At 37.4% G+C, this 72,089-nt stretch overlaps 1 pseudogene; it reads left to right on the forward strand.

Annotated features, from left to right (window-relative positions):
* Window positions 1–12,068: 12,068 nt before the first annotated feature.
* Window positions 12,069–12,982, forward strand: LOC149220843 (auxin-responsive protein SAUR32 pseudogene; annotated as a pseudogene).
* Window positions 12,983–72,089: the final 59,107 nt, after the last annotated feature.

The following is a 72,089-nucleotide window of genomic DNA, read 5'->3' on the forward strand; positions in this document are numbered from 1 at the left end:
CTTCCTTGAATTCCTCGTGTTTTAAATATGTGTCTTTTTATGCATCATGGGTGAATGGATCCACGTGGATAAGAGTTCATAACATTGTGATCTCTGATGTGGGTGGCCTTCAAAGAATGTCAACCAACTTGTTTGTGTTGTCCTTCTTATACCTGATCACTAAATGAAAAAAAATTAGAAACCTCATCAACTTGTAATGCTTGGTCTATTGTAGCTTACTCTAGGCCTAGAGGTATTTTAGTTCCTAGTGATCTGTGTGGATTACTATCTCCTTTCCCATCAAATAATTTTCCAACTTCTCCACATCTTGAGCCAGGGCATTGAGCTCCTTGTCATAGGTAGCGTAATTAAGAGCTTACCCATTACATACTTCACATTAGTACCATACATGCCTTCCTCCATGCATCTCGACTACTTACATGTCATAACCAATCACAGTTGTCTCCACTTTGAAGGGCTACTAAGTTCAGTAATGCAAAAACTAATGTTTGAATGATCTTCTTCTTTAGCTCCTCAAAGGCTCTTTGCTAACCCCTTTCCCATCGAAAACTCTTGTCACTCACTATTATTGTGTGGAGTGGTGTTGTTACTCTTGAAAATGAGCCTATGAATTTCCTTAGGAATCGTGTTTCGTCAATGAAACTCTTGAACTGAGAAACATTAGTACGCACTTGCCACTTCATGATGACATCCATCTTGGTAGGATCTATCTTCAACTCTTCTTCACCTTTCACATACCCCAGATACACCAAATATTATTATGCAAACTCACACTTCTTGATATTTTCCAGTATATGGTGCTTCTTTAATGTCTCTAACTTATGCATCAAATTTGAGATGTGCTCTTCCTAGTAGCCTTGTATACCAATATATCAGCCAAATAAACAATAACAAATGAATTTATAAAAGGGTGCAGTATTTCATTCATTAACCTCATAAATGTATTTGGTGCATTTCATTGGCCAAACCACATGGTTAAACACTCATACAAACCTTTCCTACCTTTTAAGGTGGTATTCTCAGTATCTTCTTCTCTAACTCAAATGTGGTGATAAGTCTAGGTTGATGAAGTATTTCACTTGTTGCAAATGATCCAGCGGGTCATTTATCCTTTGCATGGGTTACCTGTTCTTGAGTGTAATTTTGTTTAATGCCCTATAATCTATAAACATCCACCATTTCCAATCCTTCTTGGGAAAAATGATGATGGGTGACACACATGGTGAGGTACTTGATCAAATCAAACCTTATTCCAGTAGTTATTGCAATGGTTTCTTCACCTAACTTGCTTATGCCTAAAGTAATTCCATTGGATCCATTGGTCCTCTACATACTTGATAGAGTAAAAATTGTGACTTATGAGGGTTTTGAAATCCTCCCACTTAGAAACTAGAGGATCGCCCTCCAAGCTCAAGGTCTAAGTGTGGATTTCCCACCAAGTTAGGGCATGTCCCTCTAATTTCAAACTAATAAACAAAATCCTTTGTTCTTCTTCTATATGATAAAAAATAAAATAAACTTCTAATTGTTGCAACCAATTAGTTAGATTTAGAGCATCGATCTCACCTTGATAGGACTTGATGTTGACATTCACTTCCATTTTGAACATGGACTATGAATGGGCCATGACACTCAATCTAGGTTGAGCTTTTTCACATTCTTTATTAGGCTCCTTCTTTATTTATTTTTAATCTCCCAATCTCCCCTCCAACTGAACCTCTCTGTTAGGACCCCCATATTCTCTAAATATATCACGCTTATTCATCAAGGCTACCATGAGGAGGATCACATTATGGTTTATATATGTAACTTGTGCTTCCATCCATGCAAACCTCTCCTCTATGTGATCTTCAAGGTTATTAACAAATTCTTTGGTCATGGTTGACATTTTATAAATTTCAACTTACAAATATGGATCCCTCCAACTCCCTAAAATATAACCAAAGGAACTTGGTTCTTATACCAACAAGATCCATAAAATACCATGGATATACAATTGGAAATTCCATCACTATGAATCTACTAAAATATATTAGAGAATCCAAAATCTACACTATGAGGGTTTATTTCTCCTTAGATTTTTGGATCTATTAAATGTTATTTATTGCATATGCATTAAAATTATAATTATTCCAAAAATAGAGAACAATGAAATAACAACTCACAAACCAAAATTGACACAAGATATAACCTAGGAAACCCTTTTAGGATGAAAATGAGCTAGAAGGTGAGGTTACTTTGCTGTCTTTGTCTAAATGGAAAATGGATGCAAGCACAAAGAAGCTTATATCCCATGGGTTGCTAGAGTGCACAAATATCTATCCATTCTTGTCTACTCTTCCCATATTTGGAACAAAATGCACTCGAATAGAATGGAAATGTTTTTCATCCTAGTGGCCTAATTATAACACAACCTGATAGCCTACTAGTGGTTAACTTTCACTCCAACTCTTAACTAGAGTAATAATATGCATTTTTATATATTATTATTTATCAATATCACGTGTCTAGCCCCTTTTCCATGAGTAATAGGGGGGCTGACATGGCATCCTATTGAATTATGGTGGTCAAGACAAGAAGGTCAACTTTTGAGTGGCATGACTTTTGCATATTGACTCCAATTGAGGAAATATTTGCACTGTTGGAAAGGTATTTTTTTTTTAAATAGCATAAAAAGTTTATTCACTTAAGTGGAAAAGTTTCACCTCCAAAAAATTCCATTTGGTGCCTCAAACTACTCTCAAAATGTTTTAGACTGAAATTTTCTAAACTGGGTCCCACTAGTAAAAATTGTCCAGTGCGTTAATTCCTCTATTTTTTCACTCTAAAAGAATCAATATATATGAAAAATAATATAATGATCCAATCTAGATCAGGTCCTTTCTTAATCATATTTGATGGTGAGGATTCTTGATTTGAGGTCTCACGATTGAGTTGTAGAATTGTTATATGCAACAATGTGATTCCTAATTTGTGAGATTTTTCTTAATTTGTTACCATTAGCAACATGGATAAGGCCTTTTGTGATGCATTGAATATAAGCATTATACATTACCAATAAGCTCGTTATTGTTAGAAAATTATTAGTTTCCATTGGCTATGGAAAACAACACGAAGAGTTTATGACATTCAAACTAATTTCTATCATTGGAAAGGTTACATAGGATATTCTTGGAATATAAGCCCATATTTCTAATGTGTTCATATAAAAAATGATATTGTTTTGAAATCAGTGATAGATATAACATTAGATGAATGGTATGATGTCACTTTGGGAATAAAAATGAAAGGACTTTTTCATCTCTTGGCATTTGTAAGTTTCTACAAAAATATTGATCTATTTCTACAAATATCAACTACATATGTTAATGGGAAGAGAGTATTATTGTACATTAATTTATTGAGAGTGAAAACATGGAAATGAATCAATGGAGCTATGAAAAAGAAAAAAATAGTTCATTGTTCTATGAACTGCAAACTCTAGACTAATGCCACAACCCTTGTAGAGTGTTTTAGAAGGAATATAATAACTCATTTCAAAGGTTTTTGTGTTATCTCAAATGGCTATTTTATAGAATTTGATTTCATTCCTAGTTTATGAGATATCATTGATTGGAGATACATAGGCTTGAAAAAAATACACTTGTGTGCCCTATTTTCAAGGAAGTGCTTTCTCACTCCTCAAGCTACAACATATCATCTATCTCATATCAATGAAAAAATATATTTGATATCTTAAATGGATATTTGATGGAATTTAATTTCATCCCTAGTAGAAAAATTTATTAATATAATTGTAACTAGAGGTAATTATGGTGCACATTGATCGAATGTGTTGTTGTGAGGTTGTTCCCAAGCGATCAAGCTATTCAAAGTAGTTGTTTCAAAGTTTTGTAAATTCCTTTTCTACTTTGTGTTAGGATTTTCCATTATGTGTAGTTTTCTTTTTTGCAAAAGAATAACCATGGGAAAAACTATGAAAAGAGAAAGGCTCTAAGAGCTTGAAAACATAAACCAACAAATTCAATTATAAAACTGTAAATTGAGAAGGAGACAACAATACCTTGAGAATGAAAATCAAGAGGTATAAGACACATTTGTGTTCTATGGGTCATTTCTCATGGGAATCATTCCAGAGTTGCAACTTGAGTTGTAAGCCAAGGAGGAGATTTTGGAAAGTTTCCAAAGGGATAAAATATTAGAGAAGAATGAGGAATCTACAATATAGAGGAGATCTTTATCTATGAAATATGTTGAAACCATGGATGAGATGTGCACTATAATTAACTCACCATGTCCTTCCCATCAATATGTAGATGCTTCTTCTTTCATTGAATTTAAGAAGCATACTTGAGGTATTGGCTCTAAGTTGCTAAAAAAGATGGGATTTGATGGAACTTGGGCCTTGACATTAATGGCCATAAATGACTAATCTAACATGGATTGAGGAAAAACCTCGTTATGTAGGTTTGGGATATGGAAAGGAAGAAGTTCAAAAATGTTCCAAGACAATTGAAATAAGAGATTCAACTTAAAGAGAAGATTACAGAACATTATAGACACAATATATTTAAGGAGAGGTAACATCACTTCATGATGATGAGAATGAATGTAAATTAGAATCAAGGAAGGTACAACCTTTTAACCATGGAAAAAAATAAAAATAAAAATGTAAGGCACCGTCAAAGAGAGATGAACATCTCAAACGAGGAGGTAAAACATGTTCCCCTAATCATACTTGAACAAAGATAATCCCTAAAAGGTATGGCAAGTACTCCAATGTTTTCTTCAATATGAGAGGAATCCCTATGTAACCCAAAGTTTATGATATGCATACCATGTACAGTTTTTTGATTAATAACCATTGTGTTGCTAAATTTTGGAAGAGAAATTCCTTGTAAAGGAAAATTATGTCAACCAATAATGAAACAATGTGCAAAGGCCACTCTCCAAGTAAATATGTGGAAAATGGAAAGAAATATTTTTTATGCAAGAATGTGAGAACAACTATTACAATCATTGTAAGATGAGTGGTCATTGGGTTGATAATTTTTGGAAGCTTCAGCCATAATTTCATATGAAGCATCACAAAGGAGTTGTGCAAGCATCCATCTAGAAAGAGGTAGCAGATGAAAGAGTTGTTCAAGTACCAATGGTTATTATTGAAGCCACTTATCTAATTAAGATTATAAAGAGGGAGAAATACAAAGAGAAGCATTTGATTGAATGAGTCAGTGAGAGTTCAATATCATTTTTTCATAACTAATTTTTGCATGGTTATATAGCACCTCCAAATCATTTATTTCATTTCATTTGTATGAGAAAGTGTGGAGGTATATCGCTAATTAAGAGTGAAATATGGATTAGTCATCTCAAATGAGAAAACAAATCAAGCTTATATCAGTGATATTATTTAGGTAATATTTGCAATACTAGTAAACCAAATCATTTATTTCATTTCATTTGTATGAGAAAGTGTGGAGGTATATCACTAATTAAGAGTGAAATATGGATTAGTCATCTCAAATGAGAAAACAAATCAAGCTTATATCAGTGATATCATTTAGGTAATATTTGCAATACTAGTAAACCAAATATGTTGCATGTAATAACCTTAAAAAAGGATAATTGTACAAGTGATGACTTGTTATAACATTACTTAATATGAAATGTAGTTTATTTATCTTAGTTGAGAATATTGAACAACAAAGACAATATAAAAATGAACCACTAAGAAAAAAGAAAAATACAAAAAAAACCACCGATAATGAATCATGACTTTTTGGTATACCAAAAGTTTCTTTTTAATACGTGGAAGTATGATCCAAGCGGATCTTCACAATTGACCGTTCAAGTTGGTCTCAATTTATTCCAAAGTTGTCCACACAATCAAAATCTTATAAGAAACTTTTTGGCATACTTTGAATGAAGTAAGAATTTGTATGCAAACGATAAAATGAAATGATTAATATTTATTTTGAGCTTTTATTCTCATGTATTATTGTATTGGTCATTTTTTATTTGTAGTAAGAAACTAATACGAATTTAATAACTATTTAACATTGGTGAAAAAACTACATAAAATTGTTGTTTAATAGTCTCAAAATAGAGTTGAGATATATTATTGTAATTTTATTATAGTATATATGGTTTTTAATAATAAAACTTATTATTTAGATAGGATAGAGTACAAATGGAATATGAAATTATAAGATAAAAATAATTTTTTTTTCATTTTTAGTTTTTAAATAAAAATTGTAATAAAAAAACATATTTATTAATAATTAATATAGATTCAATTTAATTTCAAGCACATTTTTAAGGATCAAATCTCTCAAAATGAGTACAAAATTTGAGTAAAATGTTACATCTTAATAAATTTCATTCCTCTCAACTTGGACCTATCCTAGTTCTTAATAATATTAATTAATATTATTAAGAGTTATATATATATATATATATATATATATATATATATATATATATTAAAACTTATTAATTAAATTTAAATATAACATTATGAAATATAATAGTTACTAATATGGAAAATTGTTTTAATTTGTTTAGTCCAATAGATCTTAATTTGTAGTTATTTTTTCCCATAGGGAGTAGAGAAAACGATGACAAGGTTTTTTTATTAAGACACTCCATGGTGAAAGGGTCACTAGTTCAAAACTTCATGGGTAAAAATCCATCCATGCTAAGAGTTGGTGTCGTTGAGTGCCATCCCGGGGTGATTTGGTGGGTTAGATGGCCACTACTCAAGATTGACTAGTTAGATGGCTAATACTCAAGCCACATGTTAGGAGGTTAGGTGTGTCACATAACCTAGCAAATGAACAACAAAAAAAATTGTGATTTGGTGGGTTAGATAGCCACTACTCAAGATTGAATAGTTAGATGGCTAATACTCAAGCCACATGTTAGGAGGTTAGGTGTGTCACATAACCTAGCAAATGAACAACAAAAAAATTGTAACTTTTCTGGCTATATGTACCAATATTCATTTAATTTATTAAGAATTTATATATTTATATTATTTAAATGTGAACATATTATGATTTTTATAATATAACAAATTAAATTGAGTAATTTTTTTTTTTTTAATTAAATCCAATGTTTAGATTCATTTACAATTACTATAACTTCAAAAGTATTACTATAATAGGGACGATGGTTGGAAGTTAAATAGAAGTTGGATCCCTATCTTCTTTTTATAATTTTTGTTTTTAAATTAAAAAAAAAAAAAAAAAAAAAATATATATATATATATATATATATATATATATATATAATTGATTATTTTTATTTTTATATTGGAATTTATATCCTCTTTGACCTCCCTATTAAAATATTATCCAATCATTTTATATAATAATATTTAAATATAATTGTTGAATATTATTTATTTTTAATAATAACCATATTAAACTTATTTTTAATTATATATCTACAAATATTCAATTCTTATTATATTATTAAATTAATCTAACTAATTTTGAATTCAATATTATTTTAATTAAAAATATTAATAAATTAAAATAAAACATAACAAAATAATAATAAATTTATTCAACTATATTTTTTCAATGGCTAATTCATAACAGCGATTTCTTAATGGCTAACTCCAGAACAGATACATCCTTGCTATGTAAACATTCTGACTGTCTGATTTTTCATCTTTGTCATGATGATAAACCACATTAGATGGTTCGAAACATCGACCAAAAACTCATGATGTGATTAATCCGAAATTTTTTATCAAAATTAATATGGATCACAAAAATCTAAAATCAAATTTCCAATTTTTTATTGAAAATATTTATTAAAAACATTTAAACCTATTAATAATCATTTAAAACCAGGCTTAAAATCATTTATAAAAGGTTTTAAACTATTAATGTTTTAAAAGCGAACCTTTTAAAAATGTTTTAAAAGCAGTTTGAAAAAACACTTTCAAATAAAACTTTGTTGTTAAAGACACGTATTTTTAAAATATTTATTAAAAAAATAATAAATTTATCCCTTTCCAACTAACTTGCTAAGCTGTAATGAAAAATATTTAGTCCCACGCATCGTTGAAGTAGAATGTCTTTGTTGGTAACTCCTATTTCCACCTTTATAACAAAGTTAATGCTGTTTGACATGCAAGGGGAATAGGAGTTGCCTTGCATTAACATGCCAAAGTCAATTTTGAGGGAAATATAAATGCAAAGCAACTCCTATTCTCATTGCATGTCAGACAGCATTAACTTTGCTATAAAACTAGAAATAAAAGTTGCCGTTTTTTTGTTGGTGCCCACCAGTGTTCAAATTTGAACACATCACAGCCCTTCTGAAGCCCTCTAGCACATCAGAGAAGTGCTCAGCAAAATTTACCAGTCAAAAGAAATTTAAATTTTGATTTTTATAAGTTTTAAAAAAAATTAAAAGAATATTATAAAATGCCCAATGAAGGGCTACCTGTCCATAGGACATTTCAAAAAATTCCAGTTCTCTCATTGATGTAACACTCTAAAGTCTAAAGGAGGTTATGGCAACACTCAAGAAAGTGCAATGGGATGTAATGGAGGTTGTTCATCCATTCCCAACCCATCAGTCATAATGGCAGCACTGATAGAGTTAGTAGTGATGATATGAGGTTTATGTTCGCATTCATTGATAACAAAGGTTTCTTTTCGCATTCATTGATAACAGAGGAGAAGTAGCTATGTATTGGTATCCGTGAATAGGCATATTTTGAAGGTATCAAATATTTAGAACAAACAAAATACAAAAGACAGAATTAACGATGACTAAGGTATATTACTCTGAGCCGGTGAATCTTACCTACATTGATTTTTCCAATCCCAACCTTATGGCGAGTACAGCACAAATTCGCAAGGTATTTTAACTCTCAGTTATAATCTGCAACTTTCATTTCCATGGCCTTTCATTCAGTTCACTGATTTAGGCAGAACTGATTAAAATTATTATGTATGGAATGGTTGATTGATCCTTATATAGTCATGTGTAGCACAAGTTCACAAGGTATTTTAACTCTCAGTTTTAATTTTCAACTTTCATTTCCCTGGCCTTTCATTCAATTCATTGATTTAGGCAGAACCAATTAAAATTATTATGTATGGAATCATAGATTGATCTTTATATAGTTATGTGTAGACTCTGTATTTTTTTTATATCATCCATCATGTCATCGATGAAGATTTTTTGGACTAAGTCTTTGAGCAAAGTCGACGGCTTTTTGCGCTTCCGGAGGAGGAAACAATGAAATTGCTGTGAAATGAGAACCATCAAGGTTACACTCCATATCAAGCAAAATCTCTTAATCTTTCCATTCAACTGGAAGATTTGATGTGGATTTGTGTCTCCTTATATTTCCTGCTTGTAATTACATCTTGCTCTGCTCAACTCTGAAAAATTAATCCATTAAAGTATTACACTTCATATTTTTTCATATATTCATTTTTCCGAGGGATTGGAAGGGGAGTTATGAAGCTTTTGAAGCATCAATAAAGGCAAGTGATTTCATGGTCCCAATTAATGGCCTTCAGCAGGTAGATTTCATGGTCCCAATTAATGGCCTTCAACAGGTATGCAGTTCAACATTTGAAACGTTATTTTTCATACTTGTCCAGTGGTTAAAAATAGATTAAAGTGACAATGTTGATATTTTTACATCATAATCACATACTACATTTTATGTGGTATCTCCATTTTCTTTCATTTGTAAAATTGTATTCTTTCTTGTCAACTCACCATTACCACAAGATTGTTCAATTACGAGATTACCTCATTAGACTTATCATCCTACCGCTATGAAAAAATCTTCCATCCTACCTTTATGAGGACATATTCATGACATTACTTTGATGTTTCACATAGATAACTTGACATAGTATAATAAGGCCGATAGGGTTCCTTACATTTTCCATGAAGACATCATTACTTTGAAACTCTGATGTTCGACATGGAAATCTTGAGATAGCATAATAAGACCGATATGGTTCTTTATTTAGGGTTTATTTTTAGGGTGGTATATAGACAAAGTAATCTCTTTATTAATTTGAATTCTTATTTCATAGTAATAAATGAATACATTGTCATTTTATAGTAATAAATGAATAAATTTTCATTTTATAGTAATAAATGAAATAAATTAGTTAAAGATGTAAATTTATCGTGTTTAAAAATAAATTAAAATGATAATATTGACATTTGTACATCATAACCACATTTTTTGTTGTATCTTCATTTTCTTTCCTAATTTGCAAAATTTTCTTTCTTTCTTGTCAACCAATCATTCAGACAAGATTCTTCAATTTTGACAACCATTTAGACAAGATTGTTCAACTATGAAATTACCCCATTATATGGTGGTAACTACGCTTTGTGATTCAAACGTTTTTTATATTCTTGTAAATAACTACTACCATCTCTTTTCTATTTTTAGATGATTTCGTAACTAACAACCACAATGCCTACAAAAGCCTAGCATTGTTTCCATTTGAACTTACTGTAATCAAGATTACTAGTAAGCCTAGCATTTGTAAAATCAAACTTCATTTAAAACCCCGTATTTCTTCTCTTATCTTACAAAAAAAAATTCTTTATTAACTCTCTAGTTTTTGAAAACATTGAAATTAATGCTATAAAAAAATTGAGAAATTATAAGTGTGCCTCCCATAAAATTATGTAGAGTTTTGAACGGGGAGAAGTGTTAAAATGAAACTCCAAGGCTGTATTAATAAGTGCACAACATAAGATTGGTGTGCCTACACGATGACAACTTAATTTTCTTTTTCCAACGGGTCTTCCCAAAAGATATAGAATGCCAATAACTATCCTACAACTACTATTGTGTCTCCCACTTCATTCTCTCCATTCCACATCTAGGAAATAAGTTGTGTGTGTGGGTGTCCATGTAGCTACTACTATGAAGGGTTTTTAAGTTGATGTTTAAATCATAGAAAAATTAAATGACATTGTTAATGAAAAGAAACCATATTATTAGAAAAAGACATCAACAAAAAGAAACCGCATTATTAGAAAAAGATATCAACCAAACTTGAATTCATTGTAAGGGCCAAATTTGAAAACCATTTTTAAACAAATAAAAAAAACGACTAACCAAGCCATACAACAACAACACTATAGATGTGTACTACATATTACAATATTTCCCTATTAGATGTGGAAAACTTTCCTTTAATTACATAAATTTTTGAATCTATAAAACTTGAAGTTTTTAATGGAGATAAAAGTCTATTGATAGTGTTCTTTGATTGAGCACTGTTAAGAGAAAAGTTCAATTTCCTTGGTTTTTGAAGGTATATATTTATTTTTCTGGTTTGCTTCAAATTGTTTTAAACTTAACAAAATAGTTAGTATAAATTAGAAACAAATGAAAACTAAAAATACTTTTTCCATTGTGCAAATAGATTTATATTTTCAATGATGTAAATTCAGATACTTTTGAATATTATCTAATGAATAGAAGAAACATATGTTTACCTTTTTTTAGTAGAATTTGAGAAAAATGTTTGCCTATTTACTAAATTCTATTAAAATTTTATAGTATTTTAATGTAGCCACTTTTTAAATTTTAAAGATTTAGGACACCATTTCATTTTGTCAATTTTTTTTATAAAGAGTTTATTCAATATACACTTGTTAATAGAAGTACAATTTTTTTTATAACTTTTCATCTTTGAAAAGTTAGATAAATATATGCCCTTCAAAATAAAATTAAAAACACTGGTGCCCACACAACCACGAAACAAGATATTATACTTTCCCACCAATGTGAACGCCAAGACTAAAATATTTGTCAAACACCCATGCGATTACAGTTTGGCGCCTCTCCGCTTTCTACGTCATAATGACGTGTCTTTCAAGTGGGCCCAACGTGAAACGAAAATGACGTCACTTATCACGCCGGAAAGGGTAACGCATTCTTCTGTACGCAACACCTGTAACAGCCGCGTCTCTGGTATGAACAGTGCACTGTGGGTGTCGGCATAAAATTCAATATATATCACAGCATGTGCACCTATTGTTGGTCAATTTTCCACTTTTTTTTTCTGGAATTCTCGCCGTGTACTCCGCCTAAAGCAACTGCAGGCCCCGAATGAATTAGGGGAAAAGAAATTCTCCTCCCTTGAAAGCTATAAATTGCGTGATCTCAGAAAAACCATTTCCCTTCATCTTTGCATTTGATATTCGCTGTTCTTGAAGCTTAATTTCCTTTTGCTGTGAGCTTAATTCATTCAGGCCGCTGGCCATTTCCCCCATAACTGCTCAAACTTTCTACCAGTGTATTGGGTCATCGGAATCCTTTTGGCATTGGGATTCAGAAATAACCTGTGCCCTTTCTGGTGGTCTGAAATTGAATTCCGGAAACCCTCAAGATTATAGCCTAAGAAACCCTACAGACACCTGCATATTCACTGAGAATGCCCTCTTCACTGCATTTACCCCACTTGCATTTGCATTTTCCTTCCCATCACCATCATCGTGATGATGATGGGCATGGGAGCTCACAGGAGGAGGCGCACGATTTTCACAAGGATGTTCCCAAGGGCTGTGTGGCGGTATACGTGGGCAGTGAAGGAGAAGATCCTCAGCGTTTCGTAATACCGGCAGTGAATGTAAACCATCCTCTGTTCCAGAAACTCCTCAAGGAAACCGAGAAGGAATACGGATTTGAGCAGAAGGGCGCCATCACCATTCCTTGCCAGGTCTCGGACTTCAAGAAAGTACAGGAGCTTATCGACCAACAACAACACCATCACTCTCACAACACCAGCTGCTTTCGATAACCATTTTGAGGCTCGGCGTCGTTTCATTTCTTATAAGTACAAAGAATTTATCCGGAAGAATCAGGGCAGCCAGCAGTAGTACTCTGTCGCTCTGGTTTCCACGATTCTGTGTAAATATCATAACCGTGCTTGTAAAATTGATATCCGTAGTTGTAATTTCAGTTTGTTTGGCTTTTCTGGGAGTCTGAATGGGGTGCAATAAAGCCTTAACGATGTAAATTTACTGTAATATTAATTCAATATATTACCATGAAAGGGAAGTGGTGGAAGAGATTTTAAGGAGTTTGTTTCTTGTAGGAGCAGTGTTTGAATAGTGTTTTTGATGATGAAAATGGATTCAACACCATCAAAAATTTTTAGGACACTAAAATTTTAAAGTTTAACAATTATAACTGAGATTTACAAAAATCTTTGCCGGATTTTCTCCAAATATAATAGAAATTTCCATAACTTTCCGGACAACTTCTCTGCCTCGTTACACTACGCAGTTTGTTTGTGTGGATTTGATTAAATTTCAGGAGAGGCATTGAAATTGGAAATAAGAATTGGGGAATTAAATTTTTCAACCAGCATTAGGCTTTTATCAGTCAAAGCATCACTCACAATTAGTTCTCTTTTTTTCCATAGAAGTGTTAGCACTGCTTAAGCTCAATGTAATCGGGGTTAAATTTGACGGGTTCTTTTACTTGGCTCTTTTACTTACTAGGGATTTTTTATATGAATTGTTTTTCACATGAACTTAATATATTTTTATAAAAACATAATCAATAAAAATTCAACATCTTTTATTTTCTAAGACATTTTTTTGATATATAATATTTATATGATAAAAATAAATTAAATAAATATATATGAATTTCAGTTAATTAACTTTACACTAATTTCAAAAAAAATATTAACGAGGGAAAAAAAAATTAAAGTCAAGCGTCCTGATTCATAATAGATGATTGGGTTAAAATTAAATAATCGTTACACAGCAAGACGGACTGCGGTTGAAGCCGTGTGAGTGCCATGCCCATCCTGGTCATGGGGCAGGCTTAAAAATTACTAAATTTACATTATTAATTAAGTAATAGCACATTAGAAGAGTGCTTCTAAAATATGATTCAGCTTATGAAAAAAAAATTGTATTTGGGTTTTAGTAATAATTCTAAGTGCAACTTTGAATTAGGGTTTTAGTTATAACACATTAGAAAAGTGTTTCTAAACAATGATTCATTTTATTTAGAAAGCTTATTATTTGAGTTTTATAATCCGAATACATTAAGTCAATCACTGGATTCCCATTATAGTTAGTATTAGTCTTTTAATATACATTGAAGTACCAAAATAAATTCTTGAATCATTAAATTGGCGAGTTGATTTGGTAAATAAGATATATTTGAAGAAAAAAAAAAATATTAATAAAAAAGTTTATTATGTCTATATAATGCAAATTTTCAACTCATCTCAGATTTTTTTACTGGATTTTAGCAGATCATTATATTTTATATGTATGTTTTTGGATAACTTGCATTTTAAAGAAGTGTTATATCAACTTTTTTAGCATATCATTATATTTTATATATATGATTTCAGATAACTTGCATTTTAAATAAGTGTTATATCTATATCAACTTTTTTAGTGAACGCTTAACCTATAATCAGGGCCTAAATTGCTAAAAAAAAAGTAGAGTAACAACGTAAAAGGGTACAGTGATGTGTGGTTTGATGGCAAGTCACATGGGCGAAGCTGGGCAGACCGAAGTTCAAATCTCATTGAGTACAATGACCTGCTGTGGTGGCAGCTAGAGGGGCGGATTCCCCTTTCCCGTGAGTCTGCTCTTGCTAAAATCATAGGAACTTAGTATACCCGACTTGGAGGTGGTTGGTTATGCTCTTGGTGTTATAGTGGCAGCTATGAGGTTTGATCTTTTGCTCTTGCTAAAATCATAGGAACTTAGTATACCCGACTTGGAGGTGGTTGGTTATGCTCTTGGTGTTATAGTGGCAGCTATGAGGTTTGATCATAGGAACTTAGTATACCCGACTTGCAGGTGGTTGGTTATGCTCTTGGTGTTATAGTGGCAGCTATGAGGTTTGATCTTTTGCTCTTGCTAAAATCATAGGAACTTAGTATACCCGACTTGCAGGTGGTTGGTTATGCTCTTGGTGTTATAGTGGCAGCTATGAGGTTTGATCTTTGGTCTCCCATAGATTAGGCCGTTACCGATTCACCATGTGGTTAAAAAAAACAATGTAAAAGGCAGTTGAGTTTAGACGGTTGACTGTAATAGGCATTTTTGTGGCTTTGTTTTTTGAAAACTAAGCATAGTGTATATGAATATTTTTGAATAACTTATTTAAAGAAGTGAAGTTTTTTGAAAACTAAGCATAGTGTATATGAATATTTTTGAATAACTTATTTAAAGAAGTGAAATCACAACGTTTAGATTGAGTACTACACCTCTCACCATCAGTAGACAAACAGAGGAGGCCTATTTTTTTACTACCTCATTTTACTTGTGAGAGTCGCTAGACTTAGATTCTCCAAAGATTGGTGATATTTAAAAGAATCAATTCGGACTAGGAAGAGACTGGTGACACTAATTGGAAACACCATAATATCAATAATTCAATGGTGAACACAACAAGAAATTCGAAAAAATAAGTAAATTAATTTGTACAAAATTTAACTACTTGGGAAACTATGTTCCTCACATTTTTATAAGTTAATGAAAAAAATTAATCTGATTGACATCTATTTGAATATATATATAAGAACGTTAAAATAAAATTAAAAAATCCTTCATACACAGCACAAACTCTGATATTCATTTCTATGCATATAAAAAAAATATAAATATAATCACCAAAAACAAATACACAAAATATAACATGCCAAAATCAAACCAGATAAATGAGATAATCACAAAATCACCAATTTCAAAATTTTACTACAAACCAATCAATTCCATTTAGAACTGCAACAATACTTGTTTTTCAGGAAAATCGATCAATATTTAAAAAAAAAATAAAAACCCTTTGGATTTGTATTTTGATGATTGCCAACAACGAAATAATTAATTGAAGATCAAAATGAGAAGTTAACGAAAAATCCTGTGACTACCCTGGATCAGACCATGGCCGCTGAGGGTCGAACACCGGACCTCCTCCTTTCGAGTCTGCTCGACCATATTGTCCCAAAGCCCGCAACGTTACATGTCCTTGGATCGAATCCTGCGATGGTCTGGGAATCGGGTTAACCAATTAAACCACATGCACTTCGGCAGATCGACGGCTGAGAAGGGTGCACGTGCGCCCAGCAAAGTATTTCAGCGGGGTTCATACAGATCAACAAGCTTGCTCAATAGTAGACTCTCGCCCTCTCTCACTGTTAAAAGAGAAGCTGCAATCATAAAGACTGGTGGTCTCCATGGAGAGAAAGCAATGGCGTCCTTGTTCTGGGAGGCGAGGCCATATCATGACTAATGTTTTTAAATTAATTTGTCAGGATTTCTGAAATGGCTGATACCGCACATGAAAAGAGAGACCAACCTTCAATAAAGTTACTGATTTCGGAAATAAAATAATGGTGGTCCTTACTCTTATAAAATATATATAATTTCACCCTTCCGATTTTTTATATGCCATCATTATGACACTTCTCAAAATTATTTGAAATTACCAATGATGTGTGTGGATTTTAGAACAAACTTTAAAAACCTATACATTTAAACATATTTAAAAACTCTTTTATTTATGGCTAAAAAAATAAAAACGTAAAAACGTGTAAAGGGATGTCAATTTTAAAACTGGATTTTAATTATAATATTTTAAAAACCATATACATAAACCTATTTAAAAAAAAAAAATTAGTAGATATCTAAAACTAAAATATTCAAATTTCTAAATACAAACTTTATGATTCATAATCATATACAACGCTCGTTACTAAACAATTTTATATTCACGTTTTAAAGTGAATGTGCATGTAAAAAAAATAACTTAGTTTAAAGAATTTAATTTATTTTTGGTGAAGATTTCCCTTCAATTTTAATAAATTAATAAAATTAAATTTTATATGTTTTAATTTTATAATACACATTGTAGTACATGGCAGCTCTTCATTGGTGAGACTATGGTCCCAACCGTGAAAGTTAAAGGAATTGAGTGAAGGGGAAGACACACAGGAGTGGAGCCCGCTGGTTAATTTGACTTTCGAAATTTTAAATTAAGGTTTATCAATGTTTTTAGAATTTTTGTCTTTTTAATCCTTTATAATGTTATTAATTTTAATTTAAATATAATAATATCTGAAATGTTTTATAAATAAATAATGAGTTAAGGTAATCTTTTAAATTGAATAAGTATTTTAAATATAATTATTTTGAAAAAAAATTGATAATGGTTAAGTTGAAAAATAAGAAAAATATTTAATAAAAAGTAAAAAAAATATGGAGAAATAATATTTTTTTAAAATATGAGTAATAAAAAAATAAAAATTATATATTAAATATTTATTTATTTATTTTATATTAAATAAATATTTAGAAAAAAAAATTTGTGATATATTAAAATATGAATTTTTATCATTTTATTAATTTGAAATAATGTAATATTAATGTTGAGAGGAAAAGGTTAGAAAATAAATTTGAAAAAGTAACCTTTAATAAAATTTCTAATTAAATATCTAATTACAAAATAGAAAAAAAATCAAAATAATAAGAAAATAAAAAAATTAATACAACGATATTTGGTGAAAATATCAGTTAATAAGAAATCAAACAGCCCCATAAATAAATATAATAATATAATACAATTTTAAATATAAATATAATAAAATACAAATGAGGGGTGGTGGGTGTTGAGGTGATGTATATTTTGGGAGGAATAGTTGAACTATCTTTCTCTTGGATTTTGGAACATGTTTCCAATAACCAAGTAGAGACTTACTCCTTGTTCTAAAGAATAACTCTAGTTACCTCAAAACATCCTAGCAAATTAATTATAATTGGAGATTCAAAAGACTTCATAAGACATCTACATTTTGATACCTTCCCTTATGATCCAAAGCTTCAATCAATCTTTCGGTAAATTTGTTCTCTCCCTAAGATAAGATTACTTTATATTCTAAGAGCTAACAATCTCCTTGCAAACTCCTTAACATCCCATCTAGTGGGATAGCCCACCAAAACTGTAAGACACAAGTCTCAAGTATCTTTCCTACCCATCCCATTTGATGGCCTCATCAATCCCATGATGTTGTAGCTTCTAGGAAGTATCCTACTATATTTTATGAGAGTCACCATAGTTCACAATGGCCTGTCTCATCTTTACGGTGCAATGAATAGGGAATTATACATTAGTGCAATAGTGAAGTTATGGAAAGAGATCATTGCCATGATTTCTCCATCTTTTCACATGTGGCCCTTTCCTTTTATGGCTCTTGAGTACTTTAGATCCTACATTCATTCTTGGATTTAGGGTTGGGCATTTAATTTGTCTTATGAAGTGATATATGTAATGGCCTGTAATAGCCCCCTCCTAATCATCACCATAAAATCGATTAAGAGGAGGTGGTTACTATATTGACCCAAGATCCATGGTACCATTATGGAAATGGGGGCTAAAAAGAAAATTCGATCAACTCACTTCAACCCTGATTTTGACATCACCATTGTGTTTGTCTCATTAAGATGATTCTGATGATATAAAACTTTAATTCAACTAGACCTTTGGATCAAAACGCGCGATCATTGCAATCCTGGTGAATTAGATAAAACCACATCATCGTCTTAGCCACGTGGCTATACTCCCTGGCTAGCCTCCCAGCGCCACATGGAAAAAGGTTAATGCTTGCTGACCTGTTCATTTGTTTCAGTTCGACAACCTCGCACTTTGCATTAAAATGCAACCTTTACCTATATCCACAAACACATGCATATGCATATATGGTATCAACCCCTCTATGGTCATTATTTTCCAGAAAACTTCTTGCCTCTTAGGCTCTATTATCCAACCATTACAATTGTGCGTTTGATGTTTTTACTTTAGGATTAATCCTCCAAGTTGACCCATATGTGGTTTTGTGCATCCACACTAATGATTAAGTTCTTGCACACAAATGTATGTCATCGCAACCCAGGCTCATGTCACCACGCTCATTTAAGTGTGTGCGCCTCCCTATACTTTTGGGGAAGAGCCTTTGGGCTTACGTGCCCTAGCGGGTCCTCCCCCTGATACTATCAATGCTTCTGATTTGTCCTTAATGGTGCGAAGTTAAAGGCCTTGCCAACTTAGCCCAGTCCTTATCAACCCAATTCTTCCCTTTGAGAGTCTTTCTACGGACCTTTGGAGTGCAACCCCTACGGGCTTATGTAAATTCCATCACAACCACACATAAGGTGAAAGGGGCTAAGGATAAGGTGTTTCCACCTCAATCATTTGCAAAGGGATTCAACCATGGATCTACCAAATTGTCACAGTGGTTTTTCAAATGCCTATACCCACGCCAGAAATCAAATATTGCTTATTAAGGCCACCGAAGCACACATTGGTGATATCTCTTCTAAGCATACAACTAGATCATCCCTTAAGGTTTTTAATGGTAGAAACACAAAATATGAAACAAGGACTTGCCCTTTGAGATTTGCGGTCTACTTAACTCAATAGCTTGTGGGAATGGGTCAATCTCAGTCCAAAGATCTCAAGGCTCCTCTTAAGGGTCTAACCATCACAAAAAGGTTACAGTGATAACTGAAAAGCATATGATGCCCAAAAGGTTACAAAGAAACCAACAATATTCAAAGAAACAAGGAATTCTCTCGTTCAGTTTAATTACAAGCATGGAACATAAGAATTATCACCTTATCGGTAGTAGCACAAGCCTACAATCATCTCATTCAGTTGAAAATGAATTCAGGAAAAATGACCACAAAATTGCCCAATATATGAACACCCAATATGGAGTACCAATTGAATTAATCATCGTGGAAAAAACTAGTCATTTAAGCAGAGATATTCCCATGCCATCTACACACATAGACACACTCAGCCTTGAGACTTCAACCTTAACAAGTGCATATCAAGGATGCATCTTTGTATGGAATATAGAACTTTAAATCCAATTCATTCAAGATCACAAGGTTGTGCCTCACATGACATCGGATGTAAATTTATTAGACTAAGCCCTTAATAGAATGGATGGCCAGACCCAACACAAGGGTATGCATCACTAAAGGCTTGAAGAAGAATCTTATCTAAACGACAGACCAATGATGATAAAAGAGGAAATCCTCCATATTACCACTTTGCAACACAACAAGGCAATAAAATCTTGAAATCAACATAATCAACATATTGCAATAAAGAAGAATATTTCTCATACTAATAGCATTGTAACATAACCAATATTCTTACATATTATACCATTGCCCTCAAAATAATAACAAAACATTCCAGTCAGCTCTGTAAATATGAATCACAGAGTCATGTATCATGTATTATTGAAATCATTCCAAATCATAAATACAAGGCTCATTCATTAACATAGGAAATACATGAGAAACCCTTATCTTATGAATTTTTAGGCAACTGAGTCTGGGACTATTAATCTCCACCCAACCATAGATAGTTGCAACACGTTCTCACTTGCAACTATCACCCCCAAGCCATATTCTGGAGACTGAGGGGCTTTTGTTTAAGGGTTGAAAACACAACCTCCAGTTGCTTCAAGGACTCCAAAGATCTATCCACTTCCACCCTCCAACTGAGTTGTCAGCAACAATGCACATGGAATCGAGAGATTCACAATATCCACCTTAAAAAATCAACACCTTGGTTCCACCCAACTTGGGGACTCTAGAACTACACAAAATCAAACCTACAACAAGGAAGTCATCCAAAAATTCTCCAAGAATTTTTCCTGGAATAATTCCTCCACCCCAGCCCTTCAGGATTTGCGAGGAATCACCATCTGCACCCTCTGCCTACTAGGGACTCGATAGAAATTTCTTCCCCACCTAGAAGTGATTTCCTCCTTGACTCCTTGCTAACTGAAAGTTGTCTCCCCCCTTGCTACTACAATGTGCTTTCTCTACTCATGGTGGTGATGAACTTCATGATCCCTGCCTTTGTGCCACCTCTTTCCCCCTTTTTTTTACTTCAACACAATGGTTGACAGTCTCGTTCCTCTCCCCTACTACCTATGCAACCCATACTCAATAAATTCTCATTATGTTTGCTTTTCCAATCTCCCAGGGATATTATGGTTCTCATAATTCTAATTCAACCCCATAAGTTATAGGAACACTAGGTCATTAAAGCACAACAACCATCCTTAAATGGTTGTCACATATTTCATATTTTTCCTCTAGCAAGTAAACCTAAGCATCCCAAGTAATTACCCTCCTCATCCTATAGAATTTGTGTCCCATAACTAAGCCCATATTTCTTTTTATAAAACTATTTACATTGCAAACATGAGGTTAAGAAATTGGGTTGTTACAAACCCCTCCCCCTTAGGAGAACACCATCCTCGATGTTTTGTGTCCATATGAAATACAAAACACATGCTTGAAACAAATTCATACTATTTATGGATCTTTATATACATAACTTTGTAAAGTATTTACTATTACATATATACATTTTCTTCAACCAACAAAAAAAGGGGTATGTTGCCCTCATTGAGTCATCCATTTCCCAAGTGGCTTTCTCATGCCCAAAGTTCCTCCTTTGCACTTTGACTTGCTTTATGGCTTGATTCTAGAGCATGATGCTCCTCCGATCTAGGATGCGTAGGGGCTTTGGATGGAGCTCTCCATTTGGTTCCACCTATAACACAGACCAATAAATCAGATGATTAGAATCATGTACATATCCTTTAAGCAAGGAAATATGGAATAAATCATGGAATTTTACTGATGGAGGTAAGGCCAACTTGTAGGCCTCTGGTCCACTCCTTTCAAGGATCTCAAAAGGTCCACAAAAGCATGGTGCTAGCTTGGCACATGACCTAATATTTAAGAAAACTTTCATAGGTTTAATCCACAAATAGACATGTTCCCTAACTTGGAACACCTTGTGTACCCTATGCTAATCCACATAAATTTTATGCTTTTCATGTGCCACCTTCAAATTCTATATTATAATCTACATTTGTTGCTCCATCTCTTTTAGCATATCAGGCCCAATAAGGGCCATGTTCACTAAATCATTCCAACGGATAGGAGTATTGAAAATCCTTCCATAAAGTGCCTCGGATGGGCTCATTCTAGTAGATTCTTGGTGCTTATTGTTGTATGAAAACTCTATAAGGGGAAGATACTCTTCCCACTTCTTAGGTTGGTGCATCACATACATCGTCAACACATCCTCGAGGATTCTATTTGTCCTCTTTTTTTGTCCATCCGTTTGGGGGATGATAAGTTGTAGTAAATGCCAATTCAATCCCCAAACCTGTTAGTAACTCCTTCCAAAAAAATTGAATTGAACTTGGCATCTCTATCTGAGATAATATTCTTGGGAATTCCATGCAACCTCACAATTTCCTTGAGGAAAAGCTGATCTACCTCACTTGATGAGTTGGTGTATTTGACCACCTCAAAATGAACCACCTTGCTCAACTTGCCAATGATCACCATAATGGTGTCATGCTTCCTAGAGGTCCTCAGTAATCATGTGATGGAATGCATAGAGATTACTTCCCACTTCAATTCTAGAATGGGAATGGGCTGTAATAAACCTATTAGGTGTTTACATTCAACCTTCACTCGCTGGCATGTTATGCATTTAGTAACAAAATTAGTCGCTTCCCTCTTCAAACAATAATTAAATGTTTTGATGACCGTGAGAGTATTTTGATATCTCGAACGGTTGAAATATGGTTTCTCATGAAACTGTATCATTATAAGCCTCTTCAAACCATCATTATCTTGTACATATATTATTCTCTTGAATCTAACTAGGCCATCACTTTTGAGATGATGTTCCTCATCCTTACCTTCTTGTTGCAACTTTCCCTTCACTTGTTGATATTTTTCATCATGTTGTCTTGCATTCTTGACCATTTCCACCAAGTCCACTTCGTAAGAGCTTATAACTGCTAGGTGATTCAATTGAATCCTTCTATTGAGTGCATCAATAACCTTGTTTTCCTTGCCTTTGATATACTTGATTTCAAAGTCAAACTCGCTAAGTGTAGCCAACCACCTAGCTTGTCTTGTGTTCAACTTAGGTTGATCAAATAAATATTTGAGTCCACTATGATCTATCATGAGTGTGAATATTCTACCAAGGAGATAATGCCTCCACATATTTAATGCATGAATAATGGAAACTAACTCTAGATCGTGAGTCACATAATTTATATCATTCTCATTTATATTTCATGAGTCATAGAAAACCACTTGACCTTCCTGGATTAAGACTCCACCAAGTCCTTTCTTGCAAGAATATGTGCATATCACAAAATATTTATCCGTATTTAGAATCCTCAACATGGGAGAATTAGTGAGCAACTTCTTCAACTGCTCAAAGCTAGTTGCACATTCAATTTTCCACTCAAAATGCATTCCCTTCCTTTCCAAGGATATAATGGAGTGGCCTATCTTGGAAAAATTCTTGATGAACCTCCTGTAATATTTTTCCAATCCCATGAATGATTTTAACTTGTTGACGGTGCTGGACCTGCCAACATGTCAAGGGGATCTCCCCGGTAAGAAGTCCCAATTAGACCTCAGACCGTTTGGTGTAGGAGTCCCAGTAGTGGGTCGTAAGGTAATGCCTTGACCGCGATGTCACATAGAGGCAAGAAAGATAACTATGTTAGTAGCAAGGGTGTGACTGATGCAATGAGTCAAGGAATGAGTATGAGAGGTTCCAACACTTAAAAGGGAGAGGAAGGTGAAGATGAGTTCCATGTTGAAAGGGGTCAGTCCCAACTCGGATAGGAACACATAACACAAAGGACATGCATAGCTTCCGGCAGAGCAGTCGACACAGATGTAGAAGTCCCAACATACAAGGTAAGATAACGCAAATAGCACTCATGGATTAGTCTAAGATGAGTGTGACCGTTGATATAACAAGGTTCAGAGAAAGGTCTGTCTGGTGTCCGGCAGAGAAGTCGAAACAGACAGTGACAACATTAACAACATATGCAACACGTTAACAACAAGATTCATGTAATTGCATGTGAATCAGTTCATATACAAGTACGTAAGTTAAACAACATATATCATTAAGGCAACCAGAGCAGTCCATCTACAATAACAACATATGCATGAAAATGTGATTTCTTTTATTATATAAGGAAGTGTAAGTCACAATCATACAATACACCATGTAAACCTGCTAGCCCTATTAGTAGAACGTTACAGCCACATCTTCCTGCTCATCCAAAGAGACGTACTAGCTCCACACAGTGGAGAAGCCAAGGTGCATTACAATACTGTCCAAGCCTTCTTTAAGATAGTCTTAGTAGAAGCTTAGCTGACCAAAAGCCCTTATAATGAGTTATGAGGGACTATTTATAACAAAGGGTGGGGTGACCCTTAACATTCACCTTTGTGACAGTTCAACTACCCTCATGACTCTTCACCTACTCTATGACTGTTACATCCAACCATTGGCACTTGACTTACACTTGACACGACTCAACATTATAATGCACATGTAATCATGTGAGAAAACATGGCTTGAGCAAGCCTTGCAAGACATCACTGACACTCGATCACTGTGGTGAGACCAACTCTTTGACATGATTTTGATGGTGAAGCCGGTGAGCTGATGCCAAGCTTGGTTGTCTGTGATGGTGTGCATGCACCTCATGGTGACATCTTACTGAAGCAAACTCTTGCCTCCATTGCAAACAATGCATTGGCTCAGTCCCTTCATCCAACTCGTATGCTAACATGCACATGGTCTTCTTGGGTATGGTTGAACCAGAAACACACTGATGCATAGTGTCAGTGTTGATCTTCAAGTGCGTGTTGGTGGTCATGCGCATCAACTTACCAAAGTGAATGTTTAGCCCCAATTAGACTTGTTTCTTGTCTTCACCTTGGTGAGTGTGTTGAATGGGTTGGATTGCATGTGTGCACTCAAGGACATGCATGCTGCTAGATCCTTTTCATGCAATCAACATAACTGCTCACCATGTTTGCTCTGTGTTCGCTGCTGGGATGGATCCTTAACTTGTACTGATGCAGTTTCATCTGTGAGTGCATGTTGTGCCCACTGTTGTTCCTATTTCTACTGCAACTCATTGGTTTGTAGTGCAGCTTCATGTTCTTCTTGAGTTGATTCTTAGGCACATGCAACTCCTTCTTTGTTCCATCTTTTGCCTTCACGCGATCTTCATGTCACGCCGTCACTTCATAGTCTGAGTCTCCAAAGTTGCTTTCATTATTAGTGGATCTGCTTGATCTTGTAACTTTGCTCCGCCTCTATGTTATCAACAACATTCCTCTTGCATCCGCTCCATTCACTGCTTCGCTGCATTCACTGCATTTAGTATGATGCCTTCAGTTGTTGTTCATGATGCTGCTCACTCTGATGTTGTTGCTCGATGTCCTTGTCCATGAACAATTTGATGTCTTTGTGAGTAGGTAAGCCCATGGGCACTTGATTAATTGCATCCCCAAGTATGCTTTGAACAGTGTCTTCATCTCTGCTCTCTTGGAAACCATTGTACCTGTATTGCTGAGAGGCAGATGAACCTATGATACCTGGAGACATTGAAACACTCATAGAAAGCAATCTGTCAGTTGAAAACCAAAATGAACATGAGAATTGACCTACAACATACCTAGGTGAATGATCATGAAGGTTGCCCAATTTCACCCGAGAGGATGGGAAACCGACTACCAAGACTGCACAAGGCACAGTCCGGGCTACTGGGAGACTAACTGGCTGCTAGAACTGCAAAATGAGCAATCCAGTTGGGCAGTTGGCTGTTGGGGTTGTGGAATGTGTGATTCCAGCTGGGAAACACTGTTGGCCCAGGACATATTTGCGTAGATTTTTGGACCAAGCATCCACTGACCTAAAGAAATGTGCAATTCAGTCTAAGAGGCTAATGTTGGGCCAGACTGCCCAAATCTGGAGAGGAAGGTGAGCCTTCCTTCTCCAGATTGCACAATGCAACCTTGGTGAAGGCAGAGATCAGGCCAAGGTTGGCCTGACTCACCAACGGGCAACTGAAAGCAAGTAAGTCGATGAAATGCATGGCGACACTAAGTGAAAGAAGAAGTGATAAATAATGCATGGAAAACATGAATGGAGGATTGAGAAAATAGATCAACATGCATGTGGGTGAGGTTGTTCGCCGGTTGGGTGAACGTCTGTGCAAAATAGTTTCATGCATGGGACAGCAGTGAGGTAGCAATAGAAATTGAAACAAAGATAGGAAAAGCTATAATATATGCAAATGACAACAGGTGTTCAATGAAATCAAGAAAATAGTACTCATACAAGCGAAAACCCAAAAAGAAACAAAGATGCAACATAAGGCATGAGAAGTGAGCTTATCCCAAAATAGTTGAGCTGAATGTGCCAACTACTCCTAGATGTGATGTGGGATGTCAAAGATACAAGGTTGATGTGATAAATGAGCTCTGCGGCATCCGGTTGATGAGTTTTGATAATATCGAGGTTATGACGTGCATGCCACAAATCTAGGGGAAGCGACACTTGGAGTGAGGTTTCGGAATTGCTCCTTGCATGTAACCTCCAACTGCTAAACATAGATCCCTGAAACAAGGGATGCCTTTGCATGTTGCCTTGGGAGAAGCATCCTATGCATGCAAGTCAATTTTTCTCAGTCCCGGAGGGAACCGGTCAACTCAGCTGCACATGCAAGAGACTACTTGACTACTAGAGAAAAATGTGCATTTTTGGCTGACATCTAGGCTGGCTACACAGGAGATTGTGCAATTTCTGGGCCCAACAGTTGACTGTTGCCCAGATTTGTGCAAATCTTCGGCTGAACTATTTGTTGATGGAAAAAATTGTGCAATTCCTACTAGGAGCGTTGGCTGGCAGGATTGCGCAATCCTGGAGCCCAGCAGGCTGTCAGAGGGAATTAATTCCTGGAGGGAAAGGTTGGTTGCCCTCTAGAAATGCACAAATTTCACTAGGAATATACTAAGCCTACTACGAACCCTCTTTTCCTTCGATTCAATAGTTTTTGACTCATACGCCTTCAATTCTCTATATTGTCTTATTAGAGAAGTCTCTGCTTTATTGTTTCACCAATATTCCTTGGCCCCTTGTTCTTTGCTCCTAGCAGCTGTTGACCCATCTATATGTTAACATTTCCACATATTACACTATTGGGGTGCTATATTCCCTGTAATACAGTCATACTACCACTTCAGAGCTTTTGCCTCATTAGAACTTTTTAATTAAAAGATGTTACAAAATAGCGAGTTCCAATGTTCCCTTAGCCCCCTTTTGTTTATCCCTTTCCAGCATTTCCTTTTCCATAAGATCGAGGTTTGTGACCATATCGCCTAGCCTTGAGGTGCTAAGGATTTTATTTGCTACCAGGGCTATTTTACTTTGTTAATTGCTTAGAGCCTAAGGTTCCTTTAAGTCTTAACCACTGTGCACTAGTCCCAACATTGGAGACCCCTCTCATCGGAACTTTTTCAAGTGGCAAGTATTACAAAGCATTGATATCCTCCAACTTCTGACTTGCAATCTCTGATCTGACGTCATCACTACCACATGGAACCTCATGAGTGGTGACATGTGTCACCCTAATTCTCCCCCTTAAGAGCCCTCAAAATGCCAAAATTGCTTGCCACATGTTTGTTATACCACCACGTCTGCTGACATAAGATGCCACATGGCTTTATTGGAACCAATCCTATGCGTCCTACTAGAGGAGAGAGAAAAGGTCCGTCCACCTTTGGTTTTTTTGATGAAATCCTTTGTTAACTTGTGTTGGTGTTTCCCGATGGTTTAACACTATCGACGATTTTTCATATCTCAACATTTGAAAGTTGTCACCCCTTTGATTCATTGATTACCGATTGTCGATTTGCCGATTTCGATGGTCCTCCAATGTTGCGATCATTGCAATGTGTAGGCCCTTACACCATGCGATATGCGATATCTCCTGAACCTCCTATTGGCAATATCTGGTGTGCCTCGGACCTCCGATCATGAATATGCTCTTTCCTTCTTTTCAAAGGCTTCAAACCCTTAAACTTTAACATGCCATATATTTTTATCCAGAAATCCATTTTTGGACTTCCACATACCATTGGAAAGCTTGTTCAAAGAAATTTCCAATAGAGAGGGTCCGATGTAGGTTTTGAGTCCTTCTAATTCTTAGAAAATGACTGCAAACCTCTCTACTTATTTACCAATATTTTCAAAAAAAATTTACATCACCACTATCAAGAAATTTTCCCTGTTTGTTACAATTTTAAACACTGATGCTACAATTGTTAGCATTTTCCAAAAAATATTTAAAATGTGAAAACCTTATTGTGATAACACTAGTACAAACTCATAGTGTTTATATCTTGTACAAAAGGTAGTTTTATGAATATATTCTTCCTTGATAAGCACTTAATGATATCCAAACCTCAAATCAATCTTGGAGAAGATTGTTGCTCCTCTCAATTGAATGAATAAATTATCAATCTATGGCAACAAATATTAGTTCTTAATGGTCACTATGTTTAACCACCTGTAATCAATATAGATTTGAATTGTATTATCCTTCTTCTTCAGAAATAATACTATAGCTCCCCACGGTGACACACTTGGATGTATGTAACCTTTATCAATCATCTCTTTTAGCTGTAATTTTAACTCAATTAGATCTAGTGTACTCATATGGTATGGTGCTTTGGACATTGGAGCTACTCTAGGCACCAATTAAATAGAGAAATCAACTTCCCTATGAGGAGGTAACCTAGGCATGTCTGTGGGGAGCACATCCTCATATTGTTGCAACACTGGATATTTTTCAATATTTTGATTTCTTCTTTCCTAGTGTTGTCACTAGCTTCCTTATCCCTAGATATTTGCAGAACAAATTATTTATATCCCTTCTGAAAAATGTGTTTAGCATGCGTTGTCATGATTAGTCTAGCTGAAATTGGATTTTCCTTGCCTTGTAATATTTTCCTTTCCCTAGCATCATCCAACATTCAATTATTTTTTCAAAACAATTTACTTTGTTCTTGTGCATGTACAGCCAGTCCATGTCGAACAATATGCTATACTCACCTGATGGAAGCAAAGTTAGAGGTGTTTTTTTGGGCATGCCACTGAGTTAAAATACACACAATTTCAACCAATGACTAATTTTTCTCTTTGTTCCCATTTCCAATTGAACTAACCATCGTTCCACATGCAATTCCTTAGTTAATTTTCATCTTTCCACAAGTTGTAGGCTACGATAGTTGTATTTAGAACCAGGGTCAATAAAAGTGGAAATACATTGATCACACAACTTAGATTCCATCTCAATGATGGATGCTTAGTGGTCTACCTGGCAGTTTTACATAGTTGTGTAAATTCTGGGAAATCTATGAGTGATGTCACCCAATGTTCGAGCTTCCTAGGAACTATAAATCATAGCTCTGCATTCCTTTGATGTGGGTGGTCTCTTTTATGGTAGTTTTCACCACACATCCAATATTTCAATTACTCTTTTGTGTCAGTTGTGCATTGTTCCATTATCAGCTAGTGTGCACTACCTTTGGAAACTAAATTGATTTTCAACTGAAATATAATGGTTTTGGTTGGGTGCACACCTTCCTTTCTTTCATGGTTTTCTTAGGCCATTTCTTTTTATTTTGAATGTTGCTCCTTGCTCTGTAGTCACTTTTGAACTTTGGTCTACGCTTTTCCTTCTCATATCAATGTTTCATTTTTTTAATGGCATCATTCAAGGTACGAGGTTACAACAATTCAATTGAGTCTCTTAATATCGTATGTAACCCAATAATTAACCTTTGAATCTCAGACATCTCATCTCTAAGATATGGCACATATCTTAATAGTTCTGGAAACTTGGTGACATACTCATCATCCACCATTTGTCCCATCTTAAGCTCATAAAATTCTTGGCTTTGTTGTCATAGTATCACTTTGATAAATACTAATATTTGAAGATATTTTAAAACTCACACTAGGTCAACTTATCTTTAGTGATACTATGAGATTCTTCGAATCCTCCCACCATATGTATTATTTTCCTTTCAAGTTATAGGTGACAATATTAGCTTCATGTTTTCAGAATAATCATGGATTTTGAAAAATTTCTTCATACCCAATAACCAAGCTTCCACATCTTTAGCCTCCCTCGTGTCTCCATCAAATGTGGGCCACTTTTCTTTCTTAAATTCCTTGGTCATATAATTTTTTCTCTCGTTCTCTAATTATGATGATGATGATGCCTCCTGGTAGTAGAGTTGGAATATCTACCAGAGTGTTGCACATAAGTGCTAATTCTTCCTCCTGGGGTACTTAGGGGTACACTTCCCTTCATTGTGTCTTCACTCTCCTCCCTATGCCTCTTCTTGGACCTGCTACCATCTACTCTATTTGTTTTCTTTTATGATTCTATAATTTTTCTCTTTCCTCTACGACTAGTTCCCAACTCGTGCTTCTTCTATCTTTGTAAGTCTGAGAGGCTTTGTAACATAACTGCATTAGTTTCAGCTTGCTTCTCTTGAGCTCTTACCAATATTTAATTATTTTCCTTAAAACTTCTGACCTTAGCCCTTAGGCTCCTCAAGTCATCTGTCCAAACAAGATAGTCCCCCCCCACCCCCCCGCCCCGGCCAAATGATATTTCTTCTTCATTTGTCTTTACTTCTTCATGCCTAGGAGATGTGGGGTCAGAATTGTATTCTACCATCTTGTTGATATTTTCTTGGTCATCAATATTTATTGTGTACCACCCTCTGCTATTCTAAGTGATCTTCGTCTGATGCTATCTTACCTTATGTGCTATCATTCACACATAATTGTTAAACTCATAAAATTAATATAAATAAATAACAAGAAACCATGTACATGATCATGCTTTCATAGAAATATTATGGAAAACCTTAGCTGAAACAAACAATCCATATCAGTATATTAATGTCAGCCAATCAACATATTACAGATACATAGACCTGCATAGTCCACGAAATATACATTTTTCAACACAAAAAATTGCTCATCAATCACAATGAAACATGGTAATTGTTGGTCAACGCTACATAGTCATATCACATAGTATGTATGTCAATTAAATAGTCATAGACCACCTTTTAACACCTAAACATTTGTTTATTTAATTTATAAAAATCACTATAAGACCTTGCGGGAATTCCATTGTTACTTGCCCATGGGAGAGCCCATCGAATCTAAGTGTTGAACCAAGATACTCTGAGATGACTTTGTATCAACCCCCTCCTAATCATCATGATAGCATCGATTAAGAGGGGGTGGTTACTATACTGACCCAAGATCCAAGGTGTCGTTATTGAAATGGGGTCTAAAAAAAATTCAATCTCTTCAACACACTTAAAGCCTAATTTTGAGATCACTATTACATTCATCTCATTAAGAAAATTCTGGTCATATAAAACTTTATCTCAACCATACCTTTGGATCAAGAGATGTGACCATTGCAATTATGACAAATTATATAATTCCACATTATCGTCTCAACCACACAGTTATACCCCCTAGCGTGGATCCTAGCATCACATGGAAAATGGTTAATGGTTACTAACCTATTCATCGGTATGGGTTCCATGACCCTATTCTTTGCCATCAAATTTCCCATCTCTCGGGCTCTATTACCCATACATTACAACTGTGAGTTTGATTTTTTTGCTCTAGAATTGATCCTCCAAGCTGACCCATTTGTGGATCTGTGTGTCTACTCCAGTTATTAAGATGTCATGTGCCTGTGAATGGCGTTGCATCCTAGGCTCATGTCACCTCGCTCATTTAAGTGTGTGTTCCTCTCTATACTTCTAGGGATTATCCTCCAATCTCACGTACCCTAACAAGCCCTCCACCCGGTACTATGAATGATTCTAATTGGTCATCACCGAAATCAAGCTAATAGTCTTGCCAACTCAGCCTAGTTCTTATCATCCTGACTCTTTCCTTTGAGAAACTTTATGTGGGATTCTGGAATGTGACCCCTTTGGGCTTACATCATACTGGACCCTTACCCATATATTAATCACCTCCATTGATTAATGTTGGTCGCTCCTCACATTGGCCTTGCATTAAGTTATGTTGTGGTCTTATGGCTATCAATCTGGCCTTAGATCCATCCCTTACTCGACTTGGTAAATTTCATCGCGACCACAAATAAGCTTAAATGGGATAAGGATAAGGCCTTATCACTTGGTTCATTTATGAAGGGATTCACCCATGGCTTGGCAACGATGGTTCTGCAAATGCTTATACCTACACCGGAACTTAAACATTGCTTATTAAGGATATGTGAAGCACACATTGGTGATATCCCTTCTTAGCTTAGGACCATATCGTCCTTGAAGGTTTTTCCCAATAGAAACACAAAGCACAAAACATGGACTTTCCCATTCAAACCTCCAAGACTTGTAGTCTCCTTAATTCCTCGATAGCCTATGGGAATGAGTCAATCTTTGTCTAGAGATCCCAAGGCCCCTCTTGAAGGTCCAACCAACACAACAAGCTTATAATGATGACCAAAAACCATATGATTCACAAAAGGCTACAATGGAATCAATGATACTCAAAGAAACAAGGAATTCTCTTGTTCAGTTCAATTACAAGCATGGACCATAAGCATTGTCACCTAACCAGTAGTAACACAATCTTGCAATCAACTCATTCGGTTGAATGTGAATTCTAGACAACTTGACCACAAAATTCCCCAATGTATGAACACACACTATGGAGTACCAATACAATTAATCATCATGGATAAAACTATCCATTTAAGTAGCAATTTTCCCATGCAATATCCACACAAAGACAAGACACTTAGCCTTGAGACTTCAACCTTAAAAATTGCATAGAAAGGATGCATCTTTGTATGGAATACAAAACTTTAAAGCCAATTCATTCAAGCTCATGAGTTCATGCCTCACATAGCACTAGATGTAAATTTATTAGAATGAGCCCTTAATAAAATGGTTGTACATACCCAACACTAGGGTATGAATCAATGAATGCTTGAAGAAGGATCTTATATAAACAATGGGTCAATGAGGATAAAATATGAAATACTCCATGCCACCTTGCAACACAACAAGGAAATACAATCTTGAAATCAACAAAATCAACATATTGTAATAAATAAGAAGAATTCTCATACTAATAGTGTTCTAGCATAAATAATATTCTTACACACTATACTAACACCCTTGAAACAATATACAACATACTAGTTAATTATGTAAATATGAATCACATAGTCACGTCTCATGTATTACTGAAATCATTCCAAACCATCATTACAAGGCACATTCATTAACATAGACAATACATGAGAAACACTTACCTTATGATTTTTTGGGACGCTAAGTCTAGGACTGTGACTCTCCACCCAACAATAGATATTTGCAACCAATTCTCACTTGCAACTATCACCCCCGAGCTAGATTCCAGAGATTGAGGGGTCTTTTGCATAAGGATTGAAAACATAGTCTTCAGTTGCTCCAGGGACTCCCAATATCTATCCACCTCCACACTCAAACTAATTTGCAAGTATCAATGCATAAGGAATCAAGAGACTCGCCATCTCCATCCTTCAAAACTTAACACCTTGTTTCCACCCAACTTAGGGACTCTAAAACCAAACAAAATCAAACCTAAAACAAGGAATCCATCCGTAAATACTCCAGTAATAATTCATATACCCAAGCCCTTTGATATTTTCTAAGAATCACCATCTCCACCCTCTGGCTACTAGGGGCTTGAGAGGCAATTTCTTCTCCACCTAGAAGTAATTTCCTCCTTGACGCCTTGCTAACCAAAATTTTTCTCCCCCCTTGTTGCTATTGCACTATTTTTCTTCTCAGGGTGGCGTTTAACCCCATGATCCATGCCTTTGTGCCTCTTCCTCTTGTTTTTCCTTTAGCGTAGTGGTTGAATTTCTCATTCATCTCCCATGTTGCGTACTCAACCAATACTGAATAAATGCTCATCCTGTTTTCTTTCCCAATATCCCAATATAAGTATGGTTCTTGTACTTCTAATTCAACCCCATAAATTAAAGTAACACTTGATCATTAAAGTACAACAACCAACCTTCGATCGTTGTCACATAATTCAGATTTTTCCTGGAACAAGTAAACCTAAGCATGCCAAGTAATTACCCTCCTCAAACTCTGGAATATGTATCTCGTAACTCATTCCATATTTATTTTTATAAAAGTATTTACATGGCCCATTAGTAGAGAAAGAAGTCTTAGGTATCCAATATTGAAATTCCAGAGCTATAAGAGAGTTCCTACCATCCTCATCCCAAAGTCAGTCTACTTGTAGCCTAATTAACCACCATGATAGACATTCTGATTGAACATTTCCTTTAGATTTAACAAATAGAGGATGGATTAGGTTATCTCCAATATCAATTGGAGAAGAATTATCACATTGGTAAAGGATAGACTCATCGTTCTTGAAACACAAGTTGCCCTCAACCCCTCACATCCTCGATTAACTAGTAAATCCTTGCTGGCCCTTTCTCTTGAACCTGAATTTGGACATCAACTAGTTAGGCTCCATTTTTATTATTGGGCAACTCATAGACCTCACCTAAAATTCAATATATATGAAAACCAATTTTTTTTTAATCGTAGGGATGTTTTTCAAAGTGTATTATTTTACTTTCCCCTGGTTTGATGTAACTTAGTTTTGACATAGTATAGAAGGAATGTATATGGACCTTTATTTTCCCCTGGTTTGATGTAACTTAGTTTTGACATAGTATGGAAGGAATAGATATGGACCAAGATGTTATTTCTTTTTTTAATTTTCCATATCAACCCTTTGTTGGACTCTTAGTAACTTTCCTATGCCTCCAAACACATATTTTTCTAAAAAAAATTTCATAAATATAATTCAAAAATAGTAATCATAATAATAAGATAGAAATGAAAGAAAATTTTGATACTTATAAAATTTCTTTGAGGAATATACAAAATACCCATGTTCCATGGTAATTATATCAAAATATCCTTTCATTAAAATATTATATGAATTATAATTTATATCATATCAAAAACATGTCTAAATTGAAATCATTAGTCATCACCATTATCTTCTTACAATGGATCATATTTCTTGTATCTTAACATAAATATGACATGCGTTTTATATTTAATTTAAAAAAACCAACATCAAGGTTTTCTTAATAGTCTTGGTTCAAAAACCTTTCCAAGATCTTTTGGACTTAGGACATGTTTCATCCCTGGCTTGTTTCTCAAATGGAATGCACCCTATTGGTGAGCCCTAGTATTGCACCAAGAATGTTGCAACTCCAAAGGGCTCCTCAACTCTATTTATCAACCTGGGGTTCGTAAAACCTTTGCGGTGACAGTGTTATATGCACTGTAGATGGGATTCTACTCATGCCACCCTCAACTAGGACACCTGATAAATGGTGCTCCAAGACCATTCCTTCTACCAAATTAGAATGAAAGCTAGCTAATGAAGGTAAAATTTAGAAGCCACCTCTAACTATGAAAAGGAGAATTCTATTGAATTAAACTTGCAAATGCTATAGAAACAATTCATGAAAAGGCAAGAGCTAAACTACTTGCAGAAAGGAAACTACATTATCTTGCAATCGTCCATCTCGTTATCAGATCTATTTGCAGAAAATAAGCTAGCCTACCAAACCATAATTCAAAATTCTATGTATCATGTAACTAGCTCACACTTGCATTTAAATCAACATTCTATTTGTGCCAAATTTGCGATAAGGAAACTAATACTATTCTATTTTTTCAGTGAAGAAAAAGGAGGGCTTGTAGTGACCTAAGAGCTTCCCTTTATCATGAAGTCATAGTTGGGGTCAACATCCTTCTAAACCAAGTCCAAATTGTAGCAAGGATCAAAACGTATGAAGACATAGGCTACTATAGGCATGTTACAGGAGGCTGTTATAGGTGCCCTGTATTGCTACGGGAAGGTGTGTAATGCTACAGGAGGATTTCCAAGAAGGTTTAAAAGGTGGAAATGATGGTTTAAGGGTATGGAAAGGTGGGTTGAGGATAAGGTAAGTGAGTGAAGGGTGACCAAATCCCCTAGCCAAGCTCAGAGCCTTTTGAAGCCATGTTTTTCACTGGGAAGGATGCTCTCGGTGGCCCTAGGAAAATGATCTCATGAACAGAATTTCAAGAAACAATTTTGGGTTCACAAGAGAATGTGAGGAACTCCAAGATGAAGGTGGTGAAGGTTCCCTTACCTGCAGTTCCAAATAGACCTGCAATCATCATACCCATTTATCATTGACAAAATGAAGCAACTAGTAGTGGAAAAGATGAGTTGAATTTAAATGTTGTCTAATCCATGCCAAAAATCTGATGTAATCAATAAACCAAATCCTAATATACAACAAGAACATGAAAAATAATATCACTAACACAATCCTTATTCCAAGAAATCATAAACATAATACCTTTGGACTATGGTTGTAAATCCTTCTATCCATGCTCCTATGAGAGAGATGAGGTAGAGGATGCAATCACATATTTTGATGGATTATTCTCTTTTGGAATGCAAGCGTGGGGGCTTCACTCAATGAACCTCTAACATATCACGTTCGTTTGTGACATACTAAACAATACCCTCAATTTGACTACATATTGGGAAAAATCTCTAAAAGTCACATTATTTAACCCCCTATCAATACGAACCCAATATATGTTTCCAATTTAAAAAACCCCTACTTTCACTAGATATTTTAGCTATCCATTTTTTCATTAACTTTGAGCTCCATTTTTTATACCTACCAATATAAAAACCCATTACCCCCTATTATATGCTAAATATATTATGTCATTATTTTCTCAATATATATTCCCCAATATGAATGCACGTGGTATGGTATTGATCCCCCAGTGAAGCCCCTTTGAATGCAAGAAACTAAGAGGTAATCTGAAACTAAAAGAGATGCAAATACACAAGAGGGACCTAAGCCACTGGGGTTGGGTCCAAACCCAAGATCCTCAACCCTCTGTAACTAACTCAAAGATGAATCAATAACCAACTTCTCATTATCATTGAATCAATGTTTAATACATCACATAGCACTAAAAAATAACAGTGCCAGGTACTTGATATCAATAACTACCTAGCTCAAAATAAAACTCGAATCCTAATGATTTATTCCTGATGCTTATTTATAGAAGAGGGTAGGTACTAGAAGCTCCCTCAAAAATAGGAATATTTGTCTCCAACAACTCTAGAATGGTGGATCTTCTTCCTCATTACTTTCATTTGCTTGGCTTCCAATGACCTCGTTACTTTCACTTTCTTGGCTGCCAATGACTTTGAGTTGATGAGAGAGAGAGAGTGTTATGATATTGGGCTAATTGTGGGAGATAAAGAGGTGGAAAACCCCATAGATTCTATCCTTGTTGTATACTCCAAGCCGCTTCATAGAAATCATCTCAAAAATTGCTCCATTTCCTGCAATTAAACCATATTAGGCCACATGACATGACAAACATATTTTATCCTTCTCACTAATCATAACATAACAAAAATGTAAATAAATGTGAGAAAGAGATAGTTCTAAAGATGGAGGATGGAATCATGACCCTCATAATGTACATATTGATGAGCCTCATCATCACCACCCTTCTGAAATTGTTTCTCATCCTATAAGAAACTCAGTCATCCATGTGCATCTCTTTCATGGCCCTGGTGGCCACCCTAACATCCCAAGCCTCCTCAGATGGTTTTCCCTCTTGGGGATAGAAACCTGAATTCTTCTCTATTTTTGTCCACTCCTTCTGCTCTTCTGCTTCATTTCTTCCTTCCTGTGGGCCTAGTAGCAAGGTTGTATTGAGCTTGAGTCCTATCCACTTGACCTTCAACCTTTACATGATCCTATTTATAAGGGTGTTCTCTCCAAGGTATTCCTTAACCTTTCAGGAGAGTGATGTTCTCTGATCTGGAGGCTTTGGGGTAAGGAATACCATCTCCTCTAGCATGAATTTTGTTCCCAACAACCTAAATCTGTCTTCAAAATGTAGGATGGCTTGCTCCTAGTTTGCAAGGTATTTAAGTTCTAAATCATCACTATTAGAGATGATGCCATGATTGCTAACATTGAGCTCACTAGCTCTGCCCTAATATACAGTGTTTCATTTTCTTCCTTTGCCATTACTCTTTTCACTTCCTTGGCTCTTTCTTCCTCATGAGTTATCCAGGATGATAAGGTCATGAACTGTGTATCCCCCAATATTGCATTTGGATACCAAAAATTCATATCGGTCAGTGTGAGGTGGTGTATGTAAAATTCAACCAATTTTTCTTTTTCCTCCATGATAGCATGGCTGCAAAATTCAACGAATTGTTTGTAATCCCGAAAGGGCATAGATCCATGTTGTGCTAAGATTTTTATTTGGAATTGCATACAATGTTCTTTGAGAAAGAGGGAATAAGAATTTCATAGCTATCTGATCTAATCAATAAACCAAATCCTAATATACAACAAGAACATGCAAAATAATATGACTAACACAAACCTTATTCCAAGAAATCATAAACATAATACCTTTGGACTATGGTTGTAAATCCTTCTATCCATGCTCCTATTAGAGAGAGATGAGGTAGAGGATGAAATCAAAGATTTTGATGGATTATTCTCTATTGGAATGCAAGCGTGGGGGCTTCACTCAATGAACCTATAACATAGCACGTTCATTTGTGACATACTAAACAATACCCGTAATTTGACTACATATTGGGAAAAATCTCTAAAAGTCACATTATTTAACCCCCTATCAATACGAACCCAATACATGTTTCCAATTTAAAAAACCCCTACTTTCACTAGATATTGTAGCTATCCATTTTTTCATTAACTTTGAGCTCCATTTTTTATACCTACTAATATAAAAGCCCATTACCCCCTATTATATGCTAAATATATTGTGTCATTCTTTGCTCAATATGTATGCCCCAATATGAATGCATGTGGTATGGTATTGATCCCCCAGTGAAGCCCCTTTGAATGCAAGAAACTAAGAGGTACTCTGAAACTAAAAGAAATGCAAATACACAAGAGGGACCTAAGCCATTGGGGTTGGGCCCAAACCCAATAGCCTCAACCCTCTGTAACTAACTCAGAGATGAATCAATAACCAACTTCTCATTATCATTGAATCAATGTTTAATACATCACATAGCACTAAAAAATAACAGTGCCAAGTACTTAATGTCAATAACTATCTAGCTCAAAACAAAACTCAAATCCTAATGAGTTATTCTTGATGATTATTTATACAAGAGGGTAGCTACTAGAAGCTCCCTAAAAAATATGAATATTTGTCTCCAACAACTCAAGAATGGTGGATCTTTTTCCTCATTACTTGAACTTGTTTAGCTTCCAATGACCTTGTTACTTTCACTTTCTTGGCTGCCAATGACTTTGAGTTGATGAGAGAGAGAGTGTTATGATATTGAGCTAATTGTGGGAGTTAAAGAGGTGGACAACCCCATAGATTCTATCCTTGTTGTATACGCCCCTTCATAGAAATCATCTCAAAAATTGCTCCATTTCATGCAATTAAACCATATTAGGCCACATGACATGACAAACATATTTTATCCTTCTCACTAATCATAATATAACAAAAAATGTAAATAAATGTGAGAAAGAGATAGTTCTAAAGATGGAGGATGGAATCATGACCCTCATAATGTACATATTGATGAGCCTCATCATCACCGCCCTACTAAAATTGTTGCTCATCCTCTAAGAAACTCAGTCATCCATGTGCATCTCTTTCATGGCCCTGGTGGCCTCCCTAACATCCCAAGGCTCCTTAGATGGTTTTCCCTCTTGGGGATAGAAACCTGCATTCTTCTCTATTTTTGTCCACTCCTTCTACTCTTCTGCTTCATTTCTTCCTTCCTGTGGGTCTAGTAGCAAGGTTGTATTGAGCTTGAGTTCTATCCACTTGACCTTCAACCTTTACATGATCCTATTTTATAAGGGTGTTCTCTCCAAGGCATTCCTTAGCCTTTCAGGAGAGTGATGTTCTCCGATCTGGAGGCTGTGGGGTAAGGAATACCATCTCCTCTGGCATCATTTTTGTTCCCAGCAACCTAAATCTATGTTCAAAATGTAGGATGGCTTGCTCCTAGTTGGCAAGGTATTTAGGTTCTAAATCATCATTATTGGAGATGATGCCATGATTGCTAACATTGAACTCACTAGCTCTGCCCTGATATACAATGTCTCATTTTATTCCTTTGCCATTACTCTTTTCACTTCCTCAGCTCTTTCTTCCTCATGATTCATCCAATATGATAAGGAAATCAACTGTTTATCCCCCAATATTACATTGGGATACCAAAAATTCATATTTGTCAGTGTGAGGTGGTGTATGTAAAATTCAACCAATTTTGCTTTTTCCTCCATGTTAACATGGCTGCAAAATTCACTGAATTGTTTGTAATCCTGAAAGGGCATAGATCCATGTTGTGCTAAGATTTTGATTTGGAATTGCAAACAATGTTCTTTGAGAAAAAGGGAATAAGAATTTCATAGCTATCTGCACTGTAAAGCCTCCATGGAGAGGCTTTCCATGGTGGCAAGTTGTGCTTCTTTCTCCTGTAGCTTCTCTTTCAACATCACTTTTTCTTCCTGCAGTTGCTTCTTCATTTTAGATTCTCTCATTCTCATCTCACTCAATTCTTTGCTTATTTCAAGGATCTTTTCCTCCATGAGGCCCACATCCTCTACCTTCTTAGATTTAGAAATTTTCATCCACCTGCGGGTTCTTCCTCTTTCTATCTCTAGCTCATAAAGAAGTGGGGCTGCAAATTTTTGGGGAATAATCCTCCCTCCTTCAATGAATGTTTGGAAGGAGCTCAGGATAGGTTGTGGAATAGGATCTTGGAGCTCTGGGAAGTCCTTCTCAAATGTTTTTGGGGAGGTCAGTGCCTCTTGTAGCTATTGTGTCACATTCTTCCCTTCTAGTAGCACATTCTGCTCTTCTAACAACACATTTTGTTCCACTTGTAGCATCCTCTGTCCCTCTTGTAGCATACTTTGTCCCTCCTGTAGCTTCTATTTTTCTTCTTGTTAGAGGGTTTTTGGTGTCTTCAGTTGTTTGAAGGAGGTCGATATGTTTGTAGGCCTCCTTACATATGTTATAGGAGTCATTGTTTTGGGTTTTGGAAAGGTCATCTCTTCAATTTTTCCTTCAATTGGTCCTACCTCAAATTTCTTGCTTGGGGAATCCTCCATTCTGATGGGGACCTTTATGGGAGTTTTTGGCCTCTCTTGCTTGATCCTGGCCCTTTTCCTAGTCTTAAAATAGAGGGGAGATTTCCTTTGTCTCTTCCTTTGTGTTTTGACTGAGGTGATTAAGGTAGCTAAAGTTGCGGCTACCTCATGTTCATTGGTTCTTGGGGAGAAACTTATTTGCTTTGGGGGTATCTCTGTTTCCTTGGGCTCAATAGTCCTCTTAGGAATTAATGTTTCCTTTTCTTGTTTCCCCCCTCTTCTTTTTCATCTTTTTCCCCTCCTACCTTTGCTTATGTTTCTTCTTCTTCCTTTGTTTTCATCTTTGCTTCTTCTACTATCCTTTTTTCTTTTGTCTCTCTTTCTTTTTATTTTGTCTCTACTGTGTCTTCCTCTTCTATCCTTGCCCCTTCTTCTTCTCCCACTATTTTTCCATCTCTTCCTCCAACACTAGAGGTTGGGGTCTCACTTGGTGTGCAGGATTATGTCTCTATGAAAGTTTCTCTATCCATGTCTATGAATTTTGACCAAAGGAAAGCGATTCTCAAAATGTTCAAGGCATCCACCACTAACAATTAAATAAGGCCATGGTGGCCTAGGTGTTAGTGTTTCCCCTCTCTTACTTTTTGACTCATTTCCCTTATGGACTGCAAGAGGAAGTATGGAACACTAAGTCTTTGAGAAAGAGGAAATTATGCCTTGAACCTAAGTTCATGAAGTAATCTAAAATGGTAAGAATATACAACACTCATTCTTCCCTCACAGGATATGTAATTCAGAATATGGTAGGCCACCTCATCCCAAAGATAACGTATGATTTCCCACCCTACTCCATTTTTGTCCTCAACGGGCTTTTCATTGGCAGTGAAGAAATTATTTTTGGTAGTGATATTAGTTCTACTCCACTTGATCCCTAGAGGTAGGGTTATTACTCTTCTAATTATTTCAAGGCTGAGAGAGATATTCAAACCCCTCACAACAGTGGTAGCACTTTCCTCTGTTTGGGGATTCAGATCGATGGAAAATTTAAAGGCAAGGTCATCATCATGCCCCTTCAATAACTCTAAGAATCGTAGCCACTTGTGTCTTCTAAAAATGTCTACCACATGAGGGTGTAGGTGGATTCTCTTAGTATCTGAGGGCTTCCTCCTATTAAACCCCCACCATATATTCTTTATGTTCTTAATTGAGTGAGGGAGAGATGCTTCTTAAGTGGCAATAGTGAGTCAAAAATTCCTTGTTAATGACAATTGCCTATGTTTCTATCACTATACTACTTAAAGAGACCTTTTAATTGCATACTTGGACTACCATTGTCTGTAGAATTGAGTAGAATTTGCATGAAATTCAATGGATGGATGAGGGAGATGGTGATACTTACTTCTTTTCAAGTAGTAGAGGATGAAGATGGTAATTTGGAAATCAACTCAAACCTCTGTGGCCCTTTTTCACTTTCTCAACCTTCCTATGCAGTCTCTCAGCCTTCCTGTAACGATTTCGGGCTTTCCTAGAGCTCCTTCCTGTTGCAATTGCAGAACGGGGTTCAAAACTCCTCGGTGACACACCAATCTTGTCCTCTCCCTAAGTGCTTTTGAAATGAGAAAGTATGATTAAGAAATCGAGCCCAAGTAAATAATATGACATTTTTTAGTTGAGTCTTAGAGCACTATGGTGATGTGGAATCACATGGGGTTTCCTCTTTTAGACCATTTCCCCACTCTAAGTAATTATTTCTCATTCCCTCGTAATCACCACACACTATTTGTGATCCCAACTTGTCTAACGTGATCCAACTCAGATGATGTGACATCTTGTTTAAGGCTCGAAATGACCATTCAACATTATAAGGGAGACCACCCAATCAGGAACTTAAAGCAGCTCCTTTTTTGTTGAAATGGTGGTTCTGACCTGGTCCATTTACCCTCTATCTACCTCTATTTTCTTAAAGTATGACTTTCACCTACGAATAGAGAAGAGGCATCAAATTGACTCTTCTTGCTGATTAGGCAAGAAAGTGATCCTTAAGATGACTTTATGGCTTAGCCAAACCACTATAAAGGTTTCCCCTGTATGAGGGAACTTCTAAGATACGAAAACTAAAGATAAAATGAAAATTCTAATCTATGATGTACCTATCCTATACCTATCTTGATTGAAGGAAGGATTAGTCCTTCCCTTGATCAAGAGCAAGTTAAAAAGATGGGGAAATAAATAGAAGCATGTTGAAATTGAAATGAGATAAAGGAAATAGGCCAGGGAAATAGTTCCAATACCCAATCTTTGTTCAAGAAGATATATACAACTAAATGCATATTAAATAGTTAATAGACATCTAAGTGCAAATATCTCCAAATTCTAATAAAACATAAATACTTGACATGTAGAAAGCAATACATTTATAACATTAAATTGTTAGATAGCTAGCAGCTTAAGGAGATAAAGTTATGCCCTTATGCAATTTCTAGTTTCAAAACTCATTTCTGATTATCCCTACAAGATAGCTTGACCAAATTCTAAATGAGCATAATAGTAAACAATCAACAGTAGTGTTTAAAAGAAACATACATACTCATACACCATAAATCAAATTTGAAAGCTGAAGCATTTGTTTTCAATTATAGAGCAAGCAAAAGTGATATACAACTGATTACATAAATAAATATGATCATAAAAATGAATCAAATTACAGAAATATCAAGGAATTACAGTAGTGCAGGTCCTCTGCTACCTCTAAACTCGATTCCCTATCTGTAGAGAAGGATCTGATCTCACTACAATAGTGAAAATGAGTCTTAAACTCCCTCTATACAAATAGGTTGTAAGCTCAAGTATTCTTCTACCTCTCTTCCTCTCGGATTCAAACCTCTCCTATTACAATAGTTCTTTAAGAATTACAAAATTACATAAGAGAGAAGTCCTTTCAACATTCTCTAAAATTCATATTTATAATTACTAATAAAAATCAAAATGAGAGAACTATTTTGGAAAATGAATTTTCTCCCACAAATTTGATTGGCCACCACTCATTTTCATGTCTCGTGGAGCAAACCAATGATCCAAATCTTTTCTTCCTCATCCCCTTAAATTTTCTCCTCCCAAAAACCAATCAAAAATAAATTAGAATGTAAATCAAAATAAAAAATACCAAATCTGGAAAACAAACATCTCCAATAAAAATTCAATTGTATAAAACATTTCTACTAAGGAAACAGAGCAAGTTGATCTTGATAAGATCAAGAGGATGAGTTGATATCTATATGTGGCATACTTAGTCACAGGTTAATGATATTAAAGTTTCATTGTCTTATCTTGTGAACTAATGATGGACTTATACAAATTGTTACTCTTGATGTTGCTGACAGATGCTTATGGTGCAGATCATATATGATGTATGATAGTCGCTGATAACTATCATGGTCTTGTTTAAGTATTTGGTCTTTGGTATAAATTTCATGTATATCATTTGATTTAATGGTCATGTAAAGACCTATGATGTAATAATTGTTATATTCAGTCATGTATGGACTTTTGAGATCATGTCAAATATGTAATCCCACTTTGTTGAGTGGTTGAGTCATTTGGTGTATCCCCACTTGGTTGGGTGATTGATGTATGTATGAGTCATTGGTGATAGGAAGGTCATACTCACATAATTGAGTTATAGAGTCATGTTATTCTTTCAAAAATATTTCTGTAGACTTTGCATGTGCTCAGGGGGGGCATGGACCGTATAGTGCATTTCAACATGTACTAAGGTGGAGTTTGATTAGAGAATTCAACATGTGCTTAGTGGGGAGAATGATTAGTGTTCATATTCAATAATTCAGATATGGAAGTCTTCATTTAACATTGGTTAGCCATTTTTCCTTTATTTCAAAGGGGGAGAGTAGCTTGGTGTTTGGAGAGTAGCTTGATGTTTTGAAAAGAGTGGTGCTTTCCTTGATGTTATTTACAGGTTGTGGTGACCAAACACCAAAGTGGTTGCCATCAAGTCCAAAGGGGTAGATTGTTTGCATTATGATACATGTGTTGTCCTTGATGGAAACTCACTTGTATATGGTAACTAGATGAATCTATTGGATAGATCTGATGTGACAGAATGATGGAACACAGAGATATCAGAGGTGAAAGAATGATGGAACACAGAGATATCAGAGGTGACAGAATGATGGAACAGAATAATGGTTAAAGGTTTGATACAGGAAGATTGTGTTAGTGTTTTCCTTAATAGACAAACTATTTGATGAATGGACTACTTGATAAAGGTATAAATAGGATGTGATAGAATGCATGGAAGTTATGTTTACAGATGTGACAAAATGCAGGGAAGTTTAGAGGAATCACTTTAGAAGTGATGTATAATGGAAACTCACATTGTAATAGGTCAATTCAGAGGTAACATAGTAATGGCACAGAATAACAGGATGATGGAACAAAGGATTATAGATCAGAATCAAGCAATTGAAGAAAAATAAATTTTTAAGTTGTATATGTTGGTGCACCTAATCGAGCAGCGTATACAAGTGAGTTCACAGAACAAAAGGAGAGTATACATATGCACGCACTTTCACAAGAGGAAAAGCACATATGGGATGGAAAATTAAGGTTAAAGAATACCAAGGGTCCATACCATGGTATTAGCCCACAATATTGAGTGGAATAATGGTTACTTGATCCCATCTAAGAATACCACAGGTTCTAAGTGTTGTTTTGGTTTGAGGTATTGAAAAAGGCTCTAAGTATATAAGGAGGTGAAGATCAAAGTGTGAAGGTGTGCAAGTAATGAATATCTTATGAAGAGTTAGATCAAAAGAAAATATGCATGTTATGGGTTTCTGATGCTTTGCTTGATCTAAACTAAGTATGCACCTGAGTGTTTGATGATGGATGAGATCTAATGATGGATCAGGATCATAAGACCTGAAATGACTTATCATTGTATGATCTGATAATGGATAGTCTAGATTTGATTGCTAATGCATGTTTTATCCTTTATATGCTATGATCTGGGTATATCTGAAGTCTGGAATAGCTGCGAAGTTATAAGTTATTATTTGCAGATCTATACGCTGGTTTTCCTTGGTGAAGGCACATTTACATGCTAATTTGACACTTCCAAGTAGCATATGTAGAAGAAAATCTTTTTGTTTAGAGATGACTGGTCTATCTGATTAGTGATGTTGTTTTACTATTGTTTGCCAATGATGTCTTCTTTGGATCTGAAAGTAAAACTGATTGTATAAGGAGATTGAGTCTCGTTGATTGACTGATTGAGTTAGAAGGGTGATATTTTCTACTATATGTTCAGAACTCTGTAATATGACAGTAGATCTTAAGAGTGTCTTTGGTCAAAACATTTTATGGTTCAGAAGTTTCATGATTCATTAGTTTTAGAGGTATACGCAGGTTGGGTTACATAAAGTAGCGTATACATGCAGGTTGGCTTCATTAATTTAGCGTATGCACTCTGACATATGATTATTGAGGTTACAATTGGTTTTTGGTTGTTAATCTAGTTTTTTGGGTTTAGATCTGTGTACTGGGTACAATGATCTATCTGCTCCAATTGATTGGTTGAATTTTGATTAAGTATCAATTGGTTGGGTTTTTACTGAATGGTTGATTCAGTTGTATCAGAAATTGAAGACTAGGTGATTCAGTTATGTAAGAGGTTTCAATGATTGATTTTCTTGGTTGTGGTTGATGATTAAGTCTTAGAGTTGATGAGTTTCAGGGATTGATTGATTTAGTTGTGGTTGATTCAGAGATTGATTATTGAGTTTCAGTTATATCAGAGATTGATGTTGGGTTTCAATGATTGGTTGATGCAGATGTATTTGATGGTTGTATTGCAGTGGTGATTCATTTTGAGCTTCAAAGTTACTGATGGGTCCAGTATGAAAATTTGATGAAACGAGGTTTACATATTGTGTTGATGTGTACCAGGAGTATCTAGTCTGAAAATTTATGAAACGTGGTCCTTGGAGGAAAAATGAAGGTGGTAGCCTTCTGTAGGTCAACGCCTATGTACTTGTAAACATATCAACTAGTACAAGAACCAGGGGGTTGTAGCTCCCTTCTTGTAGAAGCTGGAGAGCGAGAGAAGGTTATAGCCTTCTGCATGTATATTCCTGTGTACTGGTATGAGTGTGCAGCAATACAAGATTGTAAACAACTTTTTATATTTAAAATAATATAGAGACAGCATCGGCAGGTGGTTTTCTCCCGCATTGGGTTTCCACCTTAAATCTTGGTGTTCATGTGTGTTTATTATGTGTTATGGTTTATTTATTACAGCGCGTGGTTAATTTTTATCTAATGGTTAATAAAGTACTAATGCACTAGTTGAAGACAAACATATGATGGATTAACTGAATTGTAAGTTCACTGGATATACACCCATTCTCTTGAGAACACTTGCATGCACATGTAGGTTTGATTCAGTAAAGCCATGTATAGAAATATGAATATGAAATGTAAAAAGTTATTGATTTGTAAATACTGATTCACCACCCCCCCCCCCCACCCCACCCCCCTCATTATTTTTCCCAACATTGATTTTCTGAAGTGTGATTGCATGATGAAGATGAAAGAACTATAATATATATTCACAAGTAATCACCATAGTTCAGAGACAAAGTAATTGTATCAATTGCACTAAAAAATCAACATTTTCAAGTAAGGAGAAACATCAAAAGATTCATGGCGCTCATCCATTCCATCAACATGTCTCACCCCTCATTTTTCCCCTCACTTTCCATCATTTTATATTCACAACAACTCAACATCCTCACTTTTTCCACCAACAATGAAATTTCCAGCACCACCACTAGCCTTGCTTTGAATTATCAAAATTATATGGTGTCCCAGAAAGATGAAATGATGAGCCGAATGATATTTTGTGACTATGATGAAAGGAGATTTTGGGGTAGAAACTGGAACATATTTGGCACAGGTGGACAGCCAAATGAAAGAAGAAGAGGAAGAACATCTACTGAAGGATGTTAAGAAATATTTAGCAAAGGAAGAAGGATCGTGTGATGATGGATCAATAGAAAATGAAGAAATGGGAGATTGTGTAAAATTTCCAAAGTCTACTCCAAGTAAAATCATTGAGTTATATAGGGAATTAGACTTTCAAAGGAGGAAGTTAGAAGAGTAGAGGATAAGTGTTTGGAATAAATTGCTGAAGAAGGATGAAAAAGTTGTCATAAATAATAATCAAGAAGAAGTTGCAGTACAGAAAACAGAAGTAGGAAATTATTCTGAAAGACAATATAGTCGCAGCTGAAAAGCAAAGGAAGAGCGGACCCGCCAATAATTATAGTTGCGGGTGTAATGTTTTTGAGATCTGGCTTATGTGTTCGGGGTGTGTTTCCCTATGTATTCCATGTATTCCTGTGGTTCCGATAGAGTGAGTGGTCCTGGGTTTAAAGGCTTAAGGCCTCAATAACACTTCCCATAGGTTTGCGGGCTATAACCCACAGGCCTCAGGATCGAAAGTTTATAAAGAAAGGGGAAATTGGTATACCCAAAAATCTCCTTTCATCAAGTGGTATCGGAGCAGGGAAAGGTTTTGCTATGAGAAGGAGGAAGAGTTTGCAAGTAGAAGGAGAAGGAGGTACAGTCGATAAAGCTGGAGAGTTATGGTCTTACTGTCATGCAGAGAATGGCAGCTGAAGGTGAGAAGATTGCAGCAAACCTAGAGCGAGGAATGCTCAATAGGATGCCGAAAGACTAAGCTCAGAGGAGAAAGCTTGGTGAGGTATCATGTAGCAGAGAAGACTGTTACTACAGAGGTTGGTTGCAGCTCATAGAAGATCATGAAGGAAGTTCCACTGAAAAGTGGGTAGAATTGCTAAGGACAAGGAGAAGCATATGACTAGGATGCCATAAATTTTTGTGCCTCGGGAGTCTGATGCAGGAGCATCCGACACTCTTCATTAAAGAAGGAATCCATAGTAGAGCAAGGAGGACGTGGACCATCGAAGCAAAACAGGGGGACAAATTATGTTTAAAATAGAGCTAGTTTGATGGAAGCAATAAGTCTCTAGAAGACTTAATTAAATGTAATCTGCCATATGTATACATATAGAAAGATTAGTTGAGAAATTTGAGGAAAGGATATGATTGGATCCTTCACAGTGATCCGATCCAATGTTTCCTTTTATATATATATATATATATATATATATATATGATGATGATGATGAACCTGCGTGTTCAATAGGGGAGAGACAAGATAGAGAGTAAATAATAGAAATTGCATAACAGAGATAGATACAATGTAGTCAAGAGGGAGTTTCTTCTAAGACTAAAATGCTTTAGCTTGTAATTGTTCTGTATAATATAAAAGTGTGTTCACTGTTGAATATGTGCATCTGTTTGTATTTTATAAACCGTCTGAATGTTCTAGTGTTGTAGGTTTGATCGACCATCAATCACTGTAGGATCAATGGCGATCCAAAGATATCAAGTGATTGTTATATATGTGGAGTTATCGTGTGTTTAAAATAGAGTATGGCAGAAAACATGGTTTTAACACAGAGTCCATCAAAATAAAGCGAGATTAAGTTAAGGAGGAAATGGACGAGAATGCACTGGGGCCGTTTGATCTCAGAGATCAATGGTCTAGATCAAGCCGATGAGGAACAGAGTGATTAACCTCGCATCAATGAACTTTGATGAAGAAATGGAGAAGTAAATAGATGTCGATCGTCCGATCGAAAGATCAACAGATCGACTGTCATCGTGTGGTGGAGACAGGCAAGCGTTAACTCGCGAGGAAAGCAGTTTCACAACAAGAAAGTAGATTATTAGGCGGCCAAAAAATGGTAAGTGGTATTTCAGGTTGGTCACCTGATACCTTTCATCAACCGACGCATGGAACGAAGGTGGAGAGAGAAAATAGCTTTATTGGGCGGTTATTCTCTGTGCTACTTGTCCACCTGAAATCATCGTGGACCGTTGGATCCACGAAGTGTAGATCAATGGCAGAGGATTTGTTGAGCAATTTTGTTGATCAGTTGAATCAACAACTGTCGGATCGAGATCCAGATCGACGGTCAAGATTTGATCAGCGATCGCATTTCGGCAAAGTCAAATAACAACGAGCAGTGGAATGGTGATGTGTCGATAACGATATTGTGATATCACCGATAAGCTGATGAAGTCGATCGGAGATCGAAGATCGGAGGAGGAGTAGCGCAGCGGAAGGTTTGAGATGGAGATGGACCTGACGATATTTATAGGGTGGGTTATATAATATTTGAGATCTGACTAAGTGTTTCGGGTGCGTGTATCCTATGTAATCTTGTGTATCCCGATAGTTGAATGGTCCCGGGGTTTAAAGCCGATAAATGATTCTGATAGGTTTGTGGGCCATAACCCACAAGCCTTAGGATCGAAATTTGTAAATGAAAGGGATTTTGCCTTACCCCCAAAATATCCTTTCATCAAGCCTCTACTATTGGATCCTGTCTGTTGATCCTTCAGCTCTGTGATATGCGATTAGATCAATTCTCCACCGTTCAATCAACTTCAATCCAATGGTCAATCTCTTTTTCCGATCCAAAAGTTGCTCGATGATCTTGCACTATAGATCAAAGCCCAATTGATCCGATGGCTGACAGTGATTTCGGGTGGACCACTTGCACGGTGGTTACCCACCCGAAAAGACTGTTTTTATCTCTCCTTCGGCTGCTACGTGTCGAGTGGCTAATGGAATCGGGTGACCAGCCCGAAATACCACTTACCATTTTTGGCCACTCGATAATCCGTTTTCTTGTTGCGAAATAGCTTTCCTCACAAGTTAACGCCTACGCGTCTCCACCATGCGATGACCGTCGATCTATTGATTTGTCGATCAGACGATCGACATTTATTTACTCCACCATTTCTTCATCAAAGTTCGTCGATGCGAGGTTAATCACTTTGTTCCTCAGCGACTTGATCTGGATCGTCGATCTTTGAGATCAAACGGCGCCTGTGCATTCTCGTCTGTTTCCTCCTTAACTTAATCTTGCTTGATTTTGATGGACTTTGTGTTAAAACCATGGTTTCTGCCATACTATGTTTTAAACACATGATAACTCCACATATATAACAATCACTTGATATCATTCGATCACCATCGATCCTACAGTGATCGATGGTTGATCAAACCTACAACACTGGAACATTCAGACGGTTTATAAAATACACACAGACGCACAAATTCAACACTGAACACACTTTTATATAATATAAAACGATTACAAGCTAAGGCATTTTAGCCTTAGAACAAACTCCCTCTTGACTACATTGTATCTATCTCTGTTACACAATTTCTATTATTCACTCTCTATCTCGTCTCTCCCCTATTGAACACGCAGGTTCATAATATATATATATATATATATATATATATATATATATATATATATATATATATATATATATATATATATATATATATATATATATATATATATATATATATATATATATATATATACATACATATAAGGAAACATTGGATCAGATCACTATGAAGGATCTCATCATATCCTTTCCTCAAATCTCTCAACTAATCTCTCTATGTGCATACATATGACAGATTACATTTAATTAAGTCTTCTAGAGACTTATCGCTTCCATCAAACTAGCTCTATTTTAAAAAGAATTTGTCCCCCTGTTTTTCTCCAATTGTCCACGTCCTCCTTGCTCTTCTTTGGATTCCTTCTTTAATGAAGAGTGTTGGATGCTCCTGCATCATACTACTACAAGAAACTATATAGTCATGTAACAACCTTTAGAAACTCTATAGGCCTAAGTCTCTAGCATTTCTGAAGAAATTCACTACATGTCATAGGTTTCAAAATCTCCAGAAGCATCTTCAAGACAAGAAAAACCACCATTAATAGCTACAGTATCTCTTGTAGGCTGCTATAGGGTATCTTATCCACTAACAACATTTGTAGCATCAACATATTTAGCAACACCAAAATCTACAACACAAACATCAAATTCACCCATAGTAGCAATAAAAGCACCAAAATCTATGGTAAAATCATCAAAGGAAACTATAGCAACATCAAAATCTCCAACATCATCAAAGTCACCAAAAACAACCTCAAAATCCACCAAGAGTAGCATCTAAGTCACATACAAACTAATTTAAAAGGTCAGGCACATGTATGCATCTCTCAAACCTCACCCTTTCAACCTATTTTAACGTTGAGAAAATGTTAAAAGTGTAAGAGGAAGAGCTCTCTAGAGCCAAACCTAGTTAGCAGAAGGTATCGGCCACATCTAGAAGTGGACTTCACTTTTTCTCCAAGAAACCCACACCTATGGGAGAAGAAAAAGACAAAAGATAAAAAAATACTAGATAATTTGGTTTGTTATCTTTTTCTCTTGATAAAGGACATGGAGTATGAAGGTTTAGGTGGGGACCAACACACTTAAATCAAAGCACTCAAATCTTGTTTTTCACACAATAATATATATATATATATATATATATATATATATATATATATATATATATATATATATATATATATGTATGTATGTATGTATGTATGTATGTATGTATGTATGTATGTATGTATGTATGTATGTATGTATGTATGTATGTATGTATGTATGTATGTATGTATGTATGTATGTATGTATGTATGTATGTATGTATATGAGACCCTCTATCACCACGAGAGTAATGTATAGCTCTCAACTTACATAGTCTTTGCTACATGAACCTATAGGCACTGTTACAAAAGATAAACAAATTGCTATAGGAAGCTAAATTTTGACAGAAATGTTAAATTCTATTATGTATTTGTTTGGCTTCATATGATGTGGATGTGTTCACTTATGATAGTTAAATATGAGACATAAGTAAGGATGATAACATTATTTGATCATGAAAATGTGGTTTCTAACATTATGTAAGAAGTTGGCTCTTTTGTAGTTTTTAATTCTCTTGCAACAATATCTTCTTCTTTGAGTTATTTATATTCCGAGTTGCCACTTGAGAAAACAAGTAGTGTTTATTCTAAAAAATTAAAAGAGGATATCAAAGCGCAATGTTCAAAGGGAGATTTCTTGATTCATTTCCACATTAGGATTTCCATGAGCCCATGCTCAGTGCTATGGGAAGTTGGCATGGACAATATGGTGTTTAATGGAAAAGATATAACAAATGCACAATTGGCACTTGTTGATTGACAAGAAAACCCTATGGAGCATGGACATCACATAATATGATTCATTTCAACCTTTTAACTATTGAACAATATGAAATGTTTTTCACTTTGCCAATATTAGGTAACAACTAAAATGGGAAAAATGAGGAGGCCCTCAAATTCTTCTACCAGTTGTGGTAGGTTGCCTTAGTCTAAACATTGTAGATGATTTCACTCATTGTCACATGGATATTCAAAGATTCTAATTTGTCTACATATGGAATCTCCATAACGACTCCAAATATGTCTGCTCTATAAATGTTTGTGGATATTTCACTCTACAATCGATCACAATAAAATCACCAAAATACATAAGAAAATATTAAATCTACATTAGGAGTGTTCATTTATACTTACATTTCTAGATATTTTAATTACTATTTATTATATGTGAATACAAATTAATTATGAAAATAGTAGATAAAAATGAAATAACAACTCAGAAACCATAATTGAATTAATATATATTTTGGGAAACCCTTTCGAGATAAAATCCAATGTGAAGATGAGGTTGCTCTGCTCTCTTTCTCTAAATGGAAAATAAATGCAAGTACAAATAAGTGAGGCATATGGACCATGGGTTGCTATAGTGCACAAATCCCCTCTATTTTCTCTCTCCTTATCATGCATCCTTGGCTAATTTTCTCATCTGTGGAACAAAATCACTCAAATAGAATGGAACCCCTTTTCCTCCCAATGGACTTATTGTAACACAACTTGATAGCCTACTAGTGATTAAGTTTGATTCCTTCAACTCTTAATTAAATTTACAATATGGACTCTTCAAGAGTATCCTTCATCATGATAAAGTGTCTAGCTAAATTTCCATGAGTTATGGGGGATAATGTGACATCCTCTTGAATTACGATGGTCAAAATAGAAAGGTCAACTTCCAAGTGGCATACATTTTCATATGAACTTTGAATGAGGTGATTTTTTCACCATTGGAAAGGTATCTATGTGTATAATATAAAAAGAAGGTGATGCATTTAGGTAGTAAATTTTTACCCCAAAAAAACACCATTTGATGCCTTGAAATTCTCTTAGGAGGTTTCAGACTCCAATTCCCGAAACTAGGTCTTGCTGATAAAAATGGTCCTATGAGCTGATTCCTCCACTTTTCCACTCTAAAAGATTCAAAATGGATGAAAAATAATATAATGATAAAATATGGATCATATATCCCCATTTTAGGAGGGTTTTGGTCCCCTAAGAGCTTCTACTGAAGGAGGTGAGGTAATGTTTCCTCCACCTTCTCTTTGGTGTACCATTTAGACTTCACTGTAAGTTGTTCTTTTGACCCAATCTACAAAAGTTAATGCTACCCTTGTCTTGTAGTTATGGAACTCATATACAAAATTGTATCTTCTTTCATCTCTTCCTAAGCATCTTCTACCATATCCCCTATAGAAGGGAAGACATGTTCCTTTTCCTGGTCTAGCATGGAAGGATGAGAGAGTTTCATATTCTCTACATTCACTACTAAGTAAAGGTGCATGTATGGGGGTAGACTAATTGTATTGGAATTATCTCCAAATATTTCTAGTATCTCAAAAAACCATGTCACAGATCCTTGATTTTGTTACTAGGACCTTGTAGCCACTCCTTGTTCAATGATAACCATGCTTTATCTCCCACCTTGAGGGACTTCTATATTCTATGTTGAACATGCTTGCCCTTATATTTTTCCAATGACTTATGTAGTGTCTTCCATACATGTATATGGATTTGAATGATCTTCTCAACAATTTTTTCTTCCCTTAAAGCACCTCCTGTAGGATTCCCCCTCACTCCTCTTTGTTGTCCATATGCAATATCCAAAGTTGAAGGTGGCAAATATCCAAAACAAATTTCAAATAGGGATTTACTAAGAGTGTGGACTACTCCCTTACAAGAGTGCTATATATATACTATATTTTCATCCTAAGTCTTTGGATGCTTCTGATAGAACCCCCTTAAAATCTACACCCAAGTTATGTTGACTACTTCTATTTTCCCATATATTTATGGATGGAATATTGTTATAAACCTCTTCAACATCATGTCCATATTCACCCACAATGTAGTATGGAATGCACTAAGAAATCTTGTGTCACTATTTTAAAATATTCTCCTTGGTATCCAAAAGTGCACCCAGATCCATGCAAAGAATTAGTTTGAAACAAAGCATGCGTCCTCTTATGAACCTAGCTTCTTTCTCTTGCATCCTGGGCCAATGCACATGCCTATGCAAGTTTCCCATTGTTTTCCTGACACCAAAGTTCCATAAAATCTTGGATGTGTGAGCCTCTCTATTTATCACATTTGTGGACACAAAACTTATCCAGTCTGTAGATTAACCCATCCTAGAGATGGAAATTAACTATATTGTCACCATCATCCACATGACTCTTGATGAGCCCCAATTTTTGGTACAATTTGGGCTCATTTGGCCTACTTGCTTTGCTCAAACCATTCATCTTTTATTGCTTATGCATTCATTTCTTGGTTTATTCGTGTTGTTTGTAGGAAGAAGGGTAGGCATTCTATCTACGTGACTAATACATGATGATTTCAGGTTTTTGGCATTAAAAGGGAGCAAAGACCACGAAAAAGGAGACAAGGAGACAGTAAGGTGGCACTGCTGGTTTTTAGGAGAGGATGTCCACAGTCTTGGGGACCTTCCTCGTGATTCCCACCATAGCTCCGAGCTCCAACCAATCTCCCCACCGAGCTTAGAGGCAGCCAACCGTTCTACAGGAACAGCAGTTACAAATGTTCTACAGGATCAGCAGTTTAACCTTCAATTGGACAGCCGAGCTCCACAAATCAAGGAAACCTGTTGGATTATCATTTTGCATAAATACTGAGGCCGTAGCCTTTGATAGAAGCTTTTTGACTTTTGGAATTACTATTGTAATCTCTGAGCACGAGTTACAGCTCGGTTTTTGTTATTTTGTAAGCCAGTTTTGGCATGACATTAGACTTTTGATTATGAATAAAGGCAAGCAGATTTGGATCTGATTCTGAGTTTCTAAGGGAGCTATAGCTCTCAGGTTAGGGCCCAACCTGAGAGCAATAGACTTCGTCTATGTTGTAATGTTATTTGCCTTTCGTTCCAGCACTTTGTTTCTTTACTTTGACATGCAATTCGAATTTACAGTTTGCTGATTTAGTTTTTATGTGATTGAGTAGGATTAACTTATGGTTACTTTGCTTTCAGCTGCTTAGATTCGATAGGAGGTTTGTAATACACAGGAGCTCCAGAAAAAGGTTGAAAGGACCTCACTGCCATCTCTGTTAGGGATTGGGGTGTAGTCTGAACCAACCACCAAAAAGAAACGCAGTGTTTTACTTCCATGCAGCTGCAATATAGTCATTTTCGTTGAAGATCCATCCATGCACTTTTGATATTGAACCATACTTCTACATTTTTCATTCCATGCACGGTTTCTTTTCTCGGTTTTACATTGCTGTTCATAGGTTTAATGGCACAGTTAACATAGGTTAAAGAGTTCTCGTTTTTGGTGACATTCATAGACAATTTGTTTCATCTACACTGCTCCACACCATTCCATTACCTTCCTCTTCTTGTCAACCACACCTAAAGCCACTCAACCGACCTCTGTTCAGTTCGTTTACCTTCCAGCTCTTCCATTACTCACGTAGCTCCATTTACTTAACCTTTCGTTGATCCCATCCTTCCAACCATCAACCCACTGCATGCACTATTTCTCCATCTGACTTCTCCGCTCCTGAGCCATCACCAGTTCCATCTCCATCTCACCTATCCTCCCATACCACTCCATCACTTCACCATCTCCCAAAACTCCCACGGTCGAACATCCTGTAGAATTTCACAGACTTCCTGTAGAACCCCTGAGTTTCCTGTAGGATCCCCTGCAGACTTCCTGTAGAAGCCTGCAAACTCGGTTGCTGAGCATCCGAACGTGGTAGACTTCTGTGGACTGATGCTAGAGATCCTCTAGGGCCTCTCCTAGCCCCCCTGACCTTGCCCATGCTTTCCTTCCATTCGAACCGCTCCTGCACAGTCAAACCCTAATCAAAAGCATCATCACAATAAATCCAACCACTTAATGAAAAAATACAAAAACATGTCTTTTCAGATGCAAGTAGCTTAGATGCATGTATTTCAGCTCACTGCAAGTAATGGCATCATTGGTAGAAGTTTCATTCATAGTTTTACATTGTAAGGGCCTAGCTAGTCAAATTAGGGTTTACTAGGGTTTTCATGCTTTGTTGGCTTTCAGTTTCTTTCTGCAAGTAGATTAGCCTCCTTTGAGTTAGCTTTCATCCATCACTCATAAATCTTCTTCTTTGAGCATATAGAAGTTGGCTTGAGCCCTAGCGGACTTGTGCCAGCTGACCAAGTGACAGCTGCGACAAGAGCTAGTACTTTTGCATACAGCATCGTCGCTTCCAAGTTTGTACGAACTACCGGGTTGATAAAATTAGAGATAGGAAGCTCCAGGAGTTGTAGCATTATTGCTACAATACTAGAGCCCACCATCTTTTTGGCGCCGTTGCTGGGGAAGCGTCAGAGTATTAGTAATTGTTGCTTTTCTTCTATTTTCTTACTCTTGCCTTCTGCTAAGTAGTTTATTTCATTTCCATTCTGCAAAAGTAGCATAGACATTTCCTGCTTTCATAGATTAGCATTTCCTGCTTTCATAGATTAGCATTTCCTTTCTGCAAGCATAGACTAGCATTTCCATTCTTGCAATTTCATTTGAGCAAAGTAGATTAGTTCTTTCCTGCTTCCAGTTTAATTCTGCATCTTTCATAGTTAGTTGTAGATCAATCTGTTTCAGTTTTGCAGGTACCAAGGGAAAAAAAAGCAAAAACAATCGAAAGAAAAAGAAAGTCTTTTCCATTTCATGCCTCGTAGGAACCGAGATAGATCAGGCAAATTCCTACCAAACACCCCCACCACATCACTGAGTCACCCTTCTCTCTTCTTTGGTGACAATGACCCAGAAGAACCTATAGGTGAACATCCCGAGATATACAAAGATCCTATAGTAGAAGAAGAGTTAGAGACCACTCCATCTGAAGCTATGGCTGACAATAGAAGAGAAGATGAGAGAATAGAAGGTGCCTTCCCCATCCGAGAGACCAATGGAGAGATGAAAATGAAGAACATTAACCCCTCCGCCTTACCTCACTTCCATGGGCTGACTACTGAAGATCCTGATACCTTCCTGTTTGAGTTTGCTTTCCTTTGTAGAACCTATGACTATACTGAAGATGAGCAAAAGCTAAAACTTTTCCCTTCAACTATTAAGGATGCAGCATTACGCTGGTTCATGGGCTTACCTGGGAATAGTATCACCACTTGGGCTCAGATGCAGCAAGATTTCAATACCAAGTACAGGGATTATTGTAGGTCTAAGGAAACCAAGGGAGAAATCTTTAGGATGACCATGGGAAATGATGAGTCCTTAGAGGATTATGAGGAGAGGTTGCAACTAAGCTATAAGCGGGCCAGGTGCACACTTGACCCTGAATCCCTCAAGTTGGTCCTGCTCCGAGGAGTCCCTGAAGACCTCTTAGATAACCTTCACATGTTAGCTGGGGGGACATTTACCAACTGCCTTATGAGGACATCAAGACTGTGTTTAGAAACCACTCCAGGGCAGCTAGGAAACGAGGTAGGGGAAACCTCCTCTCAACTAGTGTCCCTTTCTCCAAACATGAGCTTGCAAATCAATTAGAAGATCTCAAGAGTGAGGTGAGACAGACCATTGCCATGCAGCTGGACACATTCAGAATCCAGCAGAAGAAAGAAGAAGCTGAGAGAGCCTTGGCTGTCTTCTGCCCTAGGTGCACAAGGAGACACCCTAAGAACGAATGCCCATTGCATTCGGTTGAAGTATGTTTCGTTTGTGAGGAGGACCATCCCACAAATCAGTGTCCAACCTTACCTGGGTTTAAAGCCATGTACCAAGGGACAGAAGCTCCCACTGAACCTCTCTATTACCTCAACCAAAGTAGGCCACAAGGATCTAGACCTTATCAGCAGGGGATGCAAGGGGCACCTCAAGCTTATTACAGCCCCAACCAATCGACTCCTATGCCTTCCTGGGGTCCCCCTGCTCATCCTTCATGGTCCATGCCTCCTCCATGGTCTTATCCACCTCAGTACCCCACTCAACCTACTTCTCATTCATATCATTCACAGGCCCAACCACAGCCTCAATGGAATGCACCTCAATCGGGGTGGAGGCCCCAGTACAACACTCCTCCCGCCATCTTGCCTCCACCACCAGTTCAACCTCAGCCTTCACCTCCTGCTCCTCCAAGGCAACCTCAAATGCCTGCCCAACCGAACCCGAACCCCAACAATAGACAGGCCCAGCAGGTATACACTGGGGAAACCTCATGCCCTACCTATGCTGTGGAGATCCAGGAGATCAATCTTCGATCTAGAAAGACTCTACCAGATCACCAACCTCCTCCCCCAGAGGATGAGGAAGATAAACAGGAAAGTGAACCAAAGGCTATTCCACCCTTTCCTGAGAGACTAACAGCCACCACACAACCCAACCCAGAGGAGGATGAGCTTCTGGGAGAGCTCAAGCAGTTGTGTGTGAAAATACCCCTTCTCCAAGCCATCAAGGATGTGCCAATATACAACAAACTGGTTAAGGAAAAGTGCTTCAAACACCCAGGCAGGCGGAAGAAAGATGCTTCAACCATTAATGTCATAGGACAACTGTCTGACCTGATGCTAGGACAAGTCATCTGCCCAAAGTACCTAGATCCTGGAAGTCCTGTAGTAGATGTCCACATCAATGGCACCATCATACCTCACACCTTGATTGATCTGGGGGCTGCCATTAATGTGATGACCAGGGATACCATGCTCAAACTCAATCTTCAGGGTTCCTTGAGGAAGACCTCGACAGTACTGCAATTAGCAGATCGCTCCACCATGACTCCCGAAGGGATTGTGGAGGATGTCTTGGTCTCTATTGACTCTTGGGAATACCCTGCAGACTTCCTAGTTCTGCAACCAAAGGCAAAGCTTACTGGATATCCCCTCATTTTGGGAAGGCCTTGGTTAGCTACTGCAGATGCTTACATAAGTTGTTGTGCAGGAAACATGACCATCAAAAATGGTCCCATGTCCAAGCAGCTAGTCCTATACCCTCCTGCCCAACCCTCCTTAGAGCATGACTTACCTCTCTGGTTGGAAGAAGGAGAGGAAGACGAGGTGTACTCAGCACCTCTGTGCACCTTAGATACCACTAGAAGAGACCCCCCAACTGAGGATGACTTGATCGAGACCTTGATCCAGAATCCACCTTCCAGTGCACTACCCTTAGAGAAATTGGTTTAGGATGCCCAAGCTAGCACCTTAGTGGATCTTTGTACAACCAACCCTGTTACTCCCAGAGTCAAGAATGTGGAGTTTGGCCCTGAGAAAGCATTGAAGATCAGCTCCTCCCTATCTCCTTCCAAGGAAAAGGAGCTGTGTAGTCTGTTGGCCAACCACCTAGATGCTTTTGCTTGGAGCTATAAGGAAATGAAAGGAGTCCATCCTTCGGTCTGTACCCATCATATATACATCAAAGAGGATTGTAAACCGGTTAGGCAACCTCAGAGGAGAATGAATCCAGCTCTTAAGGACATTGTCAAAGAAGAATTGCAAAAACTGTTGGATGCAAGATTCATCTACCCCATCTCAGATAGTGAATGGGTGTCCCCTCTAGTGTTGGTTCCCAAGAAAAATGGGAAGTGGAGAATCTGTGTGGACTACCAAGAACTGAACAAAGATACCAAGAAAGACCATTTCCCTCTACCTTTCATAGATAAAGTGTTGGATGGACTGGCAGGAAAGAAGTTCTTCTCTTTCCTGGATGGGTTTAGCGGGTACAACCAAATCCAAATCAGCCTGAAAGACCAATTTAAGACCACCTTCACTTGTCCTTGGGGTACCTTTGCCTACCGAGTCCTTCCCTTTGGGCTATGCAATGCTCCTGCTACCTTCCAGAGAGCTGTCTTGAGCATCTTCTCGGAGCTGGTCCATGATGCAGTGGAAATCTATATGGATGACTTTACTCCTTATGGGGCCAACTTCTAGGAAGCATTGTCCAATCTGGGAAAATTCCTAACCAAATGCATCGAGATAAACTTGTCCCTTAGTCCTGAAAAATGTGAATTCCTAATGACTGAAGGGACCGTGCTAGGCCATACCATTTCTTGCCAAGGGTTGCAGGTGGATCCTAACAAAATTGCTCTCATCAAGAGGGTTCCACCTCCTCAAAAGGTAAGGGATGTCCGGAGTTTCTTGGGATTAGCAAGATACTACCGGAGATTCATTAAAGATTTCAGCAAGCTAGCCTCGCCATTGTTTGGCCTGTTGGCAAAAGATGTGGAGTTTAAATGGACTGACGATTGTCAGAGGGCTTTAAATGAATTGAAGGACAAGTTGGTGTCAGCCCCAATCCTGAGAGGTCCAAACTAGGCCCTACCTTTCCACATCCACACTGATGCCTCGAACAAAGCCATAGGTGCAGCTTTAGGACAGGTTGAGCAAAAACTTCCATATGCCATTTACTTTGTTAGCAAAAACTTGTCCAAAGCTGAGCTGAATTACACTGTAACCGAGAAAGAATTCTTGGCTGTGGTCCATGCACTGAACAAGTTCCGACATTATATTACTGGTTACCAGACCTTTGTACATACAGACCATGCTGCAATTAGATATTTAATGAATAAACCAGATGTGAATGCTCGTATTATTAGATGGTTACTTTTATTGCAGCAGTTTGATTTGACCATTGTTGACAAACTAGGTAGAGAAAATGTTGTTGCTGACTTTTTATCTAGATTGGATTTGTCTGCAGATGAGGATGGAACAGTGGATGACCAGATGCCCGATGAACATCTGTTTGCTATTTCAGTACTCTCTCCATGGTTTGCTGATATAGCAAACTACCTTGTTTCAACACAGTTCCCTCCACACCTATCTTCCAGAGAGAAGAGCAGAATCATCAGAAAAAGTGCCTCATTTACTTGGATCGGGGGCAATCTGTTCAAGCTTGGTCCCGATTAGATCTTAAGGCGTTGTGTAAGGGAGGAGGAAGTCTTTGATATCCTCCTCACTTGTCATGATGGGCCTTGTGGAGGACATTTTGCAGCAAAGAGAACTGCCTTCAAGATCCTGCAGGCAGGCTACTATTGGCCCACACTTCATCAAGATGTCAGAAGATATGTCAGCCAGTGTGACCAATGCCAAAGAATGGGGAAACCGACCCAAAGGGATGAGATGCCTCTCCAACCTCAAGTGACTCTTGAGCCATTTGAGAAGTGGGGCATGGACTTTGTGGGCCCAATCAACCCTCCTTCGAGGCAAAGGTCTTACATCATTGTGTGTACTGACTATTTGACAAAGTGGGCAGAGACTAAAGCAATCAAAGCAGCAACAGAAGAAAAGGTGGCCAAGTTCCTAAGAGAAAACATCTTCTATAAGTTTGGCTATCCAAGAGAGCTGGTCACCGATCAAGGGAGCCAGTTCACATCCAACCTGGTTGAAGATCTACTAGCTCATCACAAGATCAAGCATAGGACTTCCACCCCCTATCACCCTCAAGCAAATGGGCAGGTGGAAGTCACCAATAGAGCATTAGAAGGGATCTTGACTAAGGTGGTGAGCAGCAGCAGAAAGGACTGGGCAGATCGCCTGGTTGAAGCCACATGGGCTTACAAAACCACTTGGAAGACCACCACCAGCTTCACACCTTATGAGCTGGTCTATGGGAAGGAAGCTTTGCTGTCCATTGAGTTTGAATACAACACTTTGAGGATGGTAGCTCAGCTGGACCTAGATCTCAGCCATGCACAGCAAGAAAGGTTATTGCAGCTGAATGGAGTGGATGAGCACCGAATGCAGGCCCTCCTTCACTCAGAAGTGGTTCAACTTCAGAGAAAGGTGTGGCATGACCAACATCTCCATGAAAAGCAATTTCAGCCGGGAGATTGGGCTTTGTTGTATGATTCCAGATACAAAGGTTTCAAGGGGAAGCTGAGAACCAGATGGCTAGGCCCATATGCAGTGGAAAAATGCCATGACAATGGATCTGTCCTTATTCGAACCATTGATGAGGAAGCCATTCCCATGCTTATCAATGGGCATCGATTGAAGATCTACAGGAGACCTCTCTCAAGACAAGAGTTCATCAAAACTATGGAGAAATCTGTATTGGTCATAGAGAAGGGTTCTGCCTCTGCTTTGGGCATACCCTGAAGGATTTAAAAAAAAAAAAAAAAAAAGGAGAAAAAATAATAAAGATCCTTGGGTGAAAACCTCTCTGAGGCGCCCAAGGCAGGTGGTAGGGGTGAAAACCTCATTGAGACGCCCCTATTGTCTTTCAAAAAAAAAAAGGAAAAGGTTTGAAAAAGATCCTTGAGTGAAAACCTCTCTGAGGCGCTCAGGGCAGATGGCACGGGTGAAAACCTCTTTGAGGCGCCCCTGTTATCTTTCAAAAAAAAAGAGAAAAAACAATAAGCAAAATATGGTAAAATTGCATGCAGGTTGCAGATGTTCTATGGAGGAGAGGAAGCCTCTCAACTCAAAGCCAAGGGTCGTTATCATGCTGTCAAGGGACCTCACCAGCACCTCCTCCAAGGATACCCATGTTTTTTCAAGGTATGTGCAATTTTATCATGGTTTGAATCTTCTACAGGAAGATGCAGTCTTTCTACGGGAAGACGCGGATTTTCTACAGGAAAGTGCAGACTTTCTACAGGAAGCCCGAACTTTCTACAGGAAGCTCTGTGTTCTACAGGAAACTTCCTGTAGAAGTTTGGGACGGCCCAGAATTCATTTTAAAAGGAGATCTAGCGACTAAGGATCGGTTTGGACGCATGCAAGCCTCTGTTGGCACCCTTGCACATTGCTGTTACCTTGCTCCACCATCCTTGTCGACATGCAACCAAGTTCCCTGCACCAACAAAGCAGATCGATGAGTTCTCGCGGGAAAAGCCATTTTCAAAGATAAACAAGTGCTGAGATCTCATACCACAGGCATCAGAAGCTCCGGGAGCGTGATCGAAAGGCCAGATCCTCTGTCGTGCAGCATGCACCCAAGGAGGAAGAACTGTTACGAGACACCCCGCGGGAATCCTGTAACAGTTAAACCTGCTAGAGTGGATACCATTCACAACACCGCCATCTGCAATGAAACGCGGGCGCATGCAACCAAAGCATCCACTCCATCGTCGGCAGCCTGTAACCATGAGCCTCCGGGTCTGTGTAAGTCGCATGCAGCAGGTAGATCCACTCACCATCGTCCAAAAACTGGAAAAATCGTGTGCAGCCACGCAGGTAAGTGTCTCGACCCTTCCTTCCATCAAATCGCATGAATTTTACTTTGAATTGTTTGCATAGCGTAAAAGTGAATGGTTGAGTGGCCGTATGGCTAGTCGACTGGCCACGTCGGCTAGTTATGGTATAGTTGGATGTTTGGGTGGCGGCCACGACAAAGAGAATGAGCAGCACGCACGTGAGAACACTCTCGTCGGAAGCAATGGGTTTAACAGAAAGAGGCGGCGGCAGATCTATGGGAATGGATGCGGCAGCAAGTGAATACGCAGGTGAATGATGGATGACGTCGCCCAACGGTCCGGCGGGGACAGCTCACCCCCCGCGCCACGGATTGCGCCGATTCAAAATCTAATCGGCTAGATTGTGCGCATGCATTTATCAACCACCACTTCAAACTCGAGTGGCTATTCTGATCTCTTCTGCACTTTGATACGCCGAGCTTTTGGCTACCAGAACGCCGGTGAAGCACACCTCGAGCGCAGGCCAACTACAGTCCTCCCCGAAATTTGCGCACTGCTCCTACAGGAACACAGTTTCTACAGGAACGCAGTCTCTACAGGGACGCAGTTCTACAGGAAGGCGGGTTCCCCACGTAAAAAAGGTGGCAGAAAAAGGTAACCCTGAAACTCTTCATGCAATTGGTTTTCAAAGGTGGCAGGATCATCGTCCACAGTCTGGTCATAAAGATATCAATGAAATTGTTGTTTGCTGTGCCTATACTGTCGTTCTACAGGATGTCAGTGTAATTAGACTGTGTTGAGATCCGCAGGGATAGATTTTGTGGATTATGTGCATGCTCTGTCTCAATAGACCAAATCTCTTTCGCACTTGCCACCTTTAGTTAAAACAACCGTGTTCATCATGCCGGGTGGGTTTATAAGACGGGAACCCACTGACTCAACCAAATTAAGGGAAAACCAGGAAGTGGTAGAACTCTTCACACGGGTTCAATGGATATCTTTTTGTGATAAATTTTAGGGTTACGATGATGAAGTGGCCGAAGAATTTCTGCAAGCTCTAAGGCCGAAATCCAAAACACTGGCTACAGTAACCTTCAGGGGCCTAAGCCTCAAGCTCACCCCACAGTATATCAGTCGGATTACAGAACTTCCTATGGGTTTGCCGTGGGATAAGGAAGAAAGAAAGCTGAGCCAACAGGCAAAGAAAGAATTCTTTCCACCTGAGGAGGAATTCTCGGAGGACAAAAATGGGGTGCGAAGAACGAGTCTGTTGCCACCATGGAATGAAGTCAGTTTTCAAATCATGAAATATATAACTTGTGAAGGCCGTTTTAGCATCGTGTATGCATATCACTTTCGGTTGCTCACTGAATTGAGGCACCGGATTGATCTTCCTGTAGAACAAAAACTGAGCATCCCTTATTTCCTATTGCAATCTCTAATGGAATGTGCCACAAAGCTAAAAGAGGGCATACCAGATCAGATAGCCCACCATGGGCTGATAAAGCTTCTTGTGGAGGATGCGCTGCATTCATATAAGGTTCCCCTCTCATGGGAATCATTCCGGAATTTGACAAGATATGGAGACATTAAAATGTTGATTGAAGAAACGGGGTCCTCCAGCAGTGAGGAACAAGAAGCAGTGGCCGAGGAAAAGAGAGAAAAAGGCCAGAAGACCCCGACCACAGTGTAGAAGAAAGAACAAAAGAAGAAGCATGAGGAAAAGGATGACAAAGAAAAAGGTGGCACCCCTATCTTGTCAGCAAGAGAAAAGAGGCTGAAGAGCAGAATGGACAAAGCTGAGGTGGTCCACGTCAGCCCAAGTACCTCATCAGCACCTGCAACCAAAGCAAAAAGCAAAACTCAGGCAGCTAAGCAAGCAAAGGTGGAGACACCTGTGTCTACAGGAAAGCAGAAACAGGCCTCTACAGGAAGCCCGAAGACAGAGAAAGGGTCTTCTACAGGAAGCCCGAAAATTACCAAAACAGGGGCTTCTACAGGAAGCCCCGAAAAGATGAAACCCAAAGAGAAGAAGGTGGATATTCTGGCATGGGAGGCAGCAGCTGTATTAGCTGGCCTCAGCACACCACCTAAGCCAAAAGAAAAGAGGAAGAGGGAGACCCCTCTATACTTTAAAGCTCGAAGAAGTGTTAGGATAAAGACGGGCAAGCCACAGCCTCAGTCCAGCAGCCTGATTGTCATCGAAGATACACCTGCTTCTCCCAAGGAAAAGTCACCCTCCAGGATCACAGTCACCTACGAGAAGGGGAGTCCAAAGAAAAATACGTGGCAAGAAAGGTTAGACCTGTTGATTGAAAAAACTCGGCTACAGGAAGCTGAAAATGTTCTACAGGACACTCTGGCCCGGCTACAGGAAACGGAAAAGAGGGAAGGAGAAGGACCCTCATCACCACCAAGGGAGGGTGAGGTAGAACCGCCTGAAGAGATAGAAAGAGAACATATACCAGAACCTAGCCCTTCGCCTAATCTGAGTTCATACTACACCTTTTTAGAGGCAGGCAAAATCATACCGCAGAAATTTACTGTGCCTCTATTTTTTGCACTAGAGGAAGAAAGAGTCCGTTCCCACACATGGATGCAGATCGCCAAATCAAAGGGTGTGGCGGACATAGGCCCTTTACAAGAGCAACTCAAGGAGGTCAGGAGTGAATTCACCATGGCTAAACATGTGGCTAATTGCCAACGTGTGCTTCTACAGGAAGAAAATCAGAAGCTGAGATTGTAGCTACAGGAACTAAGGGCAGGGGCAGGAACATCCTCCAAAGACATCACAAAAGAACAACAAAGCAAAAAGGAGCTGACCACCAATCTTGAAGATCCAATGACACTTCTACAGGAAGCAGAACAGCAAACAAAAATTGAAGTGCAAGCTCTAAAAGGACAGCTGCAACAAAAGGAAGCACAATTGGCCTGCATGGCCAGTTGGGCCATGGAGGCAATACAGTGCAGACCACCTGCAAAATCCTATGGATTATACTTAAAAGATCAATGGCTGCAGTTCCAAATAAACACCTTGGCACAAAGAGGTATTTCACATATCCAAAACCCACAACAATTTTCTGAATTGTGCAGTACTAGTTCGTCAGAAGACAAAGCCAAATTAGTAGAGTTTTACCTCCACAATTTGGCTTTGCCTAATGAAGTCTCCTGGGATCCCAATATTGCCTTGGGTGATATGCAATTGATGGCGTTTGCTTCATGGTTAAACCATGAGGATCAAAGAGCAGCTGAAGCAAAATCGGTCATGAACCGAGAAGTGAGCGAGCCACTGTTCATTCGAGCAGAACCAGAGGATCCGGTGGCACTCATCTCGGCCCACCAACAGTTGGCTACTGATCCCACAGCTTCCTTGAGATTTATGGACCAATAGGCACAAGCCATAGCTCACTTTGAAGACATGGAAAGGTTGTTAGGAGAAAGTGCTGCCCAAGCATGTGCACGTAGATGGAGTACCTTGGCACACAGCTTGAAAATCCGAGAGTACCATACCCCCATTCGGATGAGGGAAGCTTTGACAAGGGTTGACCTTTACAAGAAATCCATGCAAAGCCTCTAGGCCAGCTGGATTGGCCTTAAACTCAGCCCACCACTGCTGCTAGGGTTGATTGAAGGCAATACAGAGGAGGATGACAGTCAACAATGGGAAGAAGTGAACAGGAAAGCAGGGTTTCATATCAACAGAGAGGACACTGCCACAGAGCCTTGGGATGTAAGGGAAGCAGTGAAAGCAATGAAGGATGAAGATTTGGACTAAGTTGCTCAAGGATGAGAAAATAGTTTAGCTGGGGGGTGATGATGAGCCCCAATTTTTGGTACAATTTGGGCTCATTTCGCCTACTTTCTTTGCTCAAACCATTCATCTTTTATTGCTTATGCATTCATTTCTTGGTTTATTCGTGTTGTTTGTAGGAAGAAGGGTAGGCATTCTATCTACGTGACTAATACATGATGATTTCAGGTTTTTGGCATTAAAAGGGAGCAAAGACCACGAAAAAGGAGACAAGGAGACAGTAAGGTGGCACTGCTGGTTTTTAGGAGAGGATGTCCACAGTCTTGGGGACCTTCCTCGTGATTCCCACCATAGCTCCGAGCTCCAACCAATCTCCCCACCGAGCTTAGAGGCAGCCAACCGTTCTACAGGAACAGCAGTTACAACTGTTCTACAGGATTAGCAGTTTAACCTTCAGTTGGATAGCCGAGCTCCACAAATCAAGGAAACCTGTTGGATTATCATTTTGCATAAATACTGAGGCCGTAGCCTTTGATAGAAGCTTTTTGACTTTTGGAATTACTATTGTAATCTCTGAGCACGAGTTACAACTCGGTTTTTGTTATTTTGTAAGCCAGTTTTGGCATGACATTAGACTTTTGATTATGAATAAAGGCAAGCAGATTTGGATCTGATTCTGAGTTTCTAAGGGAGATATAGCTCTCAGGTTAGGGCCCAACCTGAGAGAAATAGACCTCCTCTGTGTTGTAATGTTATTTGCCTTTCGTTCCAGCACTTTGTTTCTTTACTTTGACATGCAATTCGAATTTACAGTTTGCTAATTTAGTTTTTATGTGATTGAGTAGGATTAACTTATGGTTACTTTGCTTTCAGCTGCTTAGATTCGATAGGAGGTTTGTAATACACAGGAGCTCCAGAAAAAGGTTGAAAGGACCTCACTGCCATCTCTGTTAGGGATTGGGGTGTAGTCTGAACCAACCACCAAAAAGAAACGCAGTCTTTTACTTCCATGCAGCTGCAACATAGTCATTTTCGTTGAAGATCCATCCATGCACTTTTGATATTGAACCATACTTCTACATTTTTCATTCCATGCACGGTTTCTTTTCTCGGTTTTACATTGTTGTTCATAGGTTTAATGGCACAGTTAACATAGGTTAAAGAGTTCTCGTTTTTGGTGACATTCATAGACAATTTGTTTCATCTACACTGCTCCACACCATTCCATTACCTTCCTCTTCTTGTCAACCACACCTAAAGCCACTCAACCGACCTCTGTTCAGCTCGTTTACCTTCCAGCTCTTCCATTACTCACGTAGCTCCATTTACTTAACCTTTCGTTGATCCCATCCTTCCAGCCATCAACCCACTGCATGCACTCTTTCTCCATCTGACTTCTCCGCTCCTGAGCCATCACCAGTTCCATCTCCATCTCACCTATCCTCCCATACCACTCCATCACTTCACCATCTCCCAAAACTCCCACGGTCGAACATCTTGTAGAATTTCACAGACTTCCTGTAGAACCCCTGAGTTTCCTGTAGGATCCCCTGCAGACTTCCTGTAGAAGCCTGCAAACTTGGTTGCTGAGCATCCAAACGTGGTAGACTTCTGTGGACTGATGCTAGAGATCCTCTAGGGCCTCTCCTAGCCCCCCTGACCTTGCCCATGCTTTCCTTCCATTCGAACCGCTCCTGCACAGTCAAACCCTAATCAAAAGCATCATCACAATAAATCCAACCACTTAATGAAAAAATACAAAAACATGTCTTTTCAGATGCAAGTAGCTTAGATGCATGTATTTCAGCTCACTGCAAGTAATGGCATCATTGGTAGAAGTTTCATTCACAGTTTTGCATTGTAAGGGCCTAGCTAGTCAAATTAGGGTTTACTAGGGTTTTCATGCTTTGTTGGCTTTCAGTTTCTTTCTGCAAGTAGATTAGCCTCCTTTGAGTTAGCTTTCGTCCATCACTCATAAAGCTTCTTCTGTGAGCATATAGAAGTTGTCTTGAGCCCTAGCGGACTTGTGCCAGCTGACCAAGTGACAGCTGCGACAAGAGCTAGTACTTGTGCATACAGCACCGTCGCTTCCAAGTTTGTACGAACTACCTGGTTGATAAAATTAGAGATAGGAAGCTCCAGGAGTTGTAGCATTATTGCTACAATACTGGAGCCCACCAACTCTATCTCTACAACTGTCAAAACACTTCCTTGAATTTCCTCCTCTTTTATATATGCCGTTTTGTATGCATCATGGGTGAATGGTTCCATGTACATAAGAGTTCCTAACATTGTGATCTTTGATGTGGCTGGCCTCGAAAGAATGTTGACAAACATTTATGTGTTTTTCTTGTACTTGATCACTAAATGAAATTGTTTTAGAAACATCATCCACTTGTAATGCTTGTTCTATTGTAGCTTACTCTAGGCTTATAAGTACTATATTGCCTGGTGAACTGTGTGGATTACTATCTCTTATCCCATTAGATAATTTTTCCACTTCTTCATATCTTGCACCAAGCCATAAAGCTCCTTATGGTAACTAGGGTAGTTAAGAACTACTCCATGAAATACTTCTTAATGGTAGCATATATGCCTTCCTCCTTGCATCATGACTACTTCCATAGAATATCAAATAACATATGTCTCCACTTTGAAGGGCTACTACAACTTCACTAATGCTAGAACTAGTGCTTAATGAATCTTCTTCTTTAACTCCTCAAAGGTCCTATAATGACCCCTTTTCCACTGGAAACTCTTGTCACTCACTATTATGGTGTGGATTGGTGTTGTTATTTCTGAAAATGGGGCTATGAATTTCCTCAATCATTGTGCTCCCTAGTGAAAATCTTGACACATAAACATTAATATGCACTAACCACTTCATGGTGGCCTCCATCTTGGTGGGATCTATCTTTAGCTCTCCTCCACCTATCACATACACAAGATACACCAAATATTATTGTTCAAACTCACACTTCTTGATATTTTTTAGCATTTAGTGCTTCTTTAATGTCGCAAACACCTGCATCAAATATGATTCGATGTGATCCTCTTAGGTAGCCTTGCATACCAGTATATCATCTACATAGAAAATAACAATAGAATCTATAAAAGGGTGCAATATATCATTCATTAACCTCATAAACATAGCTGTTAAATTGAGTAGGCCAAACAAAATTACTAACCGCTCATACAAACCTTGCATGTATTTGAAGGTGGTCTTCTCAATATCTTCTTCTCTAACTCAAATCTGGCGATATCTAGATTTTGAGTCCAGGTTGGTGAAGTATTTCACTTGCTGCAACTAATCCAATAGATCATTTGTCATTTGCATAAGGTACCTATTCTTGAGTGTAAATTTTTTAATGCCCTATTTATATGCATCCACCATGTCCCATCCTTCTTGGGCAATATGATGATAGGTGACCCACTGTACTTGATCAAATGACACCCTATTCTAGTATCTATTTCAATTGTTCCTTCGCCTCACTTCCTTATGCCTCAAGTAATGCCATTGGATCCAATGGTCATGTACATACCCGATAGGGTAAAAT

This window comes from Pinus tabuliformis, chromosome Q (genome assembly GCF_031772625.1).
Source record: "Pinus tabuliformis cultivar Carrire ecotype Pingquan chromosome Q, CPIR1, whole genome shotgun sequence".
Classification (NCBI taxonomy): domain Eukaryota; kingdom Viridiplantae; phylum Streptophyta; class Pinopsida; order Pinales; family Pinaceae; genus Pinus; species Pinus tabuliformis.